At 46.8% G+C, this 70,151-nt stretch overlaps 2 protein-coding genes and 1 long non-coding RNA gene across 4 annotated transcripts; 1 reads left to right on the top strand and 2 right to left on the bottom strand.

Annotated features, from left to right (window-relative positions):
- Positions 1-9,841: 9,841 nt before the first annotated feature.
- Positions 9,842-20,171, top strand: LOC120882097. Of its 2 annotated transcripts, XR_005725418.1 has the most exons (4): positions 9,849-10,065; positions 10,557-10,561; positions 14,534-14,824; positions 18,989-20,171. It is a non-coding gene; the product is annotated as an uncharacterized LOC120882097 (long non-coding RNA). The 2 variants fall into 2 exon arrangements; XR_005725419.1 differs by lacking the exons at positions 10,557-10,561; positions 14,534-14,824 and having other exon boundaries at positions 9,842-10,065.
- Positions 20,172-37,217: 17,046 nt separating this feature from the next.
- On the bottom strand, positions 37,218-50,325 carry SUV39H1 (suppressor of variegation 3-9 homolog 1). The gene is made up of 6 exons (XM_040265899.1): positions 50,078-50,325; positions 47,868-48,013; positions 45,826-46,488; positions 39,848-39,994; positions 39,626-39,755; positions 37,218-38,892 (listed from the first exon to the last, which is right to left on the bottom strand). The coding sequence occupies exons 1-6, from the start codon at positions 50,094-50,096 to the stop codon at positions 38,759-38,761; spliced, it is 1,239 nt and encodes a 412-aa protein (XP_040121833.1). The 5' UTR covers positions 50,097-50,325; the 3' UTR covers positions 37,218-38,758.
- Positions 50,326-54,646: 4,321 nt separating this feature from the next.
- WAS (WASP actin nucleation promoting factor) lies at positions 54,647-66,932 on the bottom strand. Its single transcript, XM_040265898.1, has 13 exons — positions 66,676-66,932; positions 61,760-61,925; positions 61,266-61,406; positions 60,057-60,143; positions 59,852-59,954; positions 59,706-59,747; positions 59,559-59,612; positions 58,588-58,762; positions 57,559-57,601; positions 57,203-57,356; positions 56,580-56,992; positions 56,228-56,342; positions 54,647-54,974 (listed from the first exon to the last, which is right to left on the bottom strand). Exons 1-13 carry the CDS (start codon positions 66,735-66,737, stop codon positions 54,919-54,921), a joined length of 1,611 nt encoding a protein of 536 aa, XP_040121832.1. The 5' UTR covers positions 66,738-66,932; the 3' UTR covers positions 54,647-54,918.
- Positions 66,933-70,151: the final 3,219 nt, after the last annotated feature.

Genomic DNA, 70,151 nt, shown 5'->3' with positions numbered 1-70,151 from the left:
TTAGAGTTGATATTTTAGCACTTCAGGTAAAATGTGGAAGTTTTGCAACCTGTAGTTCCTTTACCCTGTTCTTCTGTTACATTGTCAATTGTATTGCATATGTATACTCTGAAACATCAAGAGACAATGATAACATTTTTGTTTAGAAAAGTCATTCATATTTTAAAGCATATATGAGGAGAAAAATGGTGTTCTATGTTTACCCAGATATTTAACATTTCTGTTGCTCTTCCTTCATTCCTGAAGTTCCAAGTTTCCCTCTGGTATCATTTTTCTGTATCATTTCTTGTAGAGCACGTCTGCTGTTGACAAATTCTCATAATTTTGTCATCTGAAAATGTATTTTGTTCTCAGTTCTGAATGTCATTTTTGCTGATTGGAACTCTGGGTGACTGTTAAAATCAAGATGTATGCCACTGTCTTTTGGCCATCATATTTTTGATGAGAAATATGTGGAATTTGTATCCTTTCCCTCCTATGAGTAATGTGTGTTTTTCTCTAATTGCTTTCAAGATACTTCATCTTTTGTTTTTGGCAATTTGATTATAATATTTCTTGACATTATTTTCTTTGAGTTTATGCTGCTTGAAGATCATTGCATTTCTCGAGCCTGTTAATTTATGTCTTTCACCCAAGTCGGAGATGATTTTCCTATTATTTCTTCAACATTTACCAGTACCATCCTCGGTTTCTGAGACTCCAGTAACATGCATATTAGACCTTTTGATAATTTCCTATAGGTTCCTGAAGTTCTCACAATATTTCCTTTTTGTTCTTCAAATTGGATAATTTTTGTTCACCTATCTGCAAGTTCACTGACTCCTCTGTCATACCTATTCTTCTATTGAGACTATCCAGATAATTTTTAAAATTCTAATGTTGTATTTTGGGGTTCTAAAATTTCCACATGGTTCTTTGTTATAGTTTCTCTATAGTTTTTACATACTCTGTAGAGTATTTTAAAAAATTACAGTCTTTAAAACAGGTGCGTGCGTGCATGTTAAGTCGCTTCAGTCATGTCTGACTCTTTGTGACTCTGTGAACTGTAGCCTGCCAGGCTCCTCTGTCCATGGGATTCTCTAGGCAAGAACACTGGAGTAGGTTGCCATTTCCTACTCCGAGGTATCTTCCTGATCCAGGGATCAAACACGCATCTCTTATGTCTCCTTCATTGGTTGGGGAGTACCTTACCACAAGTGCCACTTGGGAAGCCCCTTTAAAACTTCTCTTCCAAGATCTTCTAGCATACCATTCATTTCAGATGTCTTTTAAAAAGGTTTTGAGAATTCTAACATCTAAATTTTTACATGTTGTTATCTGTTGTCCAGTCTCTGAGAATTGGCTGCATTTTCTTGGTTCTTTGTATATACAGGAAGTTTAGGTTATATCTTGGATATTTTAAAGATTGTGTTGTTTAGACTCTAGGTCTTTTTAAGTTCCTGAAAATAATGATTTATTTGTTTTACCAGACAATCCACTTGTTTAGGTTCAAACTACATGTTTTATCTCACCTTTTGTGGACCATAATATTCAAAGCTTTGCTATCCTTATGCACGTACAGCTCAGGAGCAAGCCTGAGACTTGTGTCAGTTTATACATGGAATTAGGGGATTCCTTTCTCTATCTCTCTCTTCTGTGGAATTTCCCTCCCCATTCTGCAGCCTTTGGGAGCTTGTTTTCTCAGTCCTCTGGCCAGAATGGTGTCATTTCTCTTGGATATTTAGCTGCCTACAGTGCTGCCATATGGTTCCAGAGTGGGGCCACCATTAGGGGCAAACCAAGAAAGAAAAAAAATCCCCAGAGATCCCCCCCCGCCCCCGCACTCTTCAAATTATAGTTGGGTACTATGGTTCTGGGTGAAAGATCCTTATACTGTTGGAAGTTCATCCTAAGGAATATGTGATCACTCAGATCTTTGGGGACTTTATTTGAATTGGAATTTAACTATTTGGGTACCTGTAGCAAAGAATTTTGGAGAAGGCAATGGCACCCCACTCCAGTACTCTTGCCTGGAAAATCCCATGGGTAGAGGAGCCTGGTAGGCTGCAGTCCATGGGGTCTCGAAGAGTCAGACACAGCTGAGCGACTTCACTTTCACTTCTCACTTTCATGCATTGGAGAAGGAAATGGCAACCCACTCCAGTGTTCTTGCCTGGAGAATTCCAGGGACGGGGAGCCTGGTAGGCTGCTGCCTATGGGGTCGCACAGAGTTGGACACGACTGAAGCAACTTAGCAGCAGCAGCAGCAGCAAAGAATTTGAAAACTCTGGATTATGTGTGAGTGTCTCTGTCCAGTGGGTGACATGTCTTGGAACCACTGGTTTCTGTGTCCAATTACCTGAGTTCCCTAAGTTGTTTGGGGGTATATTTCCAAGTGTTAAGTCTCTGTTCCTTGCAGGGGTGGTGGTATCAGTTCCAGTGTGTGATGTTATCGATTTATTAAAGTCCTGTTTCTAGTGACTGAAGTCTCTAAGCCATTTATGGACCTGAATCCCAAGGAATGAGTGCTCTAAGCTGTTCATAGTTCCTGTATTTGAGTGTGAGATCTCTCTCTTGTTTTGGTATCCAGATCTCAGAATGTAAATTCTCAGAACTCTTTTGGCATCTGTCTTGCATGGTACAAGGTTCCTGAACCATTTGAGGTACATTTTTAAGCACAATATATCTGTTCTTTTTGGAAAATCTCAATTCCAAGGTTGATCCTGTGTGCCTTATGGTATGTTGTATCTGAACTCTTTTGGAATGTGTGTCCAGGCTGTGAGAGATCTGAAAAATATATGTATTTTTCTCAAGAATTGAAGTCTTTGAAATGTGTGAGGTATTCTGTCCCATGGTGTGAGGTCTCTGAGGCATTGGGGTGGGGATGTGGCTGGGGGGTGTGGGCTCTGTTCCAAGAAATGAGGTCTCTGAGCTGTTTGAATTATAGTGTCCCTGGGTGTGTTCCTAGTGGCTCAGACAGTAAAGAATCTTCCTGCAATACAAGAGACCCAGGAACGATCCCTTGGTTGAGAAGATCCCCTGGAGAAGGGAATGGCCACCCATTCTGGTATTCCCGCCTGGAGAATCCACATGGACAGAGGAGCCTGGTGGGCTACAGTCCATGAGGTCACAAAGAGTTGGACACGACTGAGCGACTAAAACTTTCACTTTCACATTGGGTGTGTTCCACAGTGTGATGTCTTGGAGGTGGTTCTATATCTGTGCCCCAGCACTTGAGGCTTTTGAGTTTCTTCGGGATGTTTGGTAGTGGTACAATGGTTATGAATTATTTTTTAGTCAGGATCCAAGAAATGAGGTCTTTTAACTGTTTGAGGATATGAGCTGTCTGAAGGGTATGAGGCATCTGAGTTCTTTTTGGTGTATGTTCCATGCCATAAAACTCCTGTGTCACTTAGGGTATTCTCACACTTTTGGTGGTTTCTGTGTAAGGGTGTGATACCTATGACTAATAAGTGGTCTGTTAGAAAAAGGATCAGGTTTATGTCTCAAGTTGGAGTTGTCTTTGCCATTTGGTTTCCATGAAGTTTGTGAATCTGTTCGAGATCTGTTATCAAGGTAGGCGGTTTCTGAACAGTTTTTGTTTTGTTTTGTTTTGTGTGTTCTGTGTCCAAGGTGTGAGATATCTGAACTCTCTAGGTGAATTCAGACTCTCTGGATTCAGACTCTCTGGTGACTATGATTAGGCTGCAAGGACTTTCTGGGGGACCTATAACCCATAGTGTGAAATCTCTGGGATATTTTGGATCCTGGTCCCAACACAGGGGGTCTGTGAACTCATGGGCATCTGTGTTCATGGCCTGACGTCTCCATTTGTTTCCTGGCCTCTGTCCAAGGGTTCAAGTTCTCTGAGCTCTTTAGGGTCTGGGTCCCAGGATGTGAACTTTCTGCAATTTGGGGATCTATGTTCAGAGTATGAAATCTGTGTGTTTTTTCGGGGGGAGGTTCTGTGTCTCATGATGGGAATTATGAGCCATTGGGATATGTTTCCAGGTACGTGAAGAGTCTCTTCCTATAGACAATCACTGATAAGGGTATGATGTCTCTGACCTCTGTTCCATTTCTAAGGGGTGGAGTCTGTTTAGTCATCTGTAACTGTGTGGTATCACTATTTGTCCATGGATTGCGGTTCCAGAGTGTGAGACCTCTGAACTGTTTGGGGTTTTGTGTCATGTCCTCTGAACTGTTTTGGAGAGCTGAATCTCAAGGAGATGAGATCGCTGAGGTACTTGCCACTGATGCCCCTAAGTGAATTGCTTGAGCCCTTAGGGGGTTGTGCGTTCCTAGGGTGTGAATTGCCAGAGCTGTCTGGGGTATGTGTTCAGGTCTGAAGGTCTCCGACATATTAGGATTCTATGTGACAGGATGTGAGGTGTCTGCTTTGGATTTTCTCTGAACTTGCGAGGTCTGTGAGGTTGGCCAGGAGTAAGGAGTGGAGAGAGTGGACTCAGTCCAAAGCTTGAGGCCTCAGAATTGTTTTCTGCTTTGCCCACAGTGTAAGACAAATGAGCTCCTTGGGACACTGTGTCTCAGGGTGTGAGGTCTCTGCAGTGTTTCCGAATCATTGTCCCAGCCTATGAAATCTCTGAGTTTCTTGGGAATCACTGTCCAACGCCTCAGAATCATGTTCTGTGTCCAAGTGTGTGAGGTCTTCATGCTTGAATAGTGTGGTACCACAGAATGAGATTGTTGAGGTGTTCATAGTTTTTTTGTTGTTGTTGCAGTGTCAGTTTTCTGAGCTGTTGGAGTGTATTTTCTGCATGTGTGTGAGGATTTGTGCTTTTCAGGGGGATGTGGGTCCAGAGTTTAAAGTTTCTTAACTTTGTGGAAGTCTCTGTCAAAGATGTGGGAACTCATAACTCTTATGGGTCTGAATCTTACCACATGAAATCTTTGAGCTGTTTGGCAGATGTTTTCATGTGTGAGGTCTTTGATGCTTATGTGAGTCTCAGGTACAGGAATGAGGTCTTTTTTGTAAAAAAATAAAATTATTGAAGTATAGTAGCCTTATCTTTAGCTCATGGGTTTCCTTGGTGGCTCAATGGTAAAGAATCCATCTGCCAGTGCAGGAGTGAGGGTTCAATCCTTGGGTCAGGAAGATGCCCTGGAGACGGAAATAGCAACCCACTCCAGCATTCTTTTCTGAGAAATCCCATGGACAGGAGAGCCTGGCAGGCTACAGCCCATGGAGTCACAAATGTGTTGGACATCACTTAGGGACTAAAACAAGAACATCAACAAAACAACAAATAGTTGTTTTACAATGTTGTGTTAGTTTCTGCTGTACAAGAAAGTGAATCAGCTATATATATACACATATCCCCCCTTTTTTGGATTTCCTTCCCATTTGGGTCACCACAGAGCACTGAGTAGAACTCCTTGTGCTATTCCATAGGTTCTCAAGAATAAGGCTTTTTATTTATTTCTGGGTTCTGTTTGCAGGGTCTAGGTCTCTGAGGTATTTTTGTGAGTGTGTCATGCCATGATGTTACACCTTTAAGGAGTTTCAGGATCTGTGTCCTGACGTGTGAGGTCTCTGAGCTGTTTACGGTCTGTGTCCAGGGTCTCAGTTTCTAGAGCTGTTCCAGTCTTTGTGTTTCAGGGTGGGAGGTATCCAAGCTCTTTGGATTCTGAGCTCCATATGGTGATATCCTTGAACCATTTGGAATGTGAAATCTCTTTTCCTTTCAGATATGTCAGTCCCAGGATGTGCTGTCTTTATCCTGTTAGAGATTACTTTCTTTTTTCAATTTAATTATTTTTTTTTTTTGGCCACTCTGCACAGCATGTGAGATCTTAGTTCCCTGACCAGGGATGGAACTCATGCCCCTGCATTTGGAAGCATGGAGTCTTAACCACTGGATTGCCAGAGAAGTCCTCTTTCTTTTTTAAAAAATAATTCACTTTATTAAAGTATAGTTGATTTACAATGTTGTGTTAATTTTTGCTGTACAGCAAAGTGAATCACTATATATTATATATATATATATATTCTTTTTCATTCTCTTTTCTGTTATGGTTTATCATAGGATATTGAATGTAATTCCCTGTGCTGTACAGTAGGACCTTGTTGTTTATCCACTCTCTATATAATAGTTTGCATCTGCTAACCCCAAACTCCCAATTCATCCCTCCCCTACCCGCCTCCTCCTTGGCAACCACAAGTCTGATCTCTAGGTCTCTGAGTCTGTTTCTGTTTCATAGATAGGTTCATTTGTGTCATATTTTAGATTCCACATATGAGTGAGATCATGTGGTATTTGTCTTTTTTTCTGACTTACTTCACTTAGTATGATAATCTCTAGGTCCATCTATGTTGCTGAAAATGGCATTATTTCATTCTTTTTAATGGCTGAATAATAGTCCATTGTGTGTGTTACATTCATCTGTCAATGAACATTTAGGTTGCCTCCATGTCTTCCATATCTTGGCTATTGTAAATAGCACTGCTATAAACAGTGATTAGGGCTGCATGTATCTTTTTTAATTAGAGTTTTTTCCAGATATATGCCAGGAGTGGGATTGCTGGATCATCTGATAACTCTATTTTTAGTTTTTGAAGAAATCACCATATCATTTTTCTGTCGTGGCTGCACCAATTTACATTCCCACCAAGAGTGTAGGAGGGTAGGGATTACTTTCTTGATTATGATGTCCCTGCCCTATTTGGGGTCAGTTTCCAAAATTATTTATGGGAATGTGTCACAAAGCAGGACATCGCTATTCTCTTGTCAGGTCTCTATCCCAGAATGTGCAGTCTTGGAAATGTTTTAGAAGTCTGTGTCTAGTGTATAAAGTCTGTCAGGTGCTGGGTACCCATGTCTGGAGATCTGTGAGTGGTTTGAGATTCTTGGTTTTAATGCGCAAGTTGTTTGAGGTCATGTGCATCCTGAGTTATAGGATGTCAGATTTTTGAGTAAGCTGAGTTTTATCTCCAGGCATGAGGTTTCTGATTGTTTTGGTGATCTCAGTTCCAGAGACTGATGTGTCTATATTAGGGTCTATGTCTGAACAGTGAGGTCACTGAGTTGTACCAGTGTCCCTTTTCCAAGGCATCTGTGTTTTTTGAGTGTCTGAGTTCTTGAGTATGAAGTCTCATAGGCTATTTGTGGTTTATTTCTATGAAGTCTTCTATTTTTTCATTTAACTTGTGTTGTAAGGTCTCTGAACTGTTTCCAGGTCTGCATCCAAGGTATGAAGCCTCTATGTTGTTGTGAACTTTGTGTCTTGTGTTTTGGGGTATCTGAGATATTTGGGGGCCTTTGTAACAGAGGGTTATATCTCTGCAGTGTTTTGAAACTTCTCTTCCAGGGTGTAGGGGGTCTATGAATATTTGGATGTTGGTGTTCCTGAGTATAAAGTCTCATTAGCTGTTTAGCAAAGTGAAGTCGCTCAGTTGTGTCTGACTGTTTGTGACCCCATGGACTGTAGCCTACCAGGCTCCTCTGTCCATGGGATTTTCCAGGCAATAGTCCTGGAGTGGATTGCCATTTCCTTCTCCAGGGGATCTTCCCAACCCAGGGATCGAACGCAGGTCTCCTGCATTGTAGATAGATGGTTTACTGTCTGAGCCACCAGGGAAGTCTAGAGACCTGTTTCTTGAGTCACAGGTTGCTGTACCATATTTATTTATTTGGTCATGGTGCATGGCATAAGGATCTTAGGTCCTGAACCTGTGCCCTCTGCAGTGGAGGTGTGGAGACTTAACCACTGGACCACTGGGGAAGTCCCCACTACTCTATTTTTTGGGGACAAGACACCCTGTTTTGTCCCAGGGTGTGAGAGTCTCCTGAGTTGTTTGGGAACTTATGTGCAGGATGTCACCTTTTTGAGCTCCTTGGGGTCAATATCCTAGGGAGTGTGATCACTGAAGTGATTATGATTTGGGGCACAAGATTTGTGTCTGAGTTGTTTCTCTGAGTTGTATGGCTATAAGGTCTCAGAACACTTTGCAGAGCCAGTGCTCATCTCGTCTTTGAGTATTTTTTTCACTTGCATTCCTACTTGCTTTCCCATTAACAGTATGTCTTTTAAATGGTCCCTCCAGCACCCTCATTCTGTTTGTGTCCAGGCCTCTGAATTGTTTTTTGGTCTATGTCAAGAGCCAGAGGTCTTTGTCTAGATTTTTAATGTAAATCTCAGTTGACAAGATCTCTGAGCTACTGGGGGGTCTGTGTTTGTGGTATGAGGTATGTGAGCTATTTGGGGTTTGTGTCCCAGTGTGAGGGGTCCCTGAGGCATTTTGGTGTCCCAAGGAGTAAAATCTCTAAGATGTATATAGGAGTCTGTGACCAAAGGATGAGATCTATGAACTGGTTATCTATGCCTCATCATGTGAGTTCTCCAAGTTCTTTTGTGCTATGTCCCATGATGTGACATTCCTGAGCCATGTGGGGTATGTTTCCAGTGTTGAGGTCTTATTTTGTCTCACAGCCCATACTCTGTGGTATTGAAGAGGAAAAGTTAAAACTTTACATAACCTCCTGCTCCTTCTGCCTCTGTAACTCAGCTTGCTCCTTGCAAAGTCTGGATCACGTCAGTCACATAGTCTCAGAAAGTGGGGACTTACAATACTAGGAACTGGAGCTTATCTCACTCACCCTTGTCCTGCTCTTTGCAATCGCCCAGTGCCTGCAAACCTGCAAACCCACTTAATCATGCCTGTCCGTATATAAAACTCTGTAACCCCTTTGTTCATGGCTCAGAGCTTGGACCCACTCTGGGCCCAACTCCTCTGGGCTCACTGGCATAATAAACCTGAGTTCTCCAACTCTCCAAGTGTGGTGCTTGGTTTCTAGATTACTGGTTTCTGCAACAGTATGACATCAATTACCCTGCGCCCCAGTTGTGTGTTTCTCATATTCATGTGCACACAAACCGGTGCATGTGTATTTCCTTAGAATGCATATTGAGAAGTGGAACTGCTAGGTCAAAGGACTCAATTTATTCAACAACCCCCACCCCACCCCTCTTTGAGCACCTACTGTGTACAGGGCACAGTTTTAGGTGCTGTGGGGACACGGGGGAACTAGAAATCTATATACACCCTTGTAGTACTGACATTCTAGTAGGAAGAGGTGTCTTTTTTTTTTAATTTTTATAGATGCTGGCACATAAATTCACCCTTCTATCAGTGGCATCAGGAGAACGAATGCCTTTTTATGGGCCAGGGATCTGCAGCAGAGGGTTGGATCCCTCAGCATGGCTCTCAAACAAGATCACTAGGCTAGGATGCTCTATTGAGGGACATTTGAGAGGGAGATGGGGGATGGAACATGGGCAAGGGGAGGAAGATATGAAAGAGAGAGACAGTCTGTAGTTATGTCAGCGCGAATCGAAGTGTGAATGATCCTTAGAGTATTGACATAAAACAGCTCTTTTTAGGTCACACACACAAAGAGCGTGAGGTTTGGGAATGAAGTTACTGACGAGACTGCACCTCCGGAACACTCCATCGCGCGACGCAGAGATGGAACAGTCCGCTGTGGGAGGTACCACGGAGGTGGGTAGGTAGTGTACTTTGGAAGAAACCGCTGCATGTCTGGGGACACGAAATATCCCGCGCGTTTATCGGCCCCTTCCCCAGACTGAGAATAGTGATGCCCTGACCGACCTCTGCCCTGGGGGCCGGGGTAGGGTAAACTCCACCCTCAGCCACCGCCATGATCTTATGTTTGATCCCGCTTGAGTTGGCTACCGCTTCTAAGCAACAGCGGGGTGGGTGGAGTGGGGTGGAATGTCGTGGAGTGGTGATTGGATCCTAGATGAGGAGGGCGGGATCAAATCTTGCCCTGAGCTTTGATTGGCCGCCGCTAGATCTACAGAAGCTCTTCCAGGGTACTGAGGTTTTCTGGAATCTCTTAAAGGCTACGAGCCCGGGGTCCACCGGCTCCGGGATGCCATTGGCTGCTGGTTTGGCGCAGGCGCTATGGCTCCCGGGTTGGCGTTCGGGGTTGCTGAGGCAGGGCTTTGGCTACTGGAGACTGTAGGTTCGAATCCCATCTAGGAACTTCAGTTTGCGCACCTGTAAAAGAAGCTGGTATTATTGGCTGGCACAGAATGTGTCCGGTAATCTTTTCTATTCTCTTCTACCTGTTGTTTCTCTTTTTAGAATAATGCATATTGCATCCCATTATATTGATTTCAGGATCCACTCAACCATTCACAACAGCAACTGAGAAAAATTCTTCTCCAGGGTTCCTGACATCACTGTATTAGGCTGCCTTTGCAGGTCTGAGTCCGGCAGAGAAGGTTCAAGGCGATCTCATGATCCTCCTCCAAGCCATCCCCTCCTCCCCTGGGAGAGGATGACTTGGACGTTTCCTACCCCTTCTGGACCAGGCCTGACTCAGGGTGTGTGGCAGTGTGTGTGTGTGTGTGTGTGTGTGTGTGTGTGTGGAGGAGTAGGGTGAGGGGCTGGGTCATAAATGACTACAGAGAGATGCATGATTTCACGCTCTAGGACAGAAGGATGTGTGACAATTAAAGGAGAATTTTGAAGGGGAGAAAGACAACTCAAAGGAGTAAACTTTGATGATGGGATTTTAAGCATCAGGCAGGGAAGGTGCTTGGCTGAGTGTAAGTGAGTAGGAGGAAAATGATTTTTAAGTCGACTTATAATTATTACATGCTGTGTGCATTTTGGAGGACTGTGTTTAGAATGTGAAATCTCATTGTTTGGAATCTCAGTTCAAGGTATGATGTCTATGGCCCTACAGTGAAGTCTCTCAGCTGTTTTGAGGCTCTTGTCACAGGGGTTGTGGTTTTACAGACGTTTGTGGATCTCTGTCCCAGGAAATAAAGTCTCTAAGCTGTTTGAGGGTCTTTGTCCTTGGGTAAGTGGGGTTTTTTCCCTTAAAGTTGAATTCCTTTTTTTTTTGGCATTTCTTTGACTACTAGAGGTACATAATGTTGTTTTCTGAGCTTGTGGAATCATGTATTTAAGGTTTATAAATTCCGTTCTATGTCCTTTGATCTTTTTTCCTTTAAAAAGCTTATTTTAAAAATCATTTTAGACTTAGAGAAAAATTGGACAAATACTGCAGAGTTCTTGTATACCCTTTGCCCAGCTTCCCCTAATGTAAAGCACTTACATAAAGATAATACAGTTCTAGAAGTAGGAAATGAATGATACTATTGTTCTTGAGCTGTTCACCTGTCTGGTGTGTGTTCAAAGCATGAAATATCTGAGCATTTTGGACCCAGAGCTCTCTTAGGTTTCCTGTCCCATACTTGATGTCTGTGAGCATTTGGCTTCTGTTTCTAGATGCTAGGTTTTTCATCTTCTTGGTGGTCTCTGCCCCAGAGAATAATGTTTTTGACTTATTAGGGGTCTCTTGAAGGCACATCTTCTCTGAGCTGTTTAGGCTTCTGTATTCAGGGTGTGAGGTCTTTGAGCACTTTGGGGGTCTATGTACAAAGCTGTGTGTACTCTGCTACTTTTTATTGGTCTTTATCAGAAATTCTGAGGTTAGTAAGTACTTTTGGGTTCCCTGTCTAGGGCGGGATTCTTCAACCTCAGCACTGTTGACAGTTTTTTTTTTTGGATATTGCTTAAATTTATTATGTAAGTGAAAACTCAGACCATGAATCTTAAGATTATGATATTCTACATGAATTTCCCCAAAATCAAGAATAAGTGGATATGTATAGCATAGGGAATTTTACTCAATATTCTTTAATAACCTATATAGGAAAAGAATCTGAAAAAAGAATGAATATATGTATATGTATAACTGAATCACTTTGTTGTACACTTGAAACTAACACAACATTGTAAATCAACTGTACTCCAATATAAAATAAAAATTAAATTAAAAAATAAATAAAATGTGTGAAAGGAAAAACCTGTGTTTTAAGCCAATGCGAGTAGATTTCTGTTATTCATAATAGAATTAAATCAACCATTAAGCTTAAAAATAATAAAAAAATAAAGAGGAATACACAGAAAAAATAATACATTTAAAATTGAAATATAATTGATCTACAACATGATGTTAGTTGCAAGTGCATAGCAGTGATTTGATATTTCTATACATTACAAAATGATCACCACACACTATTGACGTTTTGGATTGGAAAATCTTTTATGGAAGACGTTGTAGGATATTGTTTTCATTTGCTAGAGCTGCTGTAAAAAATAGCACCACATCAAGGGCAGGAACAGAGACACAGATATAGAGAACAGATGTGTGGACATGGGAGTGAAGGGGAGTAGAATGAATGAGGAAAGTAGTGTTGACATAGATACATTACTATGTGTAAAACAGCTCCAATAATGTTGTCTAAGCATAGGCAAAAACAAGGTCACTGTGCCATCCACATGATAGTAAACATCCCTCTCTTGGTTAAAATGAGTCGGCCCTTCACATCAGGTAGCCAAAGTATTGGAGCATCAGCTTCAGCTTCAGTCCTTCCAGTGAATATTCAGAGTTGATTTCCTTTAGGATTGACTGGTTTGATCTCTTTGCAGTCCAAGGGACTCAAGAGTCTTCTCTAGCATCACAATTTGAAAGCATCAATCCTTTGGTGTTCAGCCTTCTTTATGATCCAACTCTCACATCCGTACGACTACTAGAAAAACCATAGCTTTGACTATACGGACTATATGGAAGAGCTGACTCATTGGAAAAGACCCTGATGCTGGGAAAGATTGAAGGCAAAAGGAGAAGCGGGTGACAGAGGATGAGATGGTTTGATAGTATCACTGGCTCAGTGGACATGAATTTGAGCAAACTCCAGGAAATAGTAGAGGACAGAGGAGTCTGGCATGCTGCAGTCCATAAATTCACAAAGTTGGACATGACTAGGGATTGGACAACAACTTGGTTAAAATGAGTGACTGCTACTTTTCTATCAATTTCAGCATTACCCTTACTCTAGGCTGCCTTCCCCATAGATTTAAAGGCTTATTGAGATACCAAATAATAAATCTGCTCTCACTTTCTGACAGCATCCAATCTGGAGTGAGCCTGCAGTTCCTTAGACCCTTCCCCAAACCACTCAACTGAAGCCCAGATTCTATGATTTGTTCTCTCTAACACCCTCTTACCTAGATGTCCCATGGTTCCCCACATTCTTGCTCACTGCAATGAGTAATTAACCCAACTTGTGTAACTACAGGTATGTTCCTGGGGGTGGGGGGGTCTTTGGCTAAAGGGCAATGACAAGCAGCATCCTTGATCTCCACCCTCTAGATGCCAATAGCACCTCCGCCCTCCCAACTGTCCCTAGATATTGTCACATATGGTGGCTCAGACGGTAAAGGATCTGCCTGCAATGCTGGAGACCCAGGTTTGATCCCTGGGTTGGGAAGATCCCCTGGCAAAGGAAATGCCTACCCACTCCAGTATTCTTGCTAGCAGAATCCCGTGGATAGAAGAGCCTGGCGGGCTACAGTCCATGGGGTTGCAAAGGGTCGGACATGACTGAGCAACTAACACTTTCATTTCACTTTCAGACCCTGTTTCAGAGTCTTGAACCCCTAAGTCCTGGCTGGATGGTAGGAGAGTCTAACTTTTTGAATCATCTTTCTAAACCTTGATTTACTGAAGTTTTAGAAGCCTTAGCTCTGAGTCAATAGGACAATATACAGTCCACACACCTATACTCCCTTGACTTCTGAAAGCAGAATTCAGGGGTAGGGGGAGGAATGCAATCCAGGTAAATGCCATCTCTGGTCAGGGGCCAGTGTGGGTCTGAGATTGTCTCAGTTGGAATGTAGGAGTAACATGCACATATTATTTACTATAAATGTGTGTTGGATTCAAGAAAGAGTAAATAAATACTTGCCAGAATTGTGTCTCCATCTCTACAAAATTCACAATTGTACTTCACTTGTTCTCTTGAGAACAGACATAATAGACTATACCATGATGCAGGGGTACATGATGAGGAAAAAACATTGTTCCTCTTGTGAAAACTATAAATCTGGTTATAAGACAGACAGGTTTGTGCATTTATGCAAGAGGTAGGTTCTGAGCTCTGGAGAAAGGCTTTGGGAGAGGGTGCAGAGGCTTAAGGGGCTTCCCAGGTGGTGCTAGTGGTACAGAACTTGCCTGCCAATGCAGGAAATGTAAGAGGTGTGGGCTTGGTCCCTGGGTGGGGAAGATCCCCTGGAGAAGGGTATGGCAACTCACTCCAGTATTCTTGGCTGGAGAATCCCATGGACAGAGGAGCCTGGTGGGCTACAGTTCACAGAGTTGCAAAGAGTTGGATACGACTGAAGTGACTTACCACAGATGCACACAGAGGCTCAATGAGTCAAAGAAGCCTTAAGTCAAAATTTTTTAAATAGTTTGAACTAAATAAAAATGAAACTAAAACTCCCTAATTTGTGGAATGCAGCAAAGCAATGCTTACTTAGTTGTTGTTCAGTCACTAAGTTGTGTCCAACTCTGCAACCCCATGGATTGCAGCACACCAGGCTTCCCTGTCCTTCACTATCTCCTGGAGTTTGCTCAAACTCATGTCCATTGCTCAGACTCACATCCAACCATCTCATCCTCTGTTGCCCCCTTCTCCTTCTGCCCTCTAGTTTAAAAGGCATTTTGGCTTCTGCCTTGCTCTTTCTGGGATCTCTTGCTCTAGTGGAAGCCATCCACCATATTGTGAGGATACTCAAGCAGCCCCTTGGGGAGACACCTGTACCACATAACTGAAGTATCTCAGCCAAAAGCCAGCACTAATTCATTAGCCATGTAAGTGATCCAACCGGCAAGTGGAGCTTCTGGGTCCACTCCAGCCTTCAGATGACTGCAGCCCAAGAGATCCAAAGCCAGAACTGTGCAGCCAAGCTTCTCCTGAGTTCCTGACTCCTCAAAACTGTGTGAGATAATTAACATTTACTATTGTTTTAGCTGCCAAATTTAGGGGTAATTTGTGGTGTTTCTGAGCTCTTTGAGAGTCTTGGTCCAGGGTTCCAGAGTCCTGAGTTTCTTGTAACCTGTATGCATATCTGCATGTTGTAAGCATTCTGTGCTTCACACTTTCAGGCCTCTGATCTCTGGGTTCTCTCTCTTTGTGTTTTAGATGTCTGAACTAATTGAGGATCTAGGTCTAGAATTATGGGAGTTCTGGGATGTTTTTCTGTTCTCGTCCAGAATGTGATCATAACTACTTGGGATTTGTGATCCCAGGGTATAATGTCTCTAAAATACCTTGTATTGGGGTCCAGGATTTGAACTTTCTGAGCCCTCTGGCAGTCTGTGTTCTGGGTGTGAGGACATTGAGGCCTTTGGGAGTTTGTGTCTCAGATTTCACAGCCATGAACTCTTTGGAGGATGCATACAGGTTTTGTTTGTTCTTTGAACTATAGGAATTTTTAGGGCCCAGAAAGAGATATCACCAAGGTGACTAGAGTCTGCATCCAGAGTACTGGGTGACAGAACAGTTTGGGCCACCAAGTTCCTGGATATGAAGTTTCTGTGGTATTTGAGAGTCTGTGTTCAGATATTAATATGACTGATTTTGAGGGCAGGGGGAATCTGTGTCCTAGGGTTTCAGCCCCTTAAACTGTTTAAGGGTGTTATAATGTTCCTGTGCTGTTGTTGGATGTATGTCCCAAATGTGTGGGATCCCTGACATGACTGTGGCTGAATGTTGCAGTATACAAGGTCTCTGTTCATAGGTGTATATACCAGGGTGTGAGGTATCTGAGCTCTTTGAGTGTGTGTCTGAGATCATAAGGTCTCTCTGATCTGTTTCGGTGTTGTTTCCCAGGATGAGAGACTTCTGATTTGGTTGTGGGTGTATATTCCAGGATGTGAGTTGTCTGATCTGTTTGGGTGTGAATGTCCAGAGTGTGAGGTTTCTGTTCTGTTGTGGGTATACATCCAATGATATAAAGTTTTGAGCTGCTTTATGGGTATATATCTCAGGGTATGAGTTCTCTGATCTGTTTGTCATTGTATGCTACAGAATTTGAGGTTTCTCTTCTTGGGTGTATGTCAAGAGTATGAAGTCCTTGGTCTATTTTGGGGGCTTATACCCTTGTTGGCTCAAGTAGTAAAGAATCTGCCCAAAACTGCAGGAGACACAAGAGATTCAGGTTTGATCCCAGGGTCAGGAAGATCCCCTGGAGGAGGAAATGACAACCCGCTCCAGGATTTTTGCTTGGAGAATTCCATGGACAGAGGAGCCTGGCAGGCTACAGTGTATAGGGTCACAAAGAGTCAGACACCACTGAAGTGACTGAGCATGCACACTTGGATATTAGAGCTCTGATCTCTTTGTAGGTGTTTGTGCCTATGTATGAGCTCTCTGATCTGTTTGTGGTATGTGTCCCAAGATATGAGGTCTCTGAGCTCTTTGTGGATATATTGCCCTGGTTATCATATTTCCCATATTTTTTGGTGTGGTTTTCTGAGAGTATAAGTACTCTGATCTGTTTGTTAGCTGTGTGTTGCATGATGTTAGGACTATTCTAGCTGAGGGTGAATGTCCCAGAGTGTGACGTCTCTGCTTAGTTTGTGAGTGTGGGTGTGAGGTCTCTAAAATGTTTGTGGGTATGGTTCCCAAGATGTAAGTTCCTTGAAGTCTTTGTGGGTGTATGTCCCAGAGTATGAAATCTGTCATGTATTTCTGGATGTATGTCCCAAAATGAGGTCTCACTTCTCTGCCCCTGTATATGTCTCAGTATATGAGGTCTCTCTCGATGGGTATATGTCAAGGATATGGGAGTATGTCAAACTCTCTGATATTTTTCTGTTTGTATATCCCGGGGAATGAAGTCTCTGATCTGTGGGGTTTTATTTGGGGGAGAGTTGCATAATGTGAGTTTTCAAGTATGTTTGTGACTGCATGACTTACGATGTGGGTCTCTGATCTCTTTGGACATGTGTATCCTATGGTATAAAGTGTCTGAGCTCTTTGTTGGTGTATATCCCAAGTGTGAGGTCTCTGATATGTTGGGTGGTATATTTCCAAGAATGTAAGGTCTCTGATCTGTTTGTTGCTGTATACCAGTATGTGAGTCTGTTTTCCTTGGTATATGTCGAGGCCTGTTTGTGTGTATATTTCCCAGGTTATGAGGTCTCTGATCTGTTTCTGGGTGTATGTCACAGAGTAAGAAGTCCCTGATCTGTTTGTCCACAGAAGTCTCTGTATGTAAGGTCTCTGATCTTTTCATGACTATATCAAGAGTTTGAATTCTTTCATCTCTTGTGGTTATTATTCCAAGGTGTGATGTCTGTGTTGTGTTTGTGGCTTTCTGTCTTGGAATTTTAGGTATCTGGGTTGTTTCTGCAATATCCCAGGATGTGATGTCTGCTGTTTCATTGTTTATGTAGGTCTCAGTTGTGAGGTCCTGATCTGTTTATGGGTATATTCATCAGAATGGAAGATCTGTGTTATGTTTGTGAGTGTCTGTCCCAGAGCATAAGGTCACTCATTTGTTTGTGCATGTAGGTCCCAGGATCTGAGATCTTCATGTCACTATAATTACCAGTATGTGAGGTATCTTTCATGAGTGTATGCCAAGAATGTAAGTCCTCTGATATGTTTGTGAGTTGAATAAACCTAGTTGTAAGGTTTCTTTTTGTCTGTGGGTTAGGTCTCAGTGTGTGAGGCCCATGAAGTCTTTTGGGGTGTAGGTCCCAAAGTGTGAGGTCTCTTATTAGTTTGGGGGATTATTTAATGGTTTAAGACTTTTTTAAGGTTATGATCCTTTTTGTCATTTTATGTTTAAGGGTATGAGATCTGTGACTGTTTGTCATTGTATGTTCCAATATGTGAGGTCTCTCACATGGATGTATGTGAAAAAAATGTAGTCTTTGATCTATTTGTGGCAGTATGTCCCTTGATGTTCTTGACATCCCTTGATGTTCTCCTCTATTCCTGTTCTCCTCTATTCCTTTCTCCAGAGAGAGAGGTAAGTTCTCTCATCTGAGCAACAGTATATGGCCTGTGATATGAGGCCTCAAATTTATTTGTTGGTATAGTCCCAGGATATGCACGCTCTCCTCTCTTTTGAGTGATGTATTCCAATTTGAAAGGACAAGGGTCTCTGATCTGTTTGTGGTGGATACTGCAGGATTTGAGTTCTTTGGTATATTATGTTTGTATGTCTCAGGTTGTGAGGTTCCTAGTCTGTCTGTGGGTGAACATCACAGAAGGGGTTGTCTGATCTGTGTTTGTCAAGGGTGTAATGCATGATCTGATTGTGCATTTATGTCCCAGGATGTAAGGACCACAGCTGTTTGCAGGCATTTGTCCCAGGATGTGAGGTCTATGATCCGTTGGGGTATGTTTGTCCAGGGGTGAGATTTCTAATCTGTTTTAGGGTACATATTCCAGGATGTAAGGTCTCTGATCTCATTGTGGGTATAATTCCCAGGATTTGATTGAATGATTCTCTGATCATTTGCGAGTTTCTCTGCCTTTTAATAGGTGTACATCCCAGGCTGTCAGTTCTCTGATCTTCTAGGAGGATTATTTCCCAAGATTTAAGATTTCCTTCTTTCTTTTTGGCTGTGCTGGGTCTTCGTTGCTGCACGCAGGCTTTTCTCTAGTTGTGGCAAGCGGAGGGGGGCGCTACTCTCTAGTTGCATTGCACAAATTTCTCATTGTGGTGGCTTCTCTTGTTATGGAGCACAGGCTCTAGGGCACTCAGGCTTCAGTAGTCGCGGCTCCCAGGCTCTAGAACACAGGCTTCATAGTTGTGGCTCATGGGCTTATTTGCTCTACGGCATGTGGGATCTTACCAGATCAGGGATAGAACTCATGTCTCCTGCATTGGCAGATGGATTCTTCACCACAGAACCACCAGGGAAGCCCAGGATTTGAGATTTCTATTTTGTTTGTGGGTACATATGAAATTTTAGATCTCTTAGGGTGTGTATGACCAGAGAATGCAAGGCTTGTGACCTCTCTGTGGGTGTGTTTCATGGTATGAGGTCTATTCTCTGTTCATTCCTATGTTTCACTATGTGATGTCTGCTCTTGAATTTTGTCAAGGATGCAAGTGCTCTAATCTGTTTGTTTTATATTCCAGGACTTGAAGACTCTGATCTGCTTGGTGGTGAATATCCCAGAGTGAGGTGTCTGAGCTCTTTGTATGTATATGTCCCAGGAAGGGAGGGTCATGACGGGTTTGTGGGTATATATTGTGAGGTTTCGGATCTGTTTAGAAGTGAATTCCAGCAGGTGATGTATCTGAACTCATTTTGAGTGTATGTACCAGGCTTTGAGAGCTCTCACATGTTTGTCAGTATATGTGCTAGTGTGAGAATGCTAATCTGTTTCTAGGTGTGCTACCCTATATGTGAGGTCTCTGAACTCTTTGTAGGCTTATGTTGCAGGATTTTAGGTCTATGATTTCTTTATGGCTATATTTTCCAGGTTTTTCGGTCCCTGATCCGTTTGTGGTTATATAAATCACATATGAGCTCCCTGATTAGTTTGTGGTTGTGTGTCTCCCAGGACATCATGTCTCAACTGATTTATGCATGTACCTCTCTGTTCAGCTGAATACTGGCACTCAGTAATATCCATGTCTCAGTCCCTAGTGAAAGTGTTAGTCACTGAGTCATGTCTGACTCTGCAACCCCAGGCTCCTCTGTCCATGGGATTCTTTAGGCAAAAATACTGGAGTGGGTTGCCATTTCCTTCTCCAGGGGATCTTCCTGACCCAAGGATTGAACCTGGGTCTCATGCACTGCAGGCAGGTTCTTTACCATCTGAGCCACCTGGGAAGCCTGTGACTATGTTAACTTTCTGGCAGAAGGGACTTTGCAGATTTGATTAAGTTAATCACCAGGAGGCTGGGAGTTTATCCTGGATTATCCATGTGGGCCCAGTGTAGTCACTAAGGTCCTTACGTGTGGGAGGCACGATGGTGAGAGTCAGAAATGACACTGTGACAATGCAGGCTAAGAAGGTGATGTAATGATGGAAGCAGAGTTGGAGAAGGAGTTTTGACAGCTGAAACAGAGAGAAGAGAGATCAGAGAGACATTTGAAGATGAAACGCTGCTGGCTTTGAAGATGGAGGAAGGGGCCATGAACCAAGGACTGCAGACAGCCTCTAAAACTGGAAAATGAAAAGAAGTGAATTTTCCTGGATCTTCCTGAAGGGAAGTAGCTCTGCCAAAAACTTGACTTTATCTCTGTAAGACTCAATTTTAGGTCTCTGACCTATAGAAGTGTACGATAATAAATTAGTGTTGTTTTACAATACCAAGATTTTAGTGATTTGTTATAGGAAATGAACAGTGTCCTGGCTTGTGATGTCTCTATCTGATTGTCAGTGCACATCCCAGGATGAGAACTCCATTATCTGTCGGTGAATGTGTGTCAGATGGTGTGAGGGTGTGCCCCCAAATTTTTGGTCTCTGAGCTGTTTGTTCCTGTATGTCTCAGAATGTGAGGTCTCCAATCTGTTTGTATGTTTGTGTCCCAGTACTTGGGGTCTTTTTTTCACAGGGGGGTTGTGCCGCTTGTGGGATCTTAGTTCCCTGACCAGGGATTGAACCTGGGCTTACAGCAGTGAAAGCACAAAACCTATAACCATTGGACCGTCAGGGAATGCCCATAGTATATGAGCTCTTTAATAACATATCTGGGGTTTGCATTCCAGGTTATTAGGTCTCTGGTGTGTTTCAGAGGTATTTCTGATGTTAATGAACTTTCTGCTTTTCTCAGTGATATATCTACCATAATATAAAGTCTCGAACCTATTTTGTTATGAATATCTAGAGTGCGAGGTTTCAAAGAGCTCACTGTGAGTTTATGTTCCTTGGCTTGAATCCTCTGATCTCTTGTGAGTACCTATGCTTGGCTTTGAGCTCTCTGATCTCTTTGTGGGTATATGTCACAAGATATTCGTTCTGTCATCTGTTTCTGGATCTTTTTCATAGCATGTCTTGTCTCTGATGTTCTTGTGAATATCTGTTGCAGGATTTGAGATCTCTGATCTAGTTTTAGTTGTATATGGTCTCTGAAGTGTTCTGGAGTATATCCCATGATGTGAGTCCCCTGATCTGTTTGTTGGTATATTTCTCAGAGTATGAGGTCTCTGGTCTCTTTGAAGGCATAGACTGCAGGGTTTGAGGTCTGTGGTCTCTTTGTGGTTATGTGTCCAGGTTTTGAGGTCTCTAATCTGTTTGTTGAGGTATATCCCAGGGTGTGAACTCTCTGATCTCTGTGTGTGTTGGGTGGGGGGAGCAGTACATGTCTAATGGTGTGAAGCTTCAGATCTGTCTTCTGGTAAATGAACCGGGTTGAAAAGGACTCTGATGTGTTTGAGGGTGTTATCCCAGGATGTGAGTTCTTTGATCTGTTTCTGGACACAGATCTTAGGACGTGTGGTCTCAGAGCACTTTGTGGATGTACATCCCAGGTGTGAGTTCCCAGAGCTGATGGAGGCTGTATATCCCAGGGTGTTAGATACTGATACTTTTGGTGTTATTTGCAAGCATATGAGATTTCTGATTTGATGCTTTTGAACTGTGATGTTGGAGAAGACTCTTGAGAGTCCCTTGGACTGCAAGGAGATCCAACCAGTCCATCCTAAAGGAGATCAGTCCTGAGTGTTCATTGGAAAGACTGATGTTGAAGCTGAAACTCCAATACTTTGGCCACCTGATGAGAAGAGCTGACTCATTTGAAAAGACCCTGATGCTGGGAAAGATTGAAGGCGAGAGGAGAAGGGGCGACAGAGGATGAGATGGTTGGATGGCATTACTGACTCAATGGAGATGAGTTTGAGTAAACTCTGCAAGTTGGTGATGGACAGGGAGGCCTGGGATGCTGCAGTCCATGGGGTTGCAAAGAGTCAGACATGACTGAGCGACTGAACTGAACTGAACTGATGCTAAAACATATGATGGGATGACAGGTTTATTATGTGTTAAAGTGTGTATGTCCAAGGTATGAGGTTTCTGAGTTCTTTTTGAGTGTATATCTCAGAGTTGAAGTCTCTGATCTGTTTGCAGGTATATGCCCCAGGATTTGAGCTCTGTCATCTCCTTGTGGATATATGTGCCAAGATGTAAAGTATCTTTAATCACTCTGGGAGCATGTTCCAGGATATGAGCTCTCTGACATATTGTGGGTTCTTATTGTTGAGTTTGAGGTCTCCAAACCATTTTTGATAGTATTACTCAGACGAGGTCTTTGATCCATTTGTGTGTGTATCATGGTAACTGAAGTTTTTTTCCTAGTCTCTTCTGCTTATTAGGCAAAGACATGAGGTCTGTTTGAATGGGAGTATGTGTTCCCAATTTGTGAGGTTCCAGACCTGTTCCATACACCTGTTTGTGGGTGTATGTCCCACGATGTACATCTCTCTGCTCTCTTTAGATGTCTGTCTGAAGGTCGGAGGATCCCTCTCTAGATGTGTGACTCTGGATGAGGGATGTGAACTATTTCTGGTGTATGCCCCAGGATTTTAGGTCTCTGAGCTTTTTGTAGGTGTGTGTTTTGTGATATGACGTCTCTAATTTTGGATGTCTGTCTCTGCTCCGCTGACTTAAAGCCTTCTAAAGATGTCTAAATCCTTGTCCAATGTCTTCAACCTTGAAAACTATGAAAATGTGACCTTACATGTTAAAAGGTACTTGGCAGATATGATTAAATTAAGCATCTGCTTTTTAAAATGTATTTTTAATTGAAGTATAGTTGATTTACAATGTTGTGTTAATTCCTGCTGTATAGCACAGTGGCTCCGTTACACACATATATACATTCTTTTTATATTCTTTTCCATTATGATGTATGCCAGGATATTGAATATAGTTCCCCATGCTATACAGTAGGACCTTGTTAAATTAACCATCTTGAGATGGGGAGATTTTCTTAGATTGTCTAGGTGGGTCTAATGTAAGCACAATATCCTAAAATGAGGGGGTTGTCGTTCAGTGGCTAAGTTGTGTCCAACTCTTTGCAACCCCATGGACTGCAGCACACTAGGCCTCCCTGTCCCTTTCCATCTCCTGGAATTCACCCAAGTTCATATCCGTTGAATCAGTCATGCCATCCAAGCATCTCATTCTCTATCACCCTCTTCTCTTTTTGCCTTCAATCTTTCCCTGCATCAGGGTCTTATATTCCAATGATTTGACTGTTTGTGTCAGGTGGCCAAAGTTTTGGAGCTTCAGCTTCAGCATCAGTCCTTCCAGTGAGTATTCAGGGTTGATTTCCCTCAGGATTGACTGGTTTGATCTCCTTGCTGTCCAAGGGACTCTCAAGAGAGGGACAGAATGGTTATTGTCAGGAATGGAAATGACAAAAGCCAGATCAGACACAGTGATCTGATGTGAAGATGTTTGTGGGCATATGTCCCAGCTTGTGAAGTCTTTGAGTTGTTGATGGGAGTCTGTCTTAGGCTGTGACATCTCTAATTGTTTGTATATATGTGTCTGGGCAACTAATAGGCCCCAGCAAAGGGCATGTGCCAGGGAGCCCTAGTCGAGGAGGAGATAATGAGAGAAGCAGAGACAGAGAAGGAGATGTGATGACCCAGGCAGAGATCAGAGAGATTTGAAGAGGAAGTGCTTATGGCTTTGCAGGTGTAGGAAGGGGCCCAGGACCAAGAATGCAGGTGGCTCTGGAAACTGGAAAAGGCAAGGAAATGGATTCTCTTTAGAGTCCCCAGAAGGAAGACAGCTCTGTTTACATCTGATTTTAGGACTGACTGGAAGACCCACTTTTGGGTTTCTGACCCACACAAATGTAATAAAATAAATAAACGTGTGTTTTTTCATGACACTAAGATTGTGGTGATTTGTTAGAACAGCAATAAGAAATGGATACAGTGTCCTGGGTCACGGCACCTCTATCTGGCCATCTGAGGATGTGAACTCCACGGTGTTTGTGAGTGTGTGTCTGATGGCAAGGGTCTTGGATCTGTGTGTGTGAGTGGGTGAGCCCAGGTGAGAGGTCTCTGACCTGTTTGAGAGTGTGTGTCCCCCTAAAATTATGGACTCTGAAGTTTTTGTGGGTGTATGTTTCAGAACATGTGGGCTCTGATCTGTTTGCGAGTGTGTGCCCCAGGACATGAGGTCTCTGTACTGATTATGTGTACATATGTGAGGTCTCTGAGGTGTCTGTGAGTTATGTTTAGGTTACTAGGTCTTGGATGTTTCATAGGTGTTTCTGAAATAGGAGATTTCGGATTAATTTGGTGATGTACGTATATATACTTACATATACACATGTATATACACATGTAGATGTATACATATACATATATGTATGTATCTCTGATCTATTTCAGTGTGTATATCCAGGTGTAGGGCTTCCCTGATGGCTCAGCAGGTAAAGAATCTGTCTTCAGTGCAGGAGACATAGGTGAAGCTAGTTTGATTCCTAGGTCAGAAAGATCCCCTGAAGAAGGAAATGTTAACCTATTCCAGTATTCTTTCCTGAAAAATCCCGTGGACAGAGGAGCCTGGCAGGCTAAAGTCCAAAGGGTTGCAAACAGTTGGACATGACTGAGCGACTAAGCACACGAGCACACACATCCAGGTGTGAGGTTTGAAGCTCATTATGGGTGCATTTTGTATGGCTTGAGGTCTCTGATCTTTTTGTGGGTCTGTGTCCCAAGATATGAATCCTTGGAACTCTTTGTGGGTGTTTTGTGAAGATGTCAGGGATACAATCAGCCTCAAGCAGCTTTTCCTAAAATGTGAGGTCTCTTCCTTGATTGTGGGTGTGTGCCGTGGGACTTGAGAGCTCTACTATGTTTGTGAGTATATGTCTTGGGTTGCAGAGAGTCTCTCCTCTGCATGTGGGTACATTTGTCATCTGAGGTCTCTGTTCTGTTTTCACCTATCACAGAATTTGTTTCTGGTTCCTTGTGTGTGTTTGTCAAGGATGTGAGATATCTTCTATTTGTGGTTATATGTTTCAGTTTGTGAGGTCCCTGCTTTGTTTGTGGGTAGATAGTGTGCACAGAACATGTGCCTCACTCCTCTTTTGAATGTATGGCCAAGGGTTGGAGATCTCTCACCTCTTTGAATTGTATGGAACAGAATGTGAAGTCTTTGAGCTACTTATTGGTATATGTCTCAGGATGGGGTGTTTTTAATTGGGTGTGGAGGTGTATGTGGGGTTGTTGGAATAAAGGTCCCTGAAAGATGTCCATGCCCTAATCTCTGGAACAAGCCAAAAAGTCCTTTGTAGATGTGAAGTAATCATCTTGAGATGAAGGCGGTTATTCTGAATTTTCCAGGTGTGCACAAGGTAATTACAAGGGTCCTTATAGGAGAGAGGCAGAACAGTCAGTCAGGGAAGATGTCAGATGTAATGACAGCAGTAGAGATCAGAGAGAGAGATTTGAAGATGAAATGCTGGTGGCTTTGAAGATGGAGGAAGGAGTTACGAGCTAAGGAATGCAGGCATCTTTAGAAACTGGAAAAGGCAAGGAAACATTTGATTCTCCCCCTCCAGGAGTGACACAGCTCTGCCAACAACTTGGGTTTAGCCCTTTGAAACTCATTTTTGGCTTCTATAATAAATGTGTGCTGTTTTATGACACTAAGATTGTGACTTGTTACAGCAGCAATAGGAAATGAAAACAATGTCTCAGGTTGCGCTGTCTCTATGATTGTCAGGGCACATCCCAGGGTGTGAGCTCCATGATCTGTTTGTGAATGTGTGTCTGATGGTGGGAGGTCTCTGATCTGTGTGTGGGTGTATGAACCATGTTGAGAGGTCTTTGAATGTTTGAGGGGGTGTATCCCAGAACTTGTGGTCTTACAGCTGTTTGTGGGGATATGTCTCAGGATGTGAGGTCTCCACACATTTTTTTGGTACGTGTCCTTGCATGTGAGGTGTCTGACCTGATTTAGAGAGGACATTCCAATATTTGAGGTCTCTGCAATGTTTGAGAGTTGCATTTCAATTTGTTAGGTCTCTGATATGCTTGGGGGGTATTTCTGATGATATGAGGTTTTTGATTTGTTTGATCATGTGTTTACCAGAATGTTAGATCTCTGATTTATTTAGGTTTGTATGTCCAGTGTGTGGGGGAGTCCAGAGCTCTTTGTGGGTGTATGTCCTTGACTTGAGGACTCGGATCTGTTTGCTAGTATGTCTTAGTATATGAGCTCTCTGATCTGTTAATGATCGATGTTGCAAGATGTCAGGTCCCTGCTGGTGTTTTCTTAACCTGTAAGGTCTCTGATTTGATTGTGGTTGTGCGTTGCAGGATTTAAGGTCTCTATTTGTGGGTCTCAGGTACCTATGATCTCAACATTGTTTGTCAAACATATCCCAGGATTTGAACTTTCTGATCTGTTTGTTACATATGAACCAGGGTTTGAGGTTTCTGATCTATCTGTGGCTGTGTGTTGCAGAGTTTGAAGTCTGTGGTCTTTTTGTGACTTCATGGGAGGGTTGTGAGGCTCTCGTCTGTGTGTGGATGTATATCCTAGGATCTCAGGTCCCTGATCTGTTTGATGATATATGTCACATGTGAGGCCTCCAAACTGTGTTTGAGGTCTCTGATCTGTTTATGGCTACATGTCCAGGTGCTGATGTCTGTAATCTCTTTGTCTATGTCCCAGGATGTGAATGCCCTGATCTGTTGGTAGGTAGCATCTGATGCTATGAAATGTCTGATGTGTTCACTGGCCAGTGAACCAGAGTGTGAAGTCTCTGACCTATGCCAAGGTGTTCTTCCAGGATCTTAGTTCTCTGATCATTTGCTTTCAGCATGCTCTAGGAAGTATTCAGTCTCTGAACTCTTCATGGATATTCATTCCAAGGATATGAGTTCTCTGTGCCATTGGTGTGTGCATGTTCCAGGTTGTCTGATTTCTGAGGTTTGGGGAGGATACTTCCAAGCTTATGAGATTTCTGGTTTGTTTGCCTAGATAGATAGATAGATATATGTCTGTGTCTATGATGCAAAGAGCTGACTCATTTGAAAAGACCCTGATGCTGGGAAAGATTGAGGGCAGGAGCAGAAGGGGACGACAGAGGATGAGATGGTTGGATGGCATCACCGACTCAATGGACATGGGTTTGGATGGACTCTGGGAGTTGCTGATGGACAGGGAGGCCTGGCGTGCTGCGGTTCATGGGGTCACAAAGAGTCAGACACGACTGAGTGACTGAACTGACTGACTGACTGATGTCTATATCTATATACTTATCTGATCTGAAGGTATGTACTTCCCAGTTGGCACTAGTGGTAAAGAACCCATCTGCCAATGCAGAAGACGTAACAGACATGGGTTCTATCCCTGAGTCTGAGTCAGGAAGATCCCCTGGAGGAGGGTGTGGCACCCCACTCCAGTATTGTGGCCTGGAGAATCCCATGGACAGAGGAGTCTGGCGGGCTACAGTCCATAGGGTTGCAAAGAGTCAGACATGATGCAGAGTTGGACATGATTGAAGTGACTTAACATATACACACATGTCTATGTCTGTGTACTTATCTGATCTAAAGGTATGTATATCCAGGCTGTGAGGTTGCTGAGCTCTCAGTGGGTTATTTCCTTTGTTTTGAAACCTCTGACCTGTTTGGGAGGAATGTCCCAGAATATAAGCTCTCAGGCCTATGGTATATGTTGTAAGCTCTCAGGCCTATGACTGGTTTCTGGCTCTTTTTCCCTTACATACAAGATCTCTGGGCTTCCCTGGTGGCTCAGTGGTAAAAGAACCCACCTGCCAATGCAGGAGACACAGGTTCAATCCCTGGGTCAGGAAGATCCCCTGGAGAAGGAAATGGCAGCCCACTCCAATATTCTTGCTTGGAGAATTCCATGGACAGAGGAGCCTGGCAGGCTACAGTCCATAGGGTAGCAAAGAGTCAGACATGACTGAGCAACAGAGCAAACAAGCAAATGAGGTCTCTGACTTGATGGTGGGTATATATTGCAGGATTTGAGATCTCTGATTTGTCTGTGGGTGTCTGTCTCAGGTTGTGAGTTCTCTGATCTGTTTGTGGATGTGCATGTCAAGGCGCCATGTCTCTGTACTCATTCTGGTTGTATTTCCTGTATGTAAGGTAGTTTCATGCTGCAGGATTTGAGGGCTCTGGTTTCTTTTTGGTGGTATTTCTCCCGTAAGATCTCTGATCTGTTTTTGAGCATTTATCACAGTATGTGAGTGCCTGAGCTGTTTGTGCAGGTTTATCAAGGGTGTGAGATCCATTTAGCTCACTGCTACGTGTCTTGTTTGTGGTTTATGTCTAAGGATGTGTTTCTCTTGACAATTTGTGTGTGTGTCCCAGATGGTAAGTTTAATTCCAAGTGATTGAGGACACTGAGCATTTTGGTGGGTATGTGTTCCAAAATGAGTATCTGTTCTTTTTGGGTGGATATTACAGGGTGGGAGGTGTCTCATCTGTTTGGAAGTGTGTGACTCAGAGCGTGAGGTCCATGAACTATTGGTGCATGTTTGTCTTTGGTGACGGAATAAGAGGTCCACTCTCTAATCCCTGGAACCTCTACTTATGTTTGGAGAAGGCAATGGCACCCCACTCCAGTACTCTTGCCTGGAGAATCCCATGGACGGAGGAGCCTGGTGGGCTGCAGTCCGTGGGGTCGCCAAGAGTCGGACACGACTGAGCCACTTCACTTTCACTTTTCACTTTCATGCATTGGAGAAGGAAATGGCAACCCACTCCAGTGTTCTCGCCTGGAGAATCCCAGGGACGGTGGAGCCTGGTGGCTGCTGTCTATGGGGTTGCACAGAGTCGGACACGACTGAAGCGACTTAGCAGCAGCAGCAGCAGCATACTTATGTTACCTTATATGGAAAAGGGGGCATTGCAGGTGTGATTATGTTAAGCATCCTGAGATGAGGAAGTTATCCCAGATTACCCAGGCAGGCCCAGTGTAATCACAAGTGTCCTTCTAGGAGGGACACATGAAGGGAAGAGTCAGAGAGCACAGTGTAGTGACAGAAGCAGAGTCAGAAAAGGCAACATGATGACATAAGCAGAAATCAAAGGGACACAGAGATACAGATAGACAATCAAAAGAGAGAGAGATCTGAAGATGAAACACTGTAGACTGAGGATGGGAGGGAGGGGCCAGTAGCTTGGGGACACAGGCGACCTGGAGGAGCTAGTTCCTCCCTTCGGAAATCCAGGAAACCAGCTCTGCTGCCACTTAACTTTGACCTTGTAAGACTCCTTGCCAGTCTTTTGATCTGGAAATGTAAGATAACAAACTTGTTTTATGGCAGTAGGATTTTGGTGATTTGTTACAGCAGCAAGTTCTGAGAAGATGAAAGGCCTGCATCTTCAAGAAATGGAATAGGGAATTCCCTGGTCATCCAGTGGTTAGGACTCCATGCTTTCACTGCTGAGGTCCTGGGTTCAATCCCTGGTCGGGGAACTAAGATCCCCACAGGCTGCACAATGTGACCCAAAAAACTTAAAAAAAGAAATGGAGTAAATGTAGCCTTCTTCTCTGGAAGGAAAGAAAGAAGGAAGGAAGGTAGGAAGGATGAGAGGGAGGCGGGGAGAGACGGAAAAGAGAAGAATACAACGTCCCAGGTTGTGATGTCTCTGTCTGGTTGTTAGTACACACCCATGAACGTGAACGCCATGATCTGTGAGTGTGTGTCTGCTGATGGAAGGTCTCTGGTTTGTGTTCGAGTGTTTGAACCAAGGTGTGAGGTCTCTGTTGTCTTTGATGTGGCATGTCCCAGAATTTGTGGGCCCAGCTGTTTTGGAGTAAGAGAGGAGGCCTCTGATCTGACTTTGTGTACAGGTCCCAGGATGTGAGTTCTCTGAACTGTTGAGGTATGCATGCTCAGGGTGTAAGGATGCTGAGCTTGTTGTGGGTAGATTTCCCTTTTATTGAAACCCCAGATCTGTTTCTCAGAGTATGTTCCAGGATGTGAGGATTCCTGATCTGTTTTTTGTCTCAGTTTTGTGTTGAGAGGCCCCAGTATGTTTACTGGAGAATGAAGCAGGGAGTGAATCCAGGTATATATGCCATCATGGGAATTCTTTCATCTGTTTGTGTGTACTTGTCTGATAGTGTGAATTGTCTGGTCTTTTCACGGGGGAATGAACAAGAGTGTGAGGTCTCTGATGTGCCTGACGGTGTTTTCCCAGGAGGTGAGTTCTCTGATCTGTTTCTCAGTGCATGTCCTAGGATATGAGGTCTCTGGTGTTTTGTGAATGTATAATACATCCCAGAGTGTGAGATCTCTGAGCTGTTTGTGGGTATTTGTTCCAGGTATCTGATGTCTTATGGGTATAATTTAAGCATTTTTTTACTTGTTTGATGGCATATATGCCATGAAGTGAAAGTCTTATCTATTAAAACCTATCTATATCAATATTCATATCACTATAGATAGATTAAAGTGAAAAGTGAAAGTGTTAGTCACTCAGTCATGTCCGATTCTTTGCAACCCTTTGGACTATAGCCCGCTAGGCTCCTCTGTCCATGGGATTCTCTAGGCAAGAATACTGGAGTGGGTTGCCATTCCCTTCTCCAGGGGATCTTCCCGACCCAAGGATCGAACCCGGGTCTCCTGCATTGCAGGCAGATTTTTTACCATGTAAGCCACTAGGGAAGCCCAGATAGACAGAGATATATCCAGGATGTGAGATTTCTGAGTTCATTCTGGGTGTGTGTTTTGGGATGTGAGGCCTCTGATCTATTTGTGGGTGTATGTCCCACATTGACAGCCCTCTGAGGTGCTTATGGGTGTATTTCCATGCACTTGTTTCAAGGAGGATCTCTGTAGGTGTGTATCCCAGGATCTGAACTCTCTGATCTCCTTGAGTCTGTGTGCCCAAAGATTTCCAGTGTTTGTATTTATCTGGGTGCATTTATCAGCACGTGAAGTCTGTAACCTGTTTGTCAGTTCATGTTGCAAGATTAAAGGTCTCTGGTGTGATTTGGGTTGTATTTCTCAGACTGACTCTTTGATCTTTTGTGCGTCTATGCCACATGCGAGTGTGTCATCTCTTTGGGTAGATTTGTTAAAGGGTATATGAAGTCTGTTTCATTTGAGGTTATATGTCCCCGTTTGTGAGATCCCTGACCTGTTTGTGTGTGTATGTCAGAGAATGTGGGCTTTTTTCTGCCCTTTGTGTGTGTACATATCCCAGAGTCAGAGGGGCTCTATTTGGGCATCCTAGAATGTGGGTCCCTCTTTGTGGGAGTTTATCCCAGGATGTCAGGTCCCTCTTTTCTTTGGGGGTGTATGTCCCAGAGAGTGCATTCTCTTATGTCTTTGTGGGTCTGATTCTCAGAGTGTGAGGACCCTAAGCATTAATTGGTGAATGTTCCAGAATATCCAGCTCTCTAATCTTTCACAACTATGTTCCCAGGGTAGAAGGTCTCTGAGGTATGTGACTCCAGATGTCAATTCTTTGAGCATTTCATGGGTGTATGTATTGGGATGTGAGGCCTCTTTTTGTTTGTGCATGTATATTCTCTTTGGTTGAATAATAGATCAATGTCCTCACCCCACTCCTAGAACTTTTTAATGTGTTATCTTACCTGGAAGAAGGGACTTGGTAAATATGTACTAGTAAGCATCCTGAGATTGGGGCAGTTATCCTGGATTACCCTGGAGGATCCAGTATAGTCACCATATGATCTTTATATGAGGGAAGCAGAACCTTCAGTATCAGAGAGGATAAAATAACTGTTTATTGAGACATGGATGGCTATGTGATGACAGAGGAAAGTCACAAAAAGTGATGTGATGGCAGAAGCTGAGGTGAGAGAGATTTGAACCTACAGATGCTTGGATCCTCTGTCCTCTTTGTGGGTTGTGCTACAAAATGTGACGTCTACAATCTTGTGTATTTGCTGGATGTATTCTTCAGCACATGGAGTATCTAACTTGATTGTGGATGAGTGTTTCAGGATTTGATGTCTTTCTTTGTTTTGTATGCTCCAGGCTGTAAGGTCTCTGATCTTTTTGTCAATGTACACCCCAGGACTTGAGCACTCCAATCTATTTGTGGATGTATTCCCCTGAATATAAGGACCAGTATGTTTCTGTACGTGATTTATAGGTTTTGATGTGTCTGATCTGTTGGTGAATGTCCAAGGATGTGAAGTCTCTGGGGTGTTTGTGGGTGTATTTCCCAATACATGACTTTTGGGGGAGCTCTTTGTGGATGAGTATTCTGGAATGTGTGTCTCTGTCCACTTTGTGTGTCTATCTTGCTGAATGAAGGTCTCTGATCTGTTTGTTGCTGTCTTTGCAGAATTTCAGGTCACTGATAGGTTTTGGATGTCCATCTCAGGATCTGTTATCTGTATCCTTTTTGGTTGCAGGCATCAGATGAGAGGTCTCTGATTTGTTGTATATTCCAGGATACAAGGTTTGTGAATGGTTTGTGGGTGTGTTTTGCAGGATTTCATATCTGTGATCTGTTTGAGTGTGTGTTCTAGGATGTAAAGTTTCTGATCTGTTTCTGTATTTCCTAGCATGTGAGGTCTGTGAACATTTTGTTACTCTATGTCCCAGGATGTGGTAGCCCTGATATCTTCATGTGTATTGTCAAGCATTCGAAGTCTCTTAATTTGTTTCTTGCTGTTTGTTCCAGGATGTGAAATCCCAAGCTGTTTGTGGATATGTGTCCCAGGCTGTGTAGTCTGTGATCTGTTTGGGGGTGCATGTCCCAAAGTTTGAGGTCTCTAGTCTCTTTATGGATGTGTCTCCCAAGATTTTAAAGTATATTTCCTAGCATGTGTCTCTCTCTCTGGCCTTTTTCAGTGTATGTCCCAGGGTGGGCAGTATCTGATCCCTTTGCTGTGTACATTCCATGGTATATGCTCTGTGTGATTTTCTGTGTCTTAGGGTCTGAGGTCTCTGTTGTGATTATGGGTGTAAATATGTCCAAAGACATGAGTTATCTGACCTCTTTGGGGTTTATGCCCCAGGATGAGAGCTCTTTCATCTAGTTCTGTGTGTATTTCCAGCTTTCAAGGTCTCTTACTTGTATGTGGGTATATGTCCAAGGGTGTGAAGTCTTTGATCTATGTGAGGACCCATGTCCCCAGGTATCACGTTTGTTTGTGGGTGTACTTCAACAGCTCTAGTGGTGGTGTGTCTCAAGATGTGAAGATATATTCTAGTATGTCCATCAACAGTGTGTGGTGTCTCATCTGTCTGGGGCTCTGTGTCCCAGATCACAAGGTTTTAACCTGTCTTTCTTGTCCTAGCATGTGAGGTCCCAGGGTGTTTGGGGTTTGTGTTTCAAGATTTGAGTCTCTGGTCTTTTTGTGGGTGTGAATCTCTCATCCATTCTTTGGTTTATTTCCCAGGATATGAGTGCTCTGATCTGTTTGTGGGTATGTATCCCAGGGCTTCCTTGGTGGCCCAGCAGAAGAAGAATCTGCCTGCCAGTGCAGGAGATGTGAGTTCGATCCCTGGGTCAGGAAGATCCCCTGGAGAAGGAAATGGCAACCCACTCCAGTATTCTTGCCTGGAAAATCCCATGGACAGTGGAGCCTGGCGGGCTATAGTCCATGGGGTTGCAAAAGAGTCAGACATAACCTAGCGACTAAACACCAAATGCCAGCATGTGGCATGCCTGTAGGTTTATGTGCAAATGTTGCAGGGATTGAGGTCTATGATGTTTGTGTTATATGTCCCTGAATGCTGTTTCTCTGAAATACTTGTGTGTATCTCAGCCTGTGTGGTTTTTGATCTTTTTGTATGTCACAGGATGTGAGGTCTGGTCTTTCGGGGCTTGTATTTCCTAGAATTTGAATTCTCTGAGCTGTTTTTGTATGTATGTCCCAGGGTGTGAGTTTCCTGATTTGTTTGGGTGTGTGCGTCCTGCGATTTAAGGTTATTCAATGTTCTACATCTAGCATATTTTCTTTGAATTATATTTTAGGGTCTATATCCTAAGTCTCAGAAGGATTTCTGAATTCTGGATTTGGGGGTTCTGAGCTCTTTCTGGTCTACGTTCCAGGGGTGAGTTCACTGTGTTTTTTGGGTGACTGTCCTAGAGTCTGTGGTCCCTGAGCTCTTTTGGTTTGAGAGGTTCTTGACTTGTTTGGGACATATTTTCAGGTCTCTTCTTTTTGGGAGGCCTCAATCCCAGGGTGTGAGCTATCTGACCCATTAGGGATTTGTTCCCGGGTCAAGTTCTCTGAACTTTTAATGGGGGGATGGGGGTGCTGGTTAGTGAGTTTTCTGAGCTATTTGGAAGTCTTTACTAGGTGTGTGCAATCTCTCAACTCTGTGGTAGTTTCTGTGCAGAGTATGACATTTCTGAACCATTGAGAAGTCTCTGTTTAGGGGTGAGGTGGCTGAGCTGTTTTGGGTGTCACCCCCTGAACTGTTTTGAGCCCACGTCCCAGGAAATGAGTTCTTGATGATGTTGGGGGTTTTGTCTTTGGGTGCGATTTTGAGGGGCAGTTTCTGGATATGTTTCCAGAGTTTGGGGTCTTTCTAATGCCTCAGGCCTCAGAGGTGCTTCACTCTCTGTGTCCCAGAGCGTGAGATCTCTGAGCTCTGTATCCCCTTGCTGTTGAGGTCCCTAACTGTTGGGGTGTGTTTCCGAGAGTGAGGTAACTCCTGTTGGAGGAGCCTCCATCCCAGGGAATGGGATCCCTGACTTACTAGGTTTCCAGGGTTTGAGGTTTCTGAGAGGTCTGAGGTTCTTTCAGCAGTTTATGGTGTCTCCTGGGTGGGGGTCCATGTCCTGGTTGTTATGTTTCTGAGCAGTGTAGGGATCTGTGTCATAGGGTGGGATATTCATGAATTTTGAGCATTTTGTCATTGTGTATCTGATATGTGAGGTCTCTGAAGAAAAATCATGACCAACCTAGATAGCATATTGAAAAGCAGAGACATTACTTTGCCAACACAGGTCCGTCTAGTCAAGGCTATGGTTTTTCCTGTGGTCATGTATGGATGCGAGGGTTGGACTGTGAAGAAAGCTGAGCACTGAAGAATTGATGCTTTTGAACTGTGGTGTTGGAAAAGACTCTTGAGAGTCCCTTGGACTGCAAGGAGATCCAACCAGTCCATTCTAAAGGAGATCAGCCCTGGGTGTTCTTTGGAAGGAATGATGCTAAAGCTGAAACTCCAATACTTTGGCCACCTCATGCGAAGAGTTGACTCATTGGAAAAGACCCTGATGCTGGGAGGGATTGGGAGCAGGAGGAAAAGGGGACGACAGAAGATGAGATGGCTGGATGGCATCATCGACTTGATGGACATGAGTTTGAGTGAACTCCGGGGGCTGGTGATGGACAGGGAGGCCTGGCGTGCTGCGATTCATGGGGTCACAAAGAGTCGGACACGACTGAGCGACTGAACTGAACTGAACTGGTCTGTTTGCAAGTCTGCTTTCCAGGGCGTGAGGTTAATGAAGTCTGAGAGTTTTTGCCCCACAATGTGAGTTGCTTGTTTGTGGGCACAGGGAGCCAGGATGTGCTGTCTGAGCCGTTTTTGTATTTGTCTCCCAGCATAGAAGTTCTCTGATGCAAGGTCTGCAAGATGTTGTGGGTCCATGTCCCAGTTCTGAGGTTTCTCTGCCATGTGTGGCCGACTTTGCCCAGAATGTGAGGTTTCTGGGCTGTTTGGTGATCTGTGTCCATGAGGGTCAGTGTCTGAAGTCTTCCTGGATACAAGTACAAAGTGCAAGTTCCCTGAGTGCTTTTGAGGTCTGAGTCCAGAGTGTGCTATTTCTCAATCATTTGGCAGTCTGTTTTTTTTGTTGGGGATGTTAGTCTAGGGTGTGAGGTTTCTGTTTAGGGTCTGTGTCTTGAACGTGTGACCTCAGAGTTTTTTGGGGTCTGTATCACAGGACATGAAGCCTAGAAGCTGTAGAGGATCTGTGTCCAGATTTTCAGGTCTCTGAGCTCTTCTGTGAACTAGAACATGAGGCCTTTGAGCTGTTTGCAGACGTGTCTGTGTTGAAGGCTCTGAGCTGTTTTAGGGGGAATCTCTCTCCAATTTGTGACATGTCTGAACAGGAATCTGTTGAGTGTGAGGTTGCTGAGCTGATTTAGTGCCCGTGTCTCAGCAGATGTGGTTTTGGTGTGCCCTACCATCATGTTTGGGATATGAGGTCTCTGAAATGTTAGCCCATCTTTATTCCAGTTTGGAAGTTCTCTGAGAAGTTGCTGGGTCTTTATCCTTGGTTGTGAAGTCTGAGTTTTGTGGGGACCTGAAGTCAGACTTTCAGGTCTCTGAGCTCTTTGGGTGTGTGGGTTGCAAAGCATGAGGTCTCTGAAATGCTTCAGTCTTTCCTAGGATGCCCTGACTTGAACTGTTTAGAGGTCTGTGTCGGAAGTTGTGGAGTCTCTGAGCTGTGTATAGACGTTTCCCAGGGTCAGAATTCTCTCAACAGGGTCTGTTTCTGGGCCGTGGAATCTCTGAGTTCTTTGGAGTCTGTGTCCAAGACATGAGTCTGAGTTGTTTATGGCACTATATTCTAGCGAATAAGGCCTCTGGAATGTTTAGTGCTCTGTGAACAGTATCACAGGTTGTGAGGTCTTTGAGATGTTTGTGAATCTCTATCCCCAAAACTGGATGCAGTGTAGCAGGGCAGCATTTGCAGCCTCGGGGTCCTTTGGAAGTCTGTGTCCCCTAGGTTCAGTGCAGCATGGGTTATATGCGGTTCATGTCCAGGTTGGATTGCAGAGCTGTAGGGAGATGCGTCCCAAGGTGTGAGGTCCCTGAGGTTCAGGGTCAATTTCCAGGGTATAAGGTCTATGAGCTGTTTGGAGGCCCGTGCTTAGATGCCTAGATCTCTGAGTTGTTCAGGATCCTGTCATCTGTGTGCAAGGTCTCTGAAATATTTGAGTACCTGTCACAGCATGTGTGGTCTCTGAGCAGAACCAAAGGGCATGGGTTCACATTCAGGTTGAAGGATGATGAAGACAAGTATGTATACTTGAAACACCACCATCTCTTTCTTATGTTTTATACCCTGGCACATATAGGTGCTCAATAAATATTTGCAGAAAACTTCCCCCAGCACATACAGACTTTTCTCTTTGAATGTAGTAAGCAGGCTTTGGGCTCAAAAGTTTGGAAAGCATGGAGGATCCAGCTAGAATTGTGTCATATGTATGGCCAAAGTGATAATGCTTTGTCCATTGCAACAGCAATGGATTTAGTTTGCTTGTCCAGTGTATGATAACTTTGAAGTGTAAAGCAAGCTTATCTTAGGTCAGCATGTATGCAGATGGTGGTGCAAGTGGTGCACTGCAGGGAATTTAAATGGTTGAGGTTGGAAGACTGCATTCCTGGGCACCCCTGCTCCCAGCCTCTCATCTCCCCAACCCCCACCTACACAAGGTCTTCCATCCCCACACCTTGGTTTTTTCAGTCAATAACCTGTTTTATTGACGCCCATTCCCAGACTGGGAGGGCCAAGGGGATATACAAGAGGAGAATCAGATTCAGTCCAAGCCTGAAGGTCAGTCTGGGGGTGGGGAGCACAGACACACAGATGGACACAAAAACAGACACACAGATCTGGCATCTGCTGGCAGGGCACACAGTCTCACATGGGAACACTGCACACAGGTAGTCAGGGAAGGAAGGCTTCCTAGAGAAAACCTCACAGGGGAAGCAAGGGACGAGGCAGCCATTAGCGCCTTCACCTTTTATACATTTGTGGGCAGGGAACTGAGACCAGAGGACCCAAGGTGAGTGCAAAGGGCGGGAGGGCTAGGAGGTGGCAGGGGCTTCCCCTCACCTCGCCACATCCTGGTGGGTAAGCCAGCCCCACCCCATTCTTGGTCTGTGCTTTGCCTTCTGCCACACAGGCCCTTTCCTGGGATCCACCTCCACAGTTTTCAAGGCTTCCCTGAGACGATCCATGTGGACCAGGTGCTCAGCCCAGTGCCTGGCACCTCCTCAGCACCCCATCCATGCACGTTTTGTCTAAGTGCTGTCTACAGCCTAGCTAGGTCTTGGGTCCAGCTCTGGGTGCTATCAGCAGTCCTCACACCACAGGTTAAGGGCTCCCAGCATCCTTTGAACTCAAGAGCCCTGGGCACTTTCTAGCTGTTGCAAAGGCAGAGCTGAGTTCCAGCCCACCTTAGTGAAGTGAAGTTGCTCAGTCATGTCTGACTCTTTATGACCCCATGGACTGTAGCCTACCAGGTTCCTCTGTCCATGGGATTTTTCAGGCAAGAATACTGGAGTGGGTTGCCCACCTTAAGGACGGGTAAAGTCTGGGCTGCCTCTCACTGGCCAACAGGCCGTGGGCATCCACTCTCCTCTAGTGGCATGTGGGTGTCTGCTTCTCAGAGGCACAGCTTTGAAAAGGAGACCCTACAGCTTTCAGGCCAACACCAGCCAGCATGCAAGCATGAGCAGGACCCAGCCACAGCCTGCAGCCCTTGAAGACCCCCCCACTTCTTTCACTAGCACATTTCTGTGGTAGGGGAGGCGAATGGGCTGGGAATCCTGGGCTCTGGGGTCAGCCTGTCCTGGGAATGCTTCCTCACACCCTTGGGGCAGCAGGGAGAGGGCCTGCAGCAGACCCTTCAAGCTCTGGCCAGAAGCAGGTGCAAAAACAAACGTTTCTACTTTGGGTATGGGCTGGGGCTCAGCCCTCGGACCGCCTTGCTAGGCCATGAATCCCAACTGCAGAAAGTCCTGGTGTTGAAAAATCACTTCTGAAGGTGGGCAGGGGTTTGTAAGTGCAACCCATGGATGGGGCTGGGACAGGGAGAGGGGACTCCTGGAGTCCGTCCTCCCCATGGCCATGCAGCCCTGAGCAGGGGGCAGGCGGAGGCAGGCAGGAGGCCCTGGCAGTTGTTCTTCAACAGGAGGGCAGCAGTGGGTGGGTGGGGTGGGCTGCTTTTTAGCCCACCCTGGTCAGTCTGGCCTCAGACTTCATGGGGCTAGAAGAGGTATTTGCGGCAGGATTCAGTCCCACACTTGCATTCGATGCGGACCCGCTTCTTGGGAGAGCCGGGGAGCCCAGCCAGGCCAAAGTTGGAGTCCATGCGTGTGCTCTCCATGTCCACGGGGTCCACTGTGGAGTCACAGCCAGAGGGGGGTACTTGTTAGACAGAAGGCCAAGATGGAGGGGTCCCACTGCCCTTTTTACCACAGGACCCAGGAGTCTGAGGGGCGGGGAGCAGGTCTGAGATGTGAGTCAGGTAGTGGGTCATAGGGTTGGTGGTTTCGGGTAAGGGCCAGGGCTTCCACTAGAGGGGTGTTCAGGTGTTAGGAAGATGGCCAGGGAGTGAGGGTTCTCAGAGGATACAGGGAGCTGTCGGGGTGACCAAGAGGGTTGTGTCAGACAGGGGTCAGGAATGGAGGGTCACCTGGGCATCCAGAGGGGCATCTGAACTCTCCTGCCAAAGATTCCCCTCGAGTGTCTCAGAGGTGGCTAGTTTGTCAAGAAAGGGACTGGCTGGAGGCCACAAGGGTGTCCAGAGTCTTGGAATGAGGAAGGTCAAAGGGGGTTAGGAGCAGTGAAGGTTGGGGGACTGGGGAAATTCAGACAAGATTGCAATCAGGAGGAGTGTCTCAACTCTTGAACCAAACATCCTCCCCCAGGAGCCTCAGGAGAAGTTGGTATGAGGGTCTCAGGCTTGGGGTCCAGTGGTTAGGAATGAAGGGATCCCCAAAGGGTAGGCATGAATCCAGGAGTCGAGATAGGAGCCTGGGAGTGAGGAAGAGCCTCTTAAAGCTCCTTGGGGAGGGGTCTTCATGTCCCATGTCACTGTGTGTCCCTGCCCCCAGTCCCCTGCCACCCCCACCTTGCATGTTGTAATCAAAGGTGAGCTCCTCGCCTGCCCGGATGGTTCTGGTGGCAAAGAAAGCAATGCGGGGCAGCCGCTCATCAAGGTTGTCTATGAAGACGTTGTACACCTGGAGGTTGGGGTCACACTGGGCAAAAAAAAAAAAAAAAAAATGGCAGGAGGGTGAGGAGGGGCCCCAGCCTGCTCCTCCCAACCCCCTGCCCACCTGCGGGTACCCACACTGTGGTTGACAAAGTGGGAGATGTTGCCGTAATAGGCGGCGTCCACAGTGTACACATCCTCCACGTAGTCCAGGTCGAAGAGGTAGGTGGCACCCTGGCGGTCATAGATCTGGCCCCGCCGCTCTGCCTCCTCTGAGGTAATGATCTGGGGAGAAGGTCACAGGGGAGAGGAGGTTGGCTCAGAAGGTTCAGGAAAGCCAGCACAGCTCCTGACCCCCATCCTGGCCCCCTGGAGGAGAACAAGGGAGCAAGGAGGCACCGCTGTGGCTAGCTCAGCAGTGACACACAAGGGCTGGTAGCCCTTCTCAGGCCTCTGGATGGTATGGTGAGTCTCTCAATGGTAGGTGGAGGCCGGCCACAAGGTCCAGGAGTGAGAGAGAAACCCCTTTAGTGAGAGACCCACATCAAAGGTGAGGAAGAAAAAGACCCAGGGCTGAACAGAGAGGAGCGGGGAGAGTGGGAGTGAGAGGCTGATCCAGGGCAAGAGAGCCTGAGGAACTGAAGGACCAGCACAAAAGAATCAAGCCAGTGCAGGTCGGTGTGTGCACTGTGTTCTCAGTCGTATCCAACTCTTTGTGACCCCAAGAACTGTAGCCCACCAGACTCCTCTGTCCATGGGATTCTCCAGGCAAGAATACTGGAGTGGGTTGTCATTTCCTTCTTCAGGGGGTTTTCCCGACCCAGGGATCGAACCCATGTCCCTTATGATTCCTGCACTGGCAGGTGAATTCTTTACCACTGTTCCACCTGGGAAGCCTATGCAGGGCAGTGCAGACAGCAAAAAGCACATAGTGAGCATGAGAGGCCTGGGGAAAGGGAGACTGAATGAATGAGAAAGAGACTCAGATGCCAGAGCCAGAGGCAGAATTAGACACAGAATCTTAATGCAGAGGTCCCAGGTCCAGAGAAAAGGCCAAGACCCCAGAGAGTCTGAGAGCACAAAAAAGAGGTGGAGGCCAAAAACTCAGACAGAGAAGGAAGAGGAAAGTAAGGAGACCATAGCACAGATGAGACCACCTCACTCAGGCCTAACACTGTGCACTGCCAACAGCTGGTATTTAAGACAGCAGGAGGTGTATCCTCCTCCCCAGCTGGGTCCCCGCCTGTCCAAGTAACCGGAACACTATCCTAGCCCAGCCTGTCCTTGCCTCCCAAGTGCTGGTGACGGACTCCCCACCCAACCCCCGCCACACACCACCCCTCCTCTCTATCCCTTGTGTCCCCTCTTCCTCGTCAACCACAGCCTTCTGGTAATCCCCGACCATGCTTCCTCTGGGTGAGGTCCCACCAGTAGCCAAGACTTCCCCTTCTCGGCCTGGGTGCCCTTAGACCAGGGCCAGCCTCATTCTCCACTCCTGGGTTCTTGCTGCCTATCAGCCACAAGTGCCAGCGCAGTACACCGCTGACACGCAGTAGACACCTGTCATGTGTATTCCGCCCTCTAGCTCGGAGCCCTGACCTCCGTCCAGCGGTGGTCCTAAAGGCAGCTCAGGTACTCTCTTCTTGCCACATCCCATCTTCCTCCCCTCTCCCTCTGTCAGAGACGACTGCCCACCACTACCCTCCTGCCAACTGGACATAAGCCTGAGACACACCCCAGCCTCATTTCTTGCTCATTCTCATGCCAGCCCGTGACCAGCCTGTTTTCTCTAGCCTCCTCCTTGCCTCCTCCATCACCACCTGCAGCCTCTGTTCTGTGCTGAAGGCTGATCAACAGCCCCCTTAGAAGATGCAGGCTTATCCCCTGGGCCACACTGCTCACTGCCCCTTACTCCAGCTCCATTCCTTGAGGAACCTGGCTTCCCCATAGCAATTTCTGTTTGTTCGCTCATTCATTTAGTGGATTTTCATGGGGCCTACCCTGTGCCTGGCCCCAGTACTCAGGGGTCACAGATGGGTGGGGGAGACACAGGACCCCCTGGCCCATGGGGGTCACTGGTGAGAGAGCACAGGGACCAGGCCCGGGCTGGCCTTCATGGATCACAGTCTAGTTAGTGCTTAGAGCTTGAGGGGCAGTGGAAGAGAGATACCATCTAAAGAGAACTGCAGATCACAAAAGGGCTTTGACCAGATTGAAGTGTGGGGACTCTCTCCTATGGGACTCAACAGGAGTCACACAAGCATTCTGAGCAGGAGTACATCAAGGTCAGCCTCCCTCCACCTCCCAGAGAACACACCTTGCCTTCTGATGTCAGCTCCCACAGATGTCACCTATCTGTGCAGCCTTCCTGAAGCTCCCGCTCCCCACCCACTGCCCCCTCTAGAAGCCTGGGACCAAAGGGCAGCCTCTCCTGGGCTCACGAGCAGACCAGGTAGGGCCTGGGCTGGTTTTTCCCTTTGGGTTCCTCCCCAGCCAGACGGAATGCCCACCTCCTCCCCAGTTTCTATTTTCCTGTCCGTTCTTCCCCTACCTGCTCCCTCAGTCTCCCCATGAGTGAGTCACACTGCAGACCTTGCAGGCTACAAATGGTTCCTTCTGCCTTCTTTTCAGCTCCGCTGTGTAATGGTTGGTTCACCCCCCAAAAAACCTGAGAGCAAAACAGTCCATGTCCCTGCTCCCTACCAGAGTGACTGGAGAAGATAGATGGGCTAGAAGCTGGCAGCCAGGAAAGGATTTTGATGGGAGTGGGAACCAGAAGACTCAGAAGCCAGTTGCTGTTCTGCCCCCTCCCGGATATGGGATCCTGAATGTTCTCTCCCTGTGCCTATTTTCTCAGCCAAATAAAACAAACAAACAAACCCAAACCACAACACTCCACCAGGTCTGGCAGGACACCAGTTTTAGACATTTGGGCCCACTTTACTAGCATGGTGACTCTGAACACGTTTCCTCTCTGTGCCTCAGTTTTCTCATCTGTAGAATGGAGATGACAATAATCTCAACTTGACAGGGGCTGTTGTAAGAATCCAACAAGTTCAGATATGTGAAAGGGGTTTCTGTTTGTTTTCGTGTTAGGAGTGGCTGAGTACTGTAGCTTGTCAAAATCTAACAGGCTCCCTTCTTTTGTGTGCCCTTTCTCAAGAAAAGAAAAACTTCTGCTAATTAAATGATGATATGCCATCATTTAATTAAACTAATTAAAGTGAGGTTCACTTTCATTTCAGAGTTGAAAAAAACATGAAGAAAGTGCATGTTTCAGAACTGATAAACTAGGCTATGTTCTCTGGTGGGTTAGGATGGTGATGTTCCGATGAACGTGGAAGCACAGCTGGTGTGGGGACTGACAGAGCAGAGATGGAGAGTGAACTGGGTTCCAGAGTGGAGGGGGTCAGGGGTATGCCCCCGATTATCTAACACGCAGTAGGCCAGCATCACGTAATCAAGTTAAGTTAATATTTCTGCAAAATGACGAATATGCACACCAAGTGGGATAAACAGACTACAAATAGGCATATATCCGATCTGGTTGGCTTTTGTAGCCAGGTAGGCTACAGAAATTTTTGGTTTCTGGGCATTTTGGATGTTCTGAATTTTGGACTATAATGGCTAACGTTGTTTGAAGACTTACTGTGTACTGAACACCAACTGCTTCACACATCATAACTCACTTTAGTTCTTGGAACAAGTCTATGAGGTGGGTGCTATTATGATTCCCGTTACACAGATTAGGAGAATAAGACACAAACAGGTTAAGTGACTACTGATGAGTGGTGGAGCTGGGATTCAGCCTCAGGAACCCAGAGTCCATCCTCCTGAACCCTCTGCCATGCTGCCTTGTCAGAGTGGGATGCAGGGGGGTGGTTTTGGACCTGGCAGTGTTTGGGGGCCTGTGCTGCCATTAGGAGGCCCCACAGGTCTAAGGATGTCAGAGGTGGGCCTGGAAGTCACTGAATGTGGCAGGAGGGAAGCCAAGAAATACCTTGAAGAGAATGTGGGAAGAGTGAGGATAGGGAATGAGAGGGTCCCCAGTTACTGCCATGTTTATAGCATGGAGGAATAAGGACGCTAAGGAAGAATGGTAGGAAAAGAGTCAGGCTTGTGGGACCTTGGAGTGCCAATGAGTTGAAGACTCTTCCTCACCTGTCAGCATCTTCCTGGGCTGCTGACAACTCCTCCAGAGACGGCTGGTGCGGTGAAACTAGGTACACCCCTGCTCTGGACTTCCTTAGGACCGCTGACTCCTGTGGGTGGGGACGCCTCCTCCCCTGCATAGCTACGACCCCTCCGGGCTGTGACATCTCTTCCACACTGTTGCTCTTCCTCTAAGACCTGACTATCTCCACTGGAGTGTCAGGGCTCTGAGGGTGTGGACACTCCCTCCAGGCTGTCAGAGCCTCTTTGGTGTACACCTGAGCTTCTTGACTGTCACTATCCCACTGGGGTGAGGACACTTCACTTTCCTGTCAGGGCAGCGTGAATGTGGATACTTCTTAACTCGGACTGCCAGGGTCCTCTGGAGAGCTTTCCCTCTTCCTTGAGTCGCACTGGGACATAGACACCTCTTCCTACAGACTATTAGGAACCCTTTGAGCTGTGGCCGCCTCCTCCTTCCTCTGGACTGTCAAGTCTTTCAACATGTGGACATTTACTCCACCCAGCCCCCACGATTGTCTGGGGTGTGGATATCTCTCTGTTCAGACTGTCAGGGTCCTCTGCAGTGTGGACTGCTCAGTCTCTAGACAGTTTCTGTTCCCCCGCCCCCTGGGGCAATGACCCTCTCTATAGTTACCCAGGGCTTTCCAGGTGGTGCTAGTGGTTAAAAAAGAAAAAACCCCACCTGCCAATGAAGGAGATGTTAAGAGACACGGCTTTGATCCCTGGGTCAGGAAGATTCCCGGGAGGAGGGCATGGAAACCCACTCGAGTATTCTTGCCTGGAGAATCCCGTGGACAGAGGAGCCTGGCAGGCTACAGTCCATAAGGTCGAAAAGAGTCAGACACAGCTGAAGCAATTAAGCACGCACACATAGTTCCTCAGAACAGGAGCCTCTCCTCTTCATCACTGTTATCACTATAGCCAATGCTGTCACCTCCCAGCTGTATCACACCCCTAAGAGACCCACAGAAATACAGAGGTGTTTGGGGCTGTCCCTGTGACAAGGTACACTCATGGATTTAAATGGTCACGGTCCAGGGATGTTAAATGTTCCCCAATGCATGAGGCGTTCCTATGTAACAAACAACTGTCTCACCCCAAATGCCCACTGTGACCCACTTCAAAACTTGCTGTTGCAGACACCTGCTAGTTATTCACCCAACCCCCTTTTGTTTTCCACTTGGGTATATGGCTGAATCATGCTTTGCAGCTGCCTTTGAACTGAAGTAAGGCCCATGACTCGGTTCTAGCCAATAGGTGTGGGCAGACATGATATGCACCATATCCTGGCCCAGCCCATTAGAGACCTCCCCTTCTGCGCCCCCCACAGCCCACCCGCCAGGCAACACTGAGGATCAGAGGCAGCTCTAAGCCACAGTAAAGGTACAAGAGGGAAAGAACCTAGGCAGCCACACCATTTGGGGTGGAAGGATACCAGCTTTGCCCCAGTGTCCTGCAGTGGCTAGAGGAGGAGGTAGCCAACCCTGCCCCCACTTCCCACCCAACGCAGACTGTTCTTTTTGTGCAGATTAGTAAAAAAAAAAAAAAAAAGTGCTCCTGGGCAGACACTGCCTGGTGATAAGCTGGACCCTCATGAAATGAGAAGAGGAAGTGCCTTTTCAGATGATGCAATCCTGTGCAGACCACGTGGCCTGTTAAAAGGAATGCTGCCTGGATTTCAGTTCCGGCTTACCTCTTTGCTAGGTACCCTTATGAAGTCAACCCGGTTTGAAAGTATTTCAACGTGCCTTTAACTACCAGCGTGGAATATGTGCCCCTGCCAGGATGTCCCTCTCACACTCAGGTTACCCCCTCAACACCTTTCCCCCAGGGAAAGCAGGGGAACTTAGGGCATACAGCAGGGAGAAAGAGGCAGGCGCTCAGGGTGGGAACACACAGTGGGGAGAGCCATACACACCCGCCAAGCCCTGTCTCCCTACCTCGCCCACGTACTCCATGACGAAACTGTTCTTGCGGATCTTCTCCAGCGTGCGGACACCCCAGCCGCGTCCATCATCCGTGCGGAAGATGCAGAGGTCGTAGCGGATGCCCTTCTGTACCACTCGGTTGGGGCAGTCATAGCCACAGCGGCAGCGGGAGTTGCACTCGTAGATGGGCAGCCCAGCTCGCAGGCGCACCTGGCCCTGGTCATTGTAGGCAAACTTGTGCAGTGATGCCCCAGGGCAGCAGCCTCCAGCCGGTGCCCACAGACAGTCCTGGCACTCGCAGCCCACAGCCACCTGGTTGAGGGTGATGCCCTCACCAACACGGTACTCATTGATGTACACGAAGGCCCGTGGGGGGCCATCCAGGTCCACTTCGTTCTCCACGGTGATGCGTCCCAGGTGGCTGCGCTTGGCGTTGAGCTCCTGCTCCCAGCGCTGGAGTGCCCGCCTCTGCTTGGCCTTCTGCACCAGGTAGTTGGCCAGGCTTGGGTCCAGGTGCCGGGGTGGCTTCGACCGGTGGTGCCGCCGGAGCAGCTCCCTTTCCAAGTCCTTGTGGAACTGCTTGAGAATGCGCACACACTTCAGATTCTGCCGTGGTTCCCAGGTGCTCTCGGAGTCTGGGTACCCACGCCATTTTACCAGGTAATACTCCTGTTCCTGGGGGGTGGGTGAGGAAGGGGTGGGGGCACTGTAAGTGACAGACGAGACCCTTGAGCCAGTTCTTGTGGCACTTCCATCCCAATGGCTGTGGGCAACACCCAAACCACTCCTTTCCTAGAATGACTCTTTGCAGTGATTAAAAAACATGGGCTCTCAGAGTGAGGCTCACTAGGTTCAAATCCCTCTCTTCCCCTTACTGTCTGTCTAAATTCAACTTTTATCTCCCAAACCTATTCCCTCCAGCTAGCTGTTCAGCCTCATCTCTCAGAGTCATCTTTGACTCCTTCTTCTCACACTCCCCATATCCACCCTCAGGAAATCCTTCAAGCTACATCCAGAATACTACACTTCAAATCTCTGTCGCCACCCTCATTGCTCGCCTGGAGTGCAGCAGCAGCCTCCTCACTTGTCCCTCTGCTTCCACCCTCACCCCAGGTCTGTTCTCCACACAGCAGCCAGAAGGATCTTTTCTTGCCGAGAGGCACTATAGGATAGAGTTTAACTACACAGATTCTACAACTAAACACGTTGGGTACACATCCTGAATCTGCCGCTCCCTAGTAATGCAAACTTAAACTCAGGCAGTTATTTAACTTCACTGGGCCTCAGTTTCCTCATCCTGTAAATAAGAAAAAAAGAGCAGATGTTTTTCTAGCATTCATTATGTAGAAGGTATTGTTCTAAGCAACTTATATGTATTATTAGCTAATTTAACCCTTACAACTCTATATAAGGTAGATACTGCTAATTATCCCCATTTTATAGATGAGGAAAATGAAGTACAAAGAATTGGTGTAAGTTTTCCAGGGTTACACAGCCTGGATGTGAACTGAAGCATGCTGGCTCCAGGCTATTCTGTTAACTGTCCTGCCATTATCTCCTAGGGCAACAGTAACAGTTGCCATTTTACAATATTGCTGGCGGGATTAAATTAGTTTCTAAAAGAAAGTGCCTGGCAGGGCAAAGTGCTCAAAACCATTCAGTTCAGTTCAGTTCAGTCGCTCAGTCGAGTCGGACTCTTTGTGACCCCATGGACTGCAGCATGCCAGGCTTCCCTGTCCATCATCATCAAAACCATTAGCTATCATTATCTCCACTTCGGGGCTCAGCATCTCAATCTTTGCAATTGGTTTGTATTCAGAGGGAGGTGGGAGGAGAGATTTATTTAGGGATTCCTTCTGGCTCCTGCCCCTCTCAGAAAGCCACTTGGTTTTCCCACCTGTAAAATGGAAATGATAAGAGGGCCTACTAATCCTACGTTTTTAAGATCAGAGGAGAAAACTGCTTTTGGAAACATGTGGGTAATGGGGGGGGCGGCGCAGGAAGCCAGCTTCCCTGAGTCACCTCTGCCCTGGCCACAGTCACCCCAGACTCACGCGGATCTTTTTGTAATCGCACAGGTACTCGACTTCAAAGTCATAGAGGTTCCTCTTGGAGATGCCAAGGGCAGGGCAGGAGAGCTTGGCCAGGCGGCACAGGTCCTGTAGCTGATTCCAAGAAGATTTGCAACACACACTGCAGCCTAGAACAAAGAGGGCCAGAAAGAACTATTGCTGGGCATCCTGATGAGGCCAGGGGTCAAAGAGGACCCCAAATCATCCCTGGAAATTCCAAAGGACTACCTCAGAGTCAGTGAAATTTAATCCACAGGCCTTCCCAATGCTAAGACCCTTCAACAAAGATGTGCCACTCCCATCTACTCCAGTGCCCACTGTCCAAGGCTTACCCTGGAGCAGCAGACTTCCAAGTGGTTTCTGCTGCACAGATCGTCCTAAAGGAATCTATTCCCCACCCCTCCTCCGGAGCTTTCAGCTCCCTCTATACCATTCTTTAAACTGCTTGCAAACCTTCTTGGAGTTCAGGACCTAATTGTCCTTCTCCCCACTTTGCAAAAGAAAGAGAACAACCCCCATCTCAGTAGGGTGTACTGTCCCAAGGTGGGTGGGTAGGGATGGGATTAAAGCCTCCAGGGCACCAGACAAAGGCATTAACTGGAAAGACTGGTCCACAATCTCATCTGTAACTCCTGGTGCCAGATGTTTTAGAATTCAAATTCCTTTTGGGGGATTTTACAAGTGTAGTTCTAGGTATATCCCCTACATTCCCTAACACAGCCCTAGTGTGGTCAAGAGCATCAAGCCATAATCAAACACATTAATAGTTCTTCAGAAAAGGTGTGAATTTTCACACTGAATAAGAGAAAGATGCAAGATAGTGGCAGTGATAGCCTAATTTTGCCACTGAATGACACCAAATTTAAACTTTCAGGGCTTTTTGGATTTTGGAATTAAGAATAAGAGATTGTGGAGTGATATTAGATTATAGGAAGCGTCCCCAAAGGATTCACGTGGGTGCCTTAAATCCATAAGATATATTTTTTCAGGCTGCATTTTGATTTTGTCTCATTCATATTTCTCTGAAGGGTAAAGCTCACCCAAAGGAGTGTGCTCTGAATTCAAGAACAGACAGAACAAATAGGTTAGTTGTGGGGGGTGGGGGGAGGCTACCAAAATTTTTCAGGACAGATTTTTTTAATTTAAAAGGCTTCTTTTGGTTCAAGGCATATTCTTAGTTGCTGTGCTTTAGAAGCCATTTTATCAAATCATTTCACAAAACCCTTGTTCCAAATGTAATCAGTCAGTCCTCATCCTGTTTCATCTTTTAAAAATGTTTAATATTTTCTACCTTCCATTACAAAAACTGAAACTCATGGTGAAATACTCTAGATGTCAACCTACAAATGTACAAGAGCTCTGCAAAATTATTACGTGTGCATTTCCACCCCTCCTCTTAGACAGGCCTAGTGGAGACTCGGCCTGTGCCCACGCCTTCCTTTCCCTATGCCTCTCCCTTCCAAACTTGCATTTGAAGCCCCAACTAATGTGATCCCAACTCAAATATGCTGCTGTCTCCACACTGACCATAGGTGGACTCTCCTACCCTCAGAGCCCCCCTTTACACCTGTGGAACCCATCCTCCCCGCAGCTTTCCTCATCCAGAGGGGGCCACCTTCCTCAACACTGAGTCACCCCTCTTTGCCTGCGCGTGAGGGAGCCCAGCTCTCCCATTAGGGAAGTCTTCTTCCCCTCTTCCTGAGGGAGTTCTCTCTGCCTCAAATCCTTCCCCCATCACGCTGCGAGCAGATATACTCCCCATGAAGAATCCCCTGTCCCGCAACTCTGAAAAGGAGGTCCGTCCCCTTCCCTCCCCTCCCCTTCCGGCGTCTCGCGTGGACACCAAGAGGGTAACGGTCACCGGCGGCCAATTTTCCCGCGCGCGGGCGCGGCCTCCCCCAACAAGCCCCCGCGCGTGCGCGCGCCGTCAGGTCGCAATCTGCGGCGCGCGCCCCCTCTCGCGTCCCCACTTAGCCCCGCGCCCTCCGTGTTCCAAGGCACGCGCCCCCTCCCCTCAGCCCCGCCCAGCCCCGCGCGCCAGGCCCGCGCGCCTCGAGCCCCAGCCTTTTGGCGCCGACCTTCCGGCTCCCGGCCCGGTGGCCTCGGACGCCGGGGGCCCCGAGTCCGCGACGCCACCCCTCCAGCCCACCCAGCCTGCCAGCGGGCCCGCGTCGCTGCCGCCACTGCTTCACCTTTTAAATTTTCCGCCATCTTTCCCCACGGCTAACGACATTCGGGCCTAACCGGCCTCGCGAGAAGAGAGCTCGCGCGGGCGTGGCCGAGAATGCGCAGCCTATTGGCCGCGCCGCGCAGCGAGCAGCGCCTGCGCGGACCAACCGGCGAGCCGTGACGGGACCCCTCCCAGCCACCCGGCTCGGTCCCGAAGGCGGGTGCTCGCCAATGTTTTGCGAGAGTGCCTCTTGGGGGCGGCCGCGGCAGCAAGGGCGGCTGAGGTTGCCGGAGGCCCTGCCCGTACGCCGGTCTGTCTGTCACGCTGTCAGCCAATCACGTTGTCAGCTAGCCGCAAGAGGGGATTCTCCGTCCTGTCAGACCCCCAATTACCGCCGTCAGTCAGTCCGTCACCATATTTTAACCCCAAGCAGTCCGTGACTCCCCAGGTGGACTACCGCCGCATACAGCTGCTCGGGCAGCCACCCGACTGAAATCCATCACCACTGCCACTGTCTCATCAGACCCCCGCCTGCCATTCACGCTGTCAGTCTGTCAGCAGCAGCATCCATTCTTGCTTTCGGGCCAGCTGCGAGGCCCCCGAGGCAGACAAACGGCGTTGACAACAGCTATGCTGCTGTAAGCCAGCCTGCCATTCCCTTAGATTGTCCCTTCATCACACCATCAGTCTGTCCAGTAGCCAGGCTCTGCATCTACCCTGGCCCTGGAAGCAGCTCCGAATCCCCTGGGGGAAATCATCTCACCACCGCCCAGGAAGCCAGCTTGGGCCCTCTGGCTGGCTGTGATTATGTCAGGACAGACTGTCATTGTCAACATCGAATGTAGCCCTGTGGTGTGGGCTACACACTCCACTGTCAGCTGGTCACTCCATAATTCTCTCAGGTTCCTCCTCATTCATGCCGTGATCAGGCAGTTTATTCCCCCAGAGCACGTACTCACAGCAGCTAAAGCCTCCAGGCCACCTGTCAGTGGCCAGCAATCTGTCATTTCTCAGGCAAGGCATACCCTCCATTGGTAGGTCAGTCAGCATTCTCTGACCCCCGGGGCCCTTTAGGGTGGATGTGATCCTGTCTGTGGACAGCCATGGTTTCAAGCAGCTACACTGATTTTTCAGTGGGCCAGCTGGCCTGTGACTCATTCAGTCTGCCCCTCGTATCAGTCAACCAGGTAGCCATTCTCAACATGACTGAGCACACGGTCTGTCAAGTACGCTGTGATTTGTTCACAGTAGACAGTCAGTCACTAGATCGGGTTGCCTATCAGGCAGCCACAGATCTGTCCATCAGTCAACCTGAAATTCCCTCAGGGTAGACCTCCTTTAGGGGCTTCCCAGGTGGCTCAGTAGTAAAGAATTTGCCTGCCAAGGCAGGAGATACAGGTTTGATCCCTGAGTTGGGAAGATCCTTTGGAGTAGGAAATGACAACCAACTCTAGTATTCTTGCCTGGAAAACTCCATGGACAGAGGAGTCTGGTGGGCTGCAGTTCATGGGGTCGCAAAGAGTAGGACACAACTGAGCGACTGAGCAGATCTTTACACATTCCCCAGACAGTGTAACATCCACACGCTCTCCGGCCAGGTGTGATTCCTAGCAATAGTCAGCCATTCACAACATCCGGCTACCCAGGCAGGCAGCAACAGAACGGGTCATCAGTCAGTCAACCTGTAAGTCCCTCAGGAGGCTGCCTCTCTTTTGCAGCATCAGGTCATCAGCCCCAGCCAGTCCCAAGCAGGCTGTAATTCAGTTAGATTTTAAGTAGCTCACAGTGTCAATAAACCACACTGTCATTTCCTCAAATTGCCCCTCTCCCTGTCGCTCCATGCTTTATGTAGTCAACCAAAGGTTATTCTGTGCCTGCCAGTCCAACTGTGAGCCAGCTGGAGAAATGACTGGTCAGGATGAGGTTCCATTAGCCCCTGCTTGCCATGGGTGGAACAGTTAACAGTGGAAGTCTCACTGTGAATTCTTCTCTCCCTTATTACTTCTAGAACAGTCAGATGCTGGTCCTCACATGACCCCAGTCTCCCCAGGCAGGCAGGACCTTCCCACTCCTAGGAGCCAGGAGGCCTGTCCAACCCACAAAAGTAGTTTAAGGCATGAGCTCTTTCTTTTTCTTTTCTTTTTCTTTTTTTTTGGCATGACCTCTTTCTGCCTGAATCTGGGGAAGATGTAGTGGTTTACAAGTGTTGGGAACCATCCCTCAGTCTTCCCCACATAGGATAGTATAGTGGGTAAAGGCTTGGATTTTAGAGCCCAAATACCTGGGTACAATCCAAGCTCAACCCTTCACTAAAGTGTGGGACCTTAGGCAGTTTCTTCATCTGTAAAACCTTGGATGAGTGACCTTGGGGTGGGTATCTCTTGCTCATCTGGAAAATGAATCTTTCTGGGACAGCACCTTTTTAGAAGACCTCAAAGTAAGAAACAACCCTATTATTACTGTGTCCTACACCCAGCTGTCCATCTGTTCACTCAGCATTAATTTAGTGCATACTCTACTGTAGACTACATCTCCCAGTTCAGGGCCAATACAAGATTTTATCCTTTCCAAACTGCACAAGTGTGACTGGCTTTTAATATAAACCTAACATTGGAGTGTACCACACATACAGAAAAACAAGGAGACCATGGGTGGTGACCCCGTGTAATGAGTTTCACAAATGAACATACATGTGGAATAAGAATCCAGGTTAAGAAACAACATTGTCAGCCAGGGCCCTAGAAGCACTTAATTGTTTAATATCTCCAAAGTCAGACTGTCTTAAAAGCACTGGTGGGTCATAACTTAACTGGAAGTACTTTTTTTTTTTGGTCTTTTTAAGTGATATATAGAATAATGGTGCATTTTATAATCAGTGATGACTCAGGATCAGCAACACCCAATAATAACAATAGTAACAACAGCAGAAACAGCATCTCATGTTTATAAATGCCTACAAGGAGCCAGGAACTTTGCACACACTATCTACTTTCATTCTTGTCACAACCCCGTGAAGTAAGCATTTGTATCTTCATTTTAAAGACTGAAGAAACTGAGGACCAGGGAGCTCAAGCAACTTCCCCATAGTCAACTCTTTTACCCCAGATCTGTGCTTGCTCTAGCCAATGCTCCTGGGGATTCAGAGGTTGTGTGATGTAAGGTCTTTTCCAGGACAAAACCTGCCCAAAGGGTTATGGAATTCTGGGTTTGGCGCGGGTAGAAGTGATATGACAGGCCCTTCCTAGATTCAGTGCTTGCCATGGGAACCCAACCAGGGTGGGGCGGGGAGTGGAGTAAAGGATGAAGAATAATGAAAAAATTAAAGGGAACCCAGGACTCCCTCCTTCTCCAGCTTCCATGGCTGCAGGGAAATTCTTAAGGGGCAAAGCCAGCTCCTACTCTTTATACCTCCACCCTCCTCTAACCCCTTAAGCTGCCCTTGGATGGTTCAGAAATTCTTGCACTGATCTTGCAGATGGAAGAAGTCTGCCCCCTTTGAATTCCCCCTCATCTTTATTTTCCTCCCTGCTCTCTTACTCCTCTGAAGGTAGGAAACCTGAGATCTTGTATCCACCAGGTTTCAGAAATGGGAAGGGGTAGGCCCCTCTATTCTAGGCTTTGATGTACAAGAGTTTCTAATTGCCCCCTTGGAAACAGCTTTGACACCAGGGACAGTTTTGAGTTGCGCCTTTTTCCCCCTCTGGAGAGCAAGTTCTAGAGGAGCAGGGTGACCCAGTGGGATCCCAGTTGGAAATAGGTTACATATTGTTGCCCCCATTGTATAGATGAGGAAACTGAGGCTCAGAGGTGAGGCATCTTGCCTGTGATCTAGAGCAGATCTATGTGAATATTAAATCTTTGCCTCTTTCATTGCCATTGGCCAAGACTTAGATTGCACTGGGAACTGGGCAGAATCAAATTTTAGCATTGAGAGGGGGATCCTGCCCAGCAGGATCCTAGTGTGGGAGTTGTGTGCATGGAGAGTGGGAAGTCTGATCATTGAGTGCTCTCTTGATCTAATACTGTGTTGATTGCACTTTTTTTTAAATAAGTATACAAATAACTCTCTCACTCATTCACCACATTCAGCCTCACACCAAGCTTTTTCCCGCCTCAGGGCCTTTGCATTGGCTATTCCCTCTGCCTGGAAGGCCCTTCCCTTTAAATATTCACATGGTTGAATCCTTTCTCTTTAGATTCAGCATAACTGTCACCTCCTCCAAGTGGCTTTCCCTGAACTCTACATCTTGCCATCACTTCCTCTCAGCACAATATAGCTCTTACCACGATCTGTAACTCTTTTTGTTTTTATTTAATTCCTTGTTTCTTGTCTATCTCCTGCCCTAGAATGTTGACCTCACAAGACCAAGAATTTTTGTTGTTTGTTTCCCATTGCTTTATCCCCAGCCCCCAAAGTAGTGCCTGGTAATAAATATCTGTGGAAAGAAGGAAGGGCAGAAGGAATCAAAGAAATACAGACTAAATGACCAAGGGAACAAATGAATAAATAAATATACATATGTATGGCTAAACAAATGAAATGGGAATAAAAGGAACTTTGGGGGAAAAGGACCCCAAATTCTCACATTTGGTAGGTAAAGAAACTGAGATTTAAAGAAACAAAAAGACAGTTATTTTATTTTTGTTTAAAAATCCTTGAACAAGTTGAACTGAGACATTTTATATAAAAAGGTCCCTGGCTATTGCTAGGGTGAGTGTGTGTGGGAGGAGGCCAGTCAGAGATAACAGCATTGGAGGGGTGGGTAGGAAAGAAAAGGGGCTTGGGGGCCTGGAAGTTAAGTGGAGGGTGGCGAGGAGGGCTGCCAGGGGAGCCCAGCACAGAACAGCGGAGGTGGTGGTGATTCAGTCGTCCCATTCATCATCATCATCATCATCCCCGGCCTGGTCCTCCCCTTCGTCTGGAGGGAGAGAGAAAGAGTGGAACTCAGGATGGGTAGGAGGGTTCAAAAGCCCAGAGGAGTTACTAGGGTCTAGGAGGTTGGGATTACTAAACCCTGGGGGCTGAGATCTCCCACTTGGAAGTTAGATCTGAGGTTTGTGTGTTAGATAAAGGGACTTCCTAAGAGGAGGGAGAGTTAGGGGCAAGATAGGGACTATAGCTGGGGTCTAGGTTCTAGTTGGAGTTGAGGTTAATATTATTATAAAAAATGTGTGGTTGGTTGGGATATTATTATCACACAAAGGGTTACTGTTAACAGGCTTGTCACTCAATGGAGTGGATTTAAATATTAGCAAAGGTGGAGGAAGTTACAATGTTGTTTTTTCATAGTGCGTTAATGTTAACACTGTTGACACAGAATGGGATTAATGATGATATCATGGTCAAAAGACGAGGTTTGTTATAATTCTGTCATATAATGGATTCCTATTGATCTGTGAACAGACTCCTGGGTTGATGTCAGTGTTATTGTCAAAGCTGAACTTTAATTATATTATTGTCACACAGTAGGTCGAGGCTAATACTCTCTCTTTCTCTGCTCTGCTCAGTCATGTCTGACTCTTTGCGACCCTTTGGACTGTAGCCCACCAGGCTCCTCTGTCCATGAGATTTCCCAGGCAAGAATACTGGAGTGGGTTGCCATTTCCTCCTCCAGGGGCTCCTCCTGATCCAGGGATCGAACCCTGTGCCCTGCGTCTCCTGCATTGGCAGACGGATTCTTTATCACTGAGCCACCTGGGAAGCCCTGAGGTTAATAGTATCTTCATATAATTCTCATATAATGACAATGTTGTTGACACATTAAGGGACTAACATTAACACTATTGTAAAAGATTGAATTAGTTATAATATTGTCACTTAATGAGTTCATCTTTTGACACATGACATTAGAGTTAATATTAGTGTCAAAGAAGGGGTTCTTTATAATATTATCATCACATAGTGGGCTAATGTTAATACTATTGAACATATGGGGTTAATGTTAATATCATTGTCAAAGAGAGTTAATCATATTACTGTTACATAATGACAGTTAACACTGTCAAAAAAGAGACTGCTACAGATTCATGTTCATTCTCACATCAACAGATGGGACTAATTGCTGGTGGCTGTTGGGGGTGTTTTTAGGTCAACACTAGCTGGGAACCAGGGCCACAGGTCCTGGCAGGATGGGCTCTGAATGGCAGGCTCATAGGGAGGGTGCACTCTCACCAGAGGAATGGATGGCTTTGCTTCTCTTCTGCATCACATGCATCAGGGCACCCACCAGCCCCTCTGAGCTCTGAGGTGGTGGCTGCAGCGCTGAGCTCTCTGGGGCCCCCGGGGTCTGCAGCAAGCAGGATCCAGCACAGAGGGCTCAGGGCCTGTGAGAGGAGCACTTCTCCCCACCCCTTCATCATTCTTTCTCCTCCCACATACTCTCCCCACCAACCTCCCAACCCTATCAGTGAACCCCCAAATCGTGGGACCCCCATCACTCTCAGCCCCAGCCCCCTACCATCCTCACTTGCACAGCACACCCCAGAGTCCCAGTTCCCCAATCCTCCATCACACTGGTCCTCACCTTGTTCAGCTGAATTCCCTGCCGGATTTGATCCAAAAGTGCCCCCCGACCCCCACCAGGGGCCGGGCCCCCCACAAGCCCCAGAGAAGGAGGGGGTGGGGGAGGGATTGGTCCATCCCCAGAGCTGGGTGGTGGCGGTGGTGGTGGCGGTGGTGGCGGAGGCACGGGTGGTCCACCCCCAGCTCCAGGGGGTGGAGGGGGCGGTGGCACAGAGCGTCCAGTGGCTGGAGGGGGTGGTGGCGGAGGGCCCCCTCGGCCCGGGGGTGGGGGTCCCCGGGGAGTTGGCGGGGGAGGAGCACCTCCCGAAGGTACAGGGGGCAGAGGGCCAGAGCGACCCTTGTTACTCCCCACAGTTGGGGGCCGGGGGGGCTGGTTTCCTCCTCGGGATGGCGGTGGGGGCGGTGGAAGTGGCTCTGAGGGGAAAGACAACACATAGCTATTATTACAGTTTCCTTCAGAGCCTCAGTTTTGCTCACTTGTAAAATGGGTACCCCAACCGACCAACTCCCAATTCAAGCAGTATAGGGGTTTCTATGAGGACTGAGAGCCTACAGGGTATCTCTTAGAAATCAGCTACCAGGGTTGGAGAAGAAGAGGTGGTCCAGAAAGGGTGGGGGGCTCACCCTGGCGCCTCATCTCCTTCCGCACAGCTTCCATCCCACCCTGGTTCTCAATGAAGTCATAGATAAATTTGGAGGTCTCAGCATCCGTGAGCTGGGCATCACTGATTCCCGCCCTTGAGAACAGGCTCCGCAGATCTGGGTCCAGGTTGTTCACCTTCCCAGGAGGAAAAAGGCCCCAGCAAGGGTCGGGGAATAAGGTGGGGAGGGGAGGGGCACAGATTATCATGGAGTCCACCCCAGAGAGGGATCTGAGAGGAGGGTGGGAAGGATGGGGTCTGGGGGTAGATCTGGAGCTGTGGGCTATGGAAGGGTAGGCAGGAGTTGAGTGGAGTCCAGGGGACTCTGGAGTTACTCACGTCAAATCCATTCTGGGGGTCCCACCCCACGTGGCTGACATGTCTGAGGGAGGTGAGGAGACCCCAGTGAAGCGCCATGGCCGTTCCTTCCCTCCCTTCCTAGTGAAGCTCTCTTGCCCTCCCCTGCCCAGAGGGACTCTCAGGAGCCAGAGTTAATGAATGAGTCTTAAGTTAATGAATGAGTGAGAGTAGTAGTTATGGAACTAAAGAGGGTTCACAGTTTGTGGTGCCCATCTGTCTGCCCATCCCTCTTTCTACCATCCATCCACCCATCTATTTGTCCACCTGGGTGTTCACATTCACCTGTCAGACCACTGATCTATATATATTTGTCTCCCCATTCATCTGTCCACACACATTTATTTACCCATTTGTCCACCAATCTGTCCTAACCCACACTTGTCCATCCACCCATCCATCTACCGATATGCCCATCTTTTCATTCATTCACTCACTTGACTACCCATTCAATCACACACTTCTATGTAGCCACTGAATTGTCCTTCATCCACATATGTGGCAACCTGTCCATCCCCATCCACCTTGTACATGAACCCATTGGCCTGTATATCATTCTGTCCACATACTCATCCACTCACCCACCCATCTACCTACCCACTTCCCATTTACCCATCCATTCATTCTCCAACTCAACCATTCATTCATTCATCCATCTATTTATCTACCCATCCATCCATTCACCCACCAGCCTAACCAGGGAGGGACTAGGTTGAGTGGAATGCCTAGGGAGCAAAATTTAAAGAGGCACTCACTCTTGGAGTCATGGATTATAGTTGGGTGATGCGGTAGAGAGTGACTGCCTCTGTAAAATTTGCAATCTTGGTGCCTTTGGTATCTCTCCCTAGTCCTAGCTTTGCACTCCCCCCCTCACCCATCCACTCATCTGCCTACTCTCTCACCTACCCATCCATTTTTCCATCCTTCCATTCATTCAGCTCTCCTCCTATCCACCTGCTCTCTGCTCCCCCACCCCCAGGATCCATGGGCCCACTGGAGAGAGGTTCTCACTTGAATCCACTGGGTGCACCAATATCAGACTTGCTGATCTTTTTCTTCCCTGAGCGTTTCTTATCACTTGGGCCAGGCCCAGGTGCTGGGAGCGAACGGTATCGTGAATTCGTGATGTCTGGGTTCTGGATGTCCACTGTCACCAGCCCCAGAGACACTGGGCTGGCTGCTGAGCCTGTGGGGAAAATGGGTGACTGGGCCATTGACCCACTTACCTACCAACCAGAGCATAAGAGTTAGAGACAGGAAGACAGTTGGGGGAATCAGTGTGTTAGATGGTCATGGAAGGAGTGGGTGAGGGGTCCAAGTAGGTTTATGGAGAAGTGCGTGGGTAGGTCCTGCATACCATCCATACATTCACTGATTCATTAATTAATTTACTCACACTTAAGTATTGACTCATTTATTCACTGGCTCATTGACTAATTTGTTAAATTATTCATTCACTCATTCAATCATTGCTTTCTCCACTGATTGAAATTTTGTCACTTATTCATTTATTCACTGTTGAATTCATTCCATCACTCATTAATTAATTTACTCAATCATCCATCCATCTATTTATCCATTCACCCACATACCCATTCACCTACATCTATACACCCACCTGTACATCTATATCCTTCCATCAATTCATGCCCCCATTTAACCATCTGTCCACCACCAATCCATCCACCCACGCATCTATCCACCTATTCATTCACCTGTTTATCACTGCACTCACCCATCTACTCATTTATCTACCCACGCCCCACCTGTGTATCTATTCATTCTCCCACTCCTTCCATGACCATCTAACGCACTGATTCTCCCAACCGCCTTCCTGTCTCTAACTCTTATGCTCTGGTTGGTAGGTAAATGGGTCAATGGCCCAGTCACCCATTTTCCCCACAGGCCCAGCAGCCAGCCTGGTGTCTCTGGGGCTGGTGACACCTGCCCACCCAGAGACACAGGGAATATTCAGCACTCACCCCCTTGGTCTCCACCTGGGTGCGGGGGCAGGGGTGGGAGCCCTCCTCTTCTCTCTGGGAAGACGGAATGGATAGAGAACTATCACAGCCCTGCCTCAGTTTTCTGCGCTAGCCCCTTATTACTCCTCCTTGCCCTAGAGGACTCACCTTCACTGGCTGGCACTGGTGGAGGCGGGAGCTGGCGCCTGTCTGTGGAGAGACAGGAAATCAGAATCAGGAGAGGGGCTCTTCCAGCTCCCCACTCTTGCCCTCACTTCTGCTCAACCTCTTTCCCTTCCCCAAGGCCTTCTTACCCCCGCTTTGCCTCTGATTCCGTTTTTGTATCTTCTCCTGCACCAGGTTCCGGAAGGCCTGGGCCTCGCCCTCGTCTGCAAAGTTCAGCCCCGCTTGGCAGTCCTGCACATGCCTGGGGGGTCAGCTGCCTTCCAGACCTCCCCACACCTTTCCCCTCTCCTCCTTGCACCCCAACTGAGGCCCAGGGTTTAGGTGATCACTTACATCTCCAGCAAAGGTGTGGAAAAAGGGGGTGGGAGCAGAGTAGACCAGCTGTGAGTACAGCTCCTGTTCCCACAGCAGCCGGCCAGCCTGGAGAAGGGGGAGCACACTGGCACCGAGGCACGCCCTGGGTGGAGGGCCTCTGTTTTCCAGATAGGGAGCATGGTATACAAATTTGGGGCCCCAAAATCTGATTTGGAGAATTCCAGCTCAGAACTGGAGAGTTGGGAAACTAGGAGTCAGATGTGGAGGATTAGGGTACAGTATGGGAGTCAGACCCTTCAGCGAGAAACTTGGATTTGGGGTCCAGATGTGGAATAAGGGGACTTGAATTTGAGGATTTGGGACTCTAGTTCTAGGAAACTGAGTCCATTCAGAGCATCTGTCCCAAATCCCCCCCTTATATGGGGGCCTTCATTAGGTCAGGTAGGGTTCCAGTATTAGGAGTTGGGATTGAGATTTGAGGTTCAGAAATACAGACTTGGGAAGGTTTTTTGGAGGGGGTTGAGCCAATTTGAGATTTGTAGAGCAGAGTTATGAATTAGGAGTTTGGTCAATATTTGATGACCCTGGGATCTTGATGTGGTTCTACTGGGTCTATGTTTATCAGTTTAATGGGATGAATTTGGGGTTTATGCTTGGAGAATTTAGGTTAAGGGTTTGTGGAATAGGTTTTTGACTTAGGAGCTACCTCAATATTTAGGTGATTAGGAGTTTTCATATAGGAGTTCTGGGATCCAATGCTGTGGGCTTAAAAGGACAGATTTGGAGTTGAAGATTCAACGGCATACTTAGGTTTGGGATTTGTGGAACATATTTTTGACTTAGAAGCTAGGCAAAATTCTGGAGTTCAGGAGTACTGATGGGAGGTTTCTGAGACCTAAAATGTGGAGTTTCGAATAGACATGAGGTTCAGGTAAAAATATAGTCTATGTGTGTGTGTGTGTGTGTATATATATATATGGAGTTTGTGGAACAGATTAGATTTAGGGGGTATACTAATATTGGGGGTTATAGATCTTGACACAAAGACTCTGGGGTCAGTCATCACAGGCTTAGAAAGACAAACCAGAGGCTGGCATCTGGATAAAGTCTTTGGTTCTAGGGCTCAGGGGGTTCACTGATCTGTCTGAGGGCTCAGGGCTATGGACACAGATCTGGGTTTATGGGTTGAAAACTGGATTGTCTGTCCAGTGGTGGGGCAGGGATCACCTGAAGGCCATAAAGGCGGATGAAGTAAGACTTCTTGGGGTTATCCTTCACAAAGCACACAGCTCCACAGTGTTCCTTGGTCCAGTGCTCGGCTCCAGGGGGCAGCGCCAGGTACAGCTGAACAACCGCAGTGGCCAGCGTCTGGGAGGGGAGAGTAGGACTCGTTGGAATCCAGTCAGGGGCATCCAGAGGGTCTGGGAACCAGACCTGGCCCCTTCTTGCCTGTGGCCATCATGGCTCCAAAGCAAGAGCCACAACCAGAGGGAAAGTGAATGAACATTGAGTTCTTCCTGGGGTTGGTGAATGGGGGTAAATGGATTCTGAGAGGAGGTGATGGAGAGGAAGAGGAGGAGAAGGAGAGGAGGATGGGAAAGATGAGAGAGGAAGGGGAGGAAAGGAGGAGAGGGAGAGGATGGGGAAGATGAAGAGGACAAAGAGGAGGAGGAGAAGAGGAGGAGAGGGAGACAAGGAGGGCCAGAAGATCTCCAGCTCACCCAGCACTTCCGTCCGAGCATCTCAAAGAGTTGTTGGTTCTCATGGTCCTGGAGGAGGGTGGACGGGATGTTCTGCTGAACCCCTTGTCCTCCGCGGCCCCCAGGCCTGCCTCCCGAAGGGCCCCCACTCATGGTGCCTCCTGCCCTTGTCCTCTCCGGCTGGGCTCTGAGTGCAGGGTAAGAAGAGGAACTTCCGCAGTGAGTGGGGGAACAGGAAGTGCAAAAAACCACAAGGGAAACAAGTCCTCTAGGGGCCCCTCGGTAGGCCTGGCCTCCTCCTTTAGACTGAGGCCCTCCTCCATTTGACTGGTTAGATCCATCTTTTGGACCAGCTTTTGTCCTCCTTTCTTACTCTCTGGGGCCCATCTCCCTCTGACTTGCTTGGACCCTCCTCCCTCTGGTTGGCTGGCAGTGAGGGATAGGCCACTGCAGCATTTCTGCAGTGCCACGGGGGGCAGTCATGGGCTGAGTGGCCTTCTTCCTCCCCAAAGCATCCAGTTACTCTGGGCCCAAGGTCCAAGGCTCTGGTGCTGAAGGGTTATTGCAGTAAAGACTTTCCTTTAATTACATAGCAAGCACCTGGGACCCCACCTCTCTCCTGAGACCCCAACTCACTCACACCTGGCTCAACTTCCCCATCCCTACCACACCATCTCATTTAGTTGCTGTTGCTTCTGAACTTTTGAAAGTGTGTAATCTTTGGAGTCTTGTCTTTTCCCCCAATCAATACTCTACTTATTTAGGCTCTTTGCGGTACACGGGCTTCTCTTGTTGCAGTGCAAGGGCTTCTCCTTGTGGTGTTTGGGATTCTCTTGTGATGCGAGTGCTTAGTTGCCCCTTGGCATGTCAGATCTGAGTTCCTCAACCAGGGATCAAACTCACATTTCCTGCATTGGAAGGCAGATTCTTAACCACTGGACCACCAGGGAAGTCCCTCAACATTCTATTTTTATCTAACAAACATTCATGTAGCACTGAACATGTGTGCCAGGCACTCTTCTGACCTCTTTGTAAATATTGACTCGTATAAACCCTCCTATTGGCCTGGGGGACACATGCTATTTTTGCCATTTGATGGAGAGAAACTGAGGCCCAGAGTGGTTAAATGATTTCCCCAGTAGCTCCAAGCTAGCATGCCAGGCAGGTTGGTTAGTGTGCACTTTTCATCAAGATGCTCCACTGCCTACTCTGTTACTAAGATTCATATTTGCCAGTAGCAGTAGTTGTTACTGCTATATAGCATTCTATTGTGTTACTATGCGTGTGTGTGCGTGTGATAAGTCGCTTCAGTTGTGTCTGACTCTTTGTGACCCTTTGGACTGTAGCCTGCCAGGCTCCTCTGTCCATGGGATTCTCCAGGCAAGAATACTGGAGTGGGTTGCCATGCCCTCCTCCAGGGGATCTTCTCAACTCCCCCAGGGATCAAACCAGCATCTCCTGTGTCTCCACTGCAGGAGACATTGCAGGCAGATTCTTTACCGCTGAGCCACCAGGGAAGCCCACATTGTGTTACTAGACAATCTGTTTATTCGTATTCTCCTGTTAACAGATATCTGAGCTGTTTCTGTCTTTCGTGGTTGGCAGCAACGCTGCCTTATTTGCTCCTATACGCATCTCCTGTTCCAAATAGGCAAGTACACTCTCGGGAGGGGAATTGGGGCATTGTAGGGCTTACATAGCTCGAACTTTGACAGACTGTTTCCCCAAGAGAATGGAAGCTCAGTCCGTACCCCTCCCTGGACCTATTTCCCACTTGGAGATGTGAAATTTTCAGGTACACATACAGCAGCTTGAGGGGAGCTGAGCATATCTGGGGTGTGTCTGGCATTCCCATATACCTGAAGGGAAACAGCACATGTCAACTTGGGACCCACAGTCCTACCTGGAAACCTGTATGGCTCCCATGCCTGCGGTGCCAAGCTTCTCTCCTAAGCCAAGGCTCAAACCCACCTGTATTAGTTGCTCAGTAATGTCCAACTCTGTGACCCCATTCATGGACTGTGTAGCCCGCCAGGCTCCTCTGTCCAGGGAATTCTCCAGGCAAGAATACTGGAGTGGGTAGCCATTCCCTTCTCCAGGGGATATTCCCGATCAGGGATCGAACCTGGGTCTCCTGCATTGCAGGTGGATTCTTTACTGTCTGAGCCGCCAGGGAAGCACCGTCAAAGCCACTTCTGGTGTGGCAATTTCTCTGCTCACCAACCGGCATATGGTGCTTCCAAGTCACCAGGCAGTTTCATACCTCCTGGTCTGGAGTCCCTTCCAGCCTGTTCACTAGGGCAAGCACCTGTTTTTTCCTTAGAAAGTCACTGCATTCATTCATGTTGACATTGTTGAGCTCTCACTGTGTGCCAGGCACAAACTAGACACTCAATAAATGTTTCTTGAAGGAATGAGTGAGGGATTCATACTAATTTGATTTAGTGTTTTCTGACATTTTTCTGAGTGCCTCATACTTATGTACTTATTTCACATGCACAGACAACCCCAGGAGGTGAGAGCTTCAGCTGTTTCCATTTTACTGATAGAGAAGCGGTGGCCCAGAGTAGCTTAGCTAAGTTGCCCGAGATCACACAGCTTGTGAGAGTTGAAGCTGAGGCCAGTTTTGTGAGAAATGGTTCCTAAACTCTAAAATGCCACATGGGGCCTGGGATGAAATTCTGTTACTTCGGTCTTTTGTTTTCCTTCTTTCTCTGCTCTTAGATCTGTCCCCTTTAAGTCTATTTCAGGGGTTTTTAAACCTCTGCTACGTTTGCTGGTGATTTTGTAAATTAATATGTAAAAGTTGTATATTTCATGTTCTTACTTCTAAGGAGCAGACAAGTTTAAAATTTGTATTTTTCTCCAAATAAAAAACCTAAGTAGATTTATTTTTATTATTTTTGTCCCTAATACAATGAGTTTCCTCAGCCTGGAATACAGTGATTCATTAATCATTTTATGATCATTTTAAATCTTATTCAGATTACTGAATTGCTCTGTTGGCCTGCATTGATAATTTGGAGCTGGTTTATTTTACTGTTATGTGTTCCCTTCGATGCTTGCTTCTCTGCTCTGGATGACAGTATTTGGTGAGGTGATGACCTCAAAGGTAATTTGCTCACCTGGGACTTAAAATACATTAAAAAAAAACAAACCCTAATCAAGCTTTTCCAGTTGTTCCCAGCAGGAAAGTGGATTGAATACTTACCACACAAGTCAGTCTACTGCAGCAGGGAGCAGACGTTCTAACTTACTTCTTAGTAATCCAGTGAATACCCAGGAACCCCCAAGAAGCATGATAAGCCCAATGACTTGCACTCACCTGATGCTCTCCCATCAACCCCAAACTCTGCCAAACTCCCAGGGATCACCATATGGAAAGATATTTCCTGTTTATATCTTGTGCATATTTTACTCTATTTTGAGGGGATATTGATTTTTTTTTAAGATTTTTTTTAATGTGGACCATTTTAAGTCTTTCTGAATTTGTTACAATATTACCTCTGTTTTTTATGTTTTGGTTTAATGGCCAAGAGGCAAGTGGGATCTTAGCTCCCTAACCAAGGACTGAACTTGCACCCCCTTCACTGGAAAGTGAACTCTTAACCACTGAACCACCAGGGAAGTCTCAAGGCAGGGGGAGTGGGGGGATCCGATATTGCTTAAAGATCCCCATTGCCATGCCTAAGTCCTGAGTAGGTAATAAGACACTGTCAGTGAAAAGACATGAGGGTTTTCTTCCACACCCTGGTCCTTCTCCCCTTTCCTTCCTGCCCCTGTGGTCCTCCCTACCCTTGACTGAGGGGTGTTTCCTGGGACTAGCTTAAGGAAACAGCAGTTCCCAACCCTTGGATACAATGCACCCTTTCCATAAGAAACATTTTGGGAAGCCTCTTTTTACCACCCTAGAATGACATTCATGGATGTTACAAGTCTTGGTGGTGTGGGGCTGTCCCCCAGCATCTCAGGACCCTGCCTGTTCAATGCCAAAACATCACCATCATTGTGATAACCAAAGTCTGCCTACCAGGAATTCCCAAAACACATTCCTAGGGCAGGCAGGAACCAGACTCTTGTCTGTCTTGTTCATTGCCACATCCCCACCACCTAGCACAAGACCCTACATGCAGAAGCTCAATCATTATCTGTTGAATAATCACTGTATGGTCTAGTTACCTATAGTGTGACCTATTGCTCGCTTCTTACTGCCCCCCCCTCCTCTCTTCACCTCCCTGCCTGGGGGGAGGGAAGAAAAACAGCTTCGAATGTGCAAGAGCCAGACCCTCCCACAGAGATATCTACACTGTTCACTGATGCTACAGCCAAAGGGATGTTTTAGGAGAGGGGCTGATTTCTAGTTCTGGTTGGGGTTGATTGAGGACAGGGCCTGCACAGAAAAGCAGAGATGCCTGTAGGGATAAGAACTGCTCAGTGGATAGAGCCAGATTCTCGAGCCTTACAACCGGGCTCTGGCACTTATCAGCTGTTTAAAGTCTGGTAACCTCTCAGTGCCTTAGTTCTCTCATCCATAAAGTGGGTAACAATAGCAGTTAAGACTGTTGTGAAGATTTAAATGAGATAATTCATGTCAAGTGACGAGGACAGAGCTTAACATAATTATAGGTTGTTTGTTTTCATGAAATGGCTGAATAACTTGGATAAAGGCACTATCCTTCCCTCAGCCTAGCATTCTCCCCTTTCCTGCTCCAATCCTCTTCTCACCCTCCTCCATTAGACATTCAAGTCCCACCACCATTGGTGGATATTTAGAGACCCAGAACATGGCCACCTTCTCTCTGCCCTTTCCCTACTTTTCCGTGCTGCAAAGTCCATCTTGGAGATCCATTGTGTGGGCCCAGTCACACTCTTCTAGGGCCCTAACCCATCAACCTCGGAGGTCCCACCCACCACGTTTCCTGCCCTACTCCTCTCACCTGCATGGGAAAACACGGTGCCATCCATCTCTCTCCTTCCCTTCTAGGTTTGCGCTACTCATCTCGGACCAGCCAGGCAGCCAAAGGTCCCTTCTTAGTCCCTACACTGATCACAGCCTCAGAATCACCACCAGCTCTCCCTAAATGGGTCCTTCCTAACCCCTACCCCGATCTGTGACCCCAACTGTCTATTTCCCACTCAGTGACACCAGAAGGGTCTACAACCGAATCTGTGTGAGACTCTTAAGAGAGTCCACCTTCGGATCAGTGGGTCCCAAGGGCCGCCCACACCTTGACAGTGTGAGCCCAGGAGGGGTTAGCGCTGCAGTCTGGAATGGACTACTGCGGGAAAGGGGAGGAACGCAAAATGGAGCAGTCCGTCCAGGATCGTACCACTGTGGAGAGGGTGGCCGTCTTGCAACATACCATTTTGCTTGTGGGGGAGGGATACGATGGCTGCCTCGTTCCCTAATGGAGAGTGGAGTGTCGCAATCCTGCTAGTCCCAAGATCTCCTGATTCTCACCCACTTTGGGCGAGCCTCTCTCTGGGGTCCCACCCTCAGCCTCTCTCATATCAGCCATCTTAACTACTTTCACCCCCCCCCCCCGCTCCATTCCTTAATTTCGTAGCCGCTCGCAATGCACCGGAGCTGGTAATTGGCCTACGGGTGGGGAGAGCAGGACCGCCACGGGCTCTGATTGGTCGATGACCGAATTCTCGTCCTTGCTATTCTTTGAAGCTGCACGGGTTCAGAGAAAAACATGGCCCCGCCTCCGCTCCCGCGCTCGGGGCTCCTATTGGTCATGGTTCGGGGACATGCGCAGTGGATGCCAGACCAGAGTGCCGAGCCGTTTAAGCTGGCTTTGAGGATTTCGGGTGGTGGGTTCGAATACCTCCCCAGAGGTTCAGATTGCTCAAGTGTAGAAGGGTAGAAGGTGGTGTTTACTGCTGGAGGGTTAGTAAGATCACACATCAGGACGCCTGCTGCACTGGGTGATTTCGATGGGCTTACCTAAGTAGCTCAGTTGGTAAAGAATCTGCCTGTGATACAGGAGACCGCAGTTCGATTCCTGAGTTGGAAAGATCCGCTGGAGAAGGGATAGGCTACCCACTCCAGTATTCCTCGGCTTCCCTGGTGGCTCAACTGGTGAAGAATCCGCCCGCAATGTGGGAGAGCTGGGTTCGATACCTGGGTTGGGAAGATCCCCTGGAGAAGGGAAGGGCTACCCACTCCAGTATTCTGGCCTGGGGAATGCCATGAACTGCACAGTCAATGGAGTCACACGGACATGGCTGAGTGACTTTCACTTTCAGGGTTTTCAGTGCGTGTACCAAGTGGTTCTGCATCCCTTTATTCTCTGCTGCTGTTGCTGCTAAGTCGCTTCAGTCATGTCCGACTCTGTGCGACCCCATAGACGGCAGCCCACCAGGCTCCCCCATTCCTGGGATTCTCCAGGCAAGAGCGCTGGAGTGGGTTGCCATTTCCTTTTCCAGTGCATGAAAGTGAAAAGTGAAAGTGAAGTCGCTCAGTCGTGTCCGACTCTTTGCGACCCCATGGACTGCAGCCTACCAGGCTCCTCCATCGATGGGATTTGCCAGGCAAGAGTACTGGAGTGGGTTGCCATTGCCTTCTCCCTTTATTCTCTAGTTTACTCAAAATAGAAAGCATTCTATGGGTTTAGGAAAACTCTCAGAAGTTACTTTAATAAAATTAAGTTCTGCCACAGTGGGACAGGTACAGTGGGGGTGTCTGGCTCTCCCAAGACTATAAATTGCAGAGCAATATCTTGTAGTTTTTGAATGTGATGTACTAAAATCATTAACTTTACTCCTGACAAAACCGGTACAAAGTTTGAAACTGTTCAAGCCTCTATGGCCTTGTCTTTTGAAGTAAAATGCTGACTTGAGTCAATGATTGAGAAATGTGAAGATTTAGAAACAAAGGATAGCTGTTGGGCTAAGGAACTGGTAACAATGTAGACTATAATTCTGCCACATAACAGAATCACCCGAACTCCCAGTTCCCTGAAGGATATAGATAAAGGCCTGATATACATTCCTAAGCTGTTTTTACAGGAAGCAAACACCCCCTCCCCCCACCAGATGAAAACTGCTGACCGCAAGAACACAGACCCTAGACTGGCTGAAACCAGAAGGTTGATAATGCTTGAAATGTCACCTTGGTGTCAAGAACTGTCCACGAGCTGATCATGCCTGCTCCTTGAACACTATAGAACTCCTTACTACCCTCTCCAGGCTGGGTCACAGGGTCTTCAGGGCATTAGCCCACTGTGGCCCCCTTTGCCTGGCAAAGCAATAAAAAACTATTCTTTCCTACTTCACCGAAAACTCTGTCTCCCTCTTCCTATTTGGCACTGGTGAACAGAGGCTGAGTTTCAGCAACAAGTTTACAGCAGTTACAAGCCCTAACAGCGAGGCTTTTGACAAGAGGTGTTTAAGAGAATACACTTTACCCAGTATTCAACGTGCAAAGTGATGGTTTTGGAGCATTAGGCCTTCTCAGACGGGACAGGATTGCTATGATTAACGTGTTATTTAATATACATCATAGGCAGTATAGCCAGTTACCTACTTTAAAATCTGCAATTTTTACACTATATATGTAAATTAAGGGCTTCCCAGGTGGCACAGTGGGAAAGAATCCACCTGCCGATGCAGGGGACGCAGGACACGTGGGTTCAATCCCTGAGTGGGCAAGATTCCCTTGGAGGAAGAAATGGCAACCCACTCCAAGATCTTGCCTGGAAAATACCATGGACAGCAGAGACTAGTGAGCTACGGTCCATGGGGTCTCAAAGAATCAGACATGACTGAGCATGCATGCACACATATAAATTAAAATATAAATATAGATTGGTGGTTTATAAACATATAAACATATAATATATATTTATAATATCTATAAATGAATACATGGTTCATAAGGGTATAGATATGGATGATATAGATGGAGTAGTGAGGCCCCAGTTCACTGCTCTTGGTCAGTCACATGCTGAAAGAGAAGGGACTGTTTTTATGTTCTTTATTAATACATTTATTTTTTTGCTGCACTGAGTGGCTTGCAGGATTCCCTGGCCAGGGATTGAACATGGGCCCTCGGCAGTGAAAGTGCAGAGTCCTAACCACTGGACCACAGAGGAATTCCCAGGAGAAGACTGTTGCTAATTTTACATAGTGCTGAGCTCTGAGTCCTCTGCTTTCACCAAATAGGACAAATTTCCCTTAATTTGCTTGGAAGCTCTAAGTCTATGTCCAGCACTGCCTCCACTGCTGAAAACACAAGCTGGCCTTTGTATCCATTCTGATCCTAGAAAGACTGTTATTTTAAGTGTGTGTATGGGTGTTTGGGGTGCTGGGTAGAACAAATGAAAGGGTTGGTTGAAGTGTGGGCACTTGGTCATCCCTGAATGCTTCTTTCTGATGGCAACTGGATTTGTAATATATGTACTTCAAT

Source organism: Oryx dammah, unplaced genomic scaffold, assembly GCF_014754425.2.
Source record: "Oryx dammah isolate SB20612 unplaced genomic scaffold, SCBI_Odam_1.1 HiC_scaffold_23, whole genome shotgun sequence".
Classification (NCBI taxonomy): Eukaryota; Metazoa; Chordata; class Mammalia; order Artiodactyla; family Bovidae; genus Oryx; species Oryx dammah.
This window is presented reverse-complemented; position numbering and strand designations above follow the sequence as displayed.

What these genes read in the sequence shown, in the direction of transcription:
- WAS (XM_040265898.1), bottom strand. Translation starts at nt 66,737, where the DNA reads ATGAGTAGCGCAAACCTAGAAGGGAAGGAGAGAGATGGATGGCACCGT. An exon ending in CACCGTGTTTTCCCATGCAG is followed by an intron (nt 61,926 to 66,675) that starts GTGAGAGGAGTA and finishes CCCTGCACTCAG; the next exon opens with AGCCCAGCCGGAGAGGACAA. An exon ending in CAAAGCCATCCATTCCTCTG is followed by an intron (nt 54,975 to 56,227) that starts GTGAGAGTGCAC and finishes CTCTCCCTCCAG; the next exon opens with ACGAAGGGGAGGACCAGGCC.
- SUV39H1 (XM_040265899.1), bottom strand. An exon ending in TCATGGAGTACGTGGGCGAG is followed by an intron (nt 39,995 to 45,825) that starts GTAGGGAGACAG and finishes CCTTCTCCCCAG; the next exon opens with ATCATTACCTCAGAGGAGGC. An exon ending in CCCACTTTGTCAACCACAGT is followed by an intron (nt 39,756 to 39,847) that starts GTGGGTACCCGC and finishes TTTTTTGCCCAG; the next exon opens with TGTGACCCCAACCTCCAGGT.